Source organism: Lotus japonicus, chromosome 1 (assembly GCF_012489685.1).
Source record: "Lotus japonicus ecotype B-129 chromosome 1, LjGifu_v1.2".
NCBI lineage: Eukaryota > Viridiplantae > Streptophyta > Magnoliopsida > Fabales > Fabaceae > Lotus > Lotus japonicus.
In genome coordinates this window covers 108,078,431-108,150,519 of record NC_080041.1, presented here as the reverse complement: position 1 = coordinate 108,150,519, position 72,089 = coordinate 108,078,431, and the positions used below count along the sequence as shown (strand labels likewise).

Here is a 72,089-nt window from a genome sequence, read left to right as displayed (position 1 = left end):
CCTTAAGGTTTTGGGTAGAGCTGTCCAAACATATTTGGCCCGCCCCGAAACCGACCAAACCACTTTTTTTTTTTGCACTTTCGGGAGGCAGAACCGGTTTGGTCGGTTTTGTCGCCTAAAGCCACCACTATCTGAAACAAACCTAGCTCACTCTTTATTCTCTCCAGTAGCCGCCTCTGCCTCTTCTCTCCTTCTCTTCTCACTCAAACCCTAAAGCCACATCTTTTCTCCCTCTCCTCTCACTCAAACCCTAGAGTCGTCGCCACACCATTCGACATTTTTTCTCTTTTTCCCAACCATTGCAATGCAACCGCTCCATCCACCTGACCTCTCTTCCACCATCGCCAAACATCACGGCCTCATGCTCAAAATCTGTGCTCCACCGCCCATTGTCTCTTGATTGGAAGAACCCATGGTCCACCGACACTGCTGGTTCCATCGAGAAGCATCATGAGGCTGGTGATCATGCTCCGCCGCCACCGATTCGAAGAGCCCCTACTCCATCACCACTGTTGCTCTCTCCGTCACGAGCAACAACCATAGAAGAGGGTGATGAAGATGGGATTTGAGGCATGCAAGAAGATGAAGATGAAGATGGGGATCTGGGTTTTTTATCTATAATTTTTAAACAATTTTCTTTGTTTTTTCTCTGTTGCTGTGAATGGATCTGTAATGTTGATCTTCTTTTTCTAGTATCTAGATTTTTTTATCTGTTCTTATGGATTTGTTTGTTCCCTAATCTTCTTCTTTCTTTTTTATTGGCGATGATTTTCTCGATTCACCACCCGACGAACCCACCCGGAAGAATCGCCACCCGACCAAACCGTATCCGCACCACCCGAAGCCATTGAACGGACGGTGGCGGGCCTGGTGGTTTGGTGTTCTTCACCCATTTAAAATCGGAGTTTGAGCCCGAACCGCCCGATAGACACCCCTAGTTTTGGGTTAAGATGTGACGTCGATATCTCTTGTTGTCTTGCTCCTTAGCCCATGGGTGCTCCGCTGTCTCTGTCATGAAGTGGTTTTAGAGCTCATGGTTCGTGAGACCATGATAACGACTCATTCTGTTGAAAGTCTTCCTAGTAGTGTGGTTAGGCAGCGGGTTCCATTGACGCAACAAACAACAGTACAAGGGTGGATAGCTTTCGCTGAGGGAGCCATGATAATGTGGTGAATCGCACTTGAGGGGAGATTGTTGAGAATTCAAGTGAGTTGGAGTCCCATATTGATTGAGTATGGGTGAAGAGAAGACTTTGTAAGAGATATGACTAATAAACCTAATGTCTTAAGGTTTTGGATTAAGATATGACATTGATTTAGTATCTTACTTCTCGACTCATAGACTCCCCTCTCCCAACATATTCCTATATTTTATCAGGTTGAAAGTATGTATGAATTATTTTCCAAATTTAATATACACATACTCCAATCATGAATTAGCATGTTGCTCCCGATTTAACCTTAAAAGGAGTCGAATAGTAGGTATATATGTCCCTAAGAAAAGACGTCAATTAGAACAAAAGGGACTCTTAATTTCTTTGGCTTTGAATAAAAGGGTCCCTTCAATAACCTTTCTGGTTCAATTTAAGGCACTTTTTCTTTTTTCGTGAAATAGAGTGAAAAAAAGTTACACACTTCCTGTCTTTCCGTTTTAGTGATGGAGAAGAATAGAAGGCAAATTACTAAGATGCACCAAGAAATTGTCCATGCTTTCTCTGATATATCTCCATCTTAATCAGAGGTACAACTGTACAAGCATCTATACTATAATCGTGGTGTATATGTGGTCATGCTTTCAGTTTATTTGTTCTCCATTTATATGGGTTTTTTATCAACATTTATGACACCCACCGTTCCTACAAAGGATTTCCCAATAACTACCCCATGAGAATATATCTCATACCCTTTTCCGTACGCATGAAAATAAAATTTCCTACTAGACACTGACTCAATTTTGATGAAGACTAAATAAAAAACACTGCAATTAGGTCTTAGAAATATACTACAAAGGCTTAATTAAGCAAGTTTTATAAGAGCATCTCCAATGTTAGTTCTTAATTCTTAATTCTTAGCACTAGTGAGAAAGTGACTTGTTTGCTTTGAATTAATTACGAGGTGGCTGTTTGTTTAATTTTCTGCTTTGAATTGGAGGCTATTTGGAGGTGTTGGTGATTTTATCTTCTCGGTGGTAGCATGATTGGAATGTGAAGGTATGAAAAACGGTAGAAAGGGGGGGTTTGAATAACGTTTTCAGTACAAAACTACCACCTTAAAGATTTTAACAAATCTTTTCGAGAACTAAGTGCAAAAGATAGAGATAGAAAAGCACACAAGGATTTTATCCTGGTTCACTTGATAAATCACTCAAGCTACTCCAGTCCACCCGTTAAGGTGATTTCTTCCTTCTTAGAATGAAGGCAATCCACTAATCAGGTAAGAGTTACAACTGCACTTGAAACCTACAAGTGACTAACAATTACACTGACTTAGCTCACACTAAGATTCACTCTCTTAGTCTTCTCTAGGATCCGATCAACCTTGATCTCCTAAAGGAAAATCAAACAACTGTTTGAGGTTGGTGTTTACAAGGGTTTGCTTCTGAATAAGCTGAGTGTAAACTAAAATAAATTACAAGATGAAAGAAAGCTTAGAATATATCTTGCGCGTGTGTATTGCTTCTTGTATATTTTTTTTTCTTCTTCTTGCCGCTTCTTTCAATCTTCAGCCTCTATATATACTCCAAGGATTAGGGTTGAGCGTTGCATGGGAAATGCTACCGTTGGAGGGCAGTTCTGGAAAATCCAGCTTCTGCTGTGGCTGAGAACGTTAGGTAGGTCGTCAGGAAGGTACACTTGCTTTTGTACTTGGATAGCGACTTGACCTTTTAACCTAGGAGACTTCTGATCAGAGGAATACTTCATATTGGAACTTGTGAAGCCGGTTGATCAGAGTCAGAGGGAAAGCACAGATCCTCTGACCATTGTATCTTCTGATTCTGAACTCAGAGGGAAGAACATGGCCTTCAGAGTTTCTTGCTTCTGGACTTCAGAGTTTCCACTATTCAGCTTCTGGATCTTCAGAGTCTTCTACACCATCGGAACATCTGAACCTTCAGTGTTTCTTGGTTGTCAGAACTTCTGGATCATCAGAGCTTCTAGCGACTGAGTCCTCATCAGAGTTTGTATAGCTTCAGATCTTCTGAAGCTTTTCCACTGTTCATACTGAACATGGTGAATGCGAAAGCGTTGCTTGGGTTACCCTTTATACACAGTGCTTCTGATTTGTGTGAAATTGAGTCAGGGTCAGAGCCTGTAAATAGCACACTCAGAAAAACACGTTAGAGTACCACAATTGTTCATATCAAAAGGTTAACTTGTAATCATCAAAACATAGAGTTGTACTACTAGATCAAAACTTGATCTTACAATCTCCCCCTTTTTGATGATGACAAAACTAAGATTTTTGATGAACAATTCTTAAACATTAAACTGAATTCACTCAGAGTTTAGAGATATAGAATAAGACTTATCCTGATGTGAATAGTTTATCTTGCTCATTCTGAATTCAAGTCACTGCTTGATTCTGAGCTTAGCTCCCCCTGAATCTAATACTTGATGAAAACGTTAGTAAAGTCTAGATTCTGAGCTAAATCATATAAGAGTTCAGAGTGAAAAGCTTATGACATAGATGAAAAACGAATAATCAGAGCGCATAAGTGATCAGAGTCATGGACAAGGTATCAGAGTCTTGGGTATCAGAGTCAACTTAGAATCACTTCAGAAGAAGTGAAATGTATTCCTTGTATTTGCCCAGTGACACATCTATGGTCATGAAGGTGGAACTCTTAAAATCTCCAAAAGAAAAATAAGTCACACTAACACATCTTACACATCAAAAACTGGGTTTACTCCCCCTTTTTGTCATAAGCAAAAAGCTTGGGGTGTGAAAAACTTAGCTTGAAGTACAAGGTACTTCCCCCTTAGAGAAGGTCTAAGTTGAAAGAAAATGAAGACGATGTAAGAATCTGAGTGAGGCGATAATAAATAGAAGAGTTAATGCAAGGGATGAACGTTTACCACCGGTCAAGTGAGGAAATAGAAGGGTCAGTTACCAAGTACTTAACCTCGAGAAACTGTAAGAGCATTAACTTTCAGAGAGAAAGTGAAGCCTATAAAAACGTTGGAGAGAAAGGTAAGCTTCACACCTCGAATAATATTCAGAGAAAAGAAAAAAAAATAGCATCATACAGAATGGCATTAGAAGAGCTCAGAAGGAAGGCGTTTGAGGAAGATATGTTCCTCAATATTAGGCATCCCGATGGTACAAAGACCATACAAGAGCTGACGAAGACACTGCTTGAAGAAGATCTTGGTCCAGAGATGGAGAAAGATCTGAAGGAGTTCCTCTGCTTCGTGGAAGAGATTCAGGAGCTTTGCCAGCGGGAGCTGAATCTGCTGGAAGAGAAGGAGACTGTGGAAAAGAGACTCAAGACGACAGAAGATAGTCTAGAAAAAGATAAGCTGAGCATCAAACTCGGCAACATAGAGTGTGCATTGGATCGTCTGGAGAAGGAAAGAGTGGAGCAGCGCCAAGAATGCAGAAGAATGAGGAAGGATCCTCCATTCTAGATATAGGGAATAATGTATGATGGAAAGAATTATGATGTAAACATAGAACAATTATGAATAAAACAGGTTTTGCAAACATATGTGACACAAATATATATAGATATATGCATATAGAATCACAAATGAACAAATTAAAGTAAGTAAATAAGCAGAGTTTAAATAAAACAACGTTAAAAAAAGGAAAAGGAAGAAAAAGAAGAGATCCTAAAAGACTAAGATTTGTCAGTACGGCGCAGAAGTTCCATCATCATGTGCTTCATCTCAATCAGCATGGATTCATGAGTGTCAAGACGTTGTTCCATGATGTCGAGTCTGGATGAGCTTGTCGGAGTAAGGGGTCTGCCTCTTGGATAGGATTGGCCAAGATAGGTTCATCTGGGTCAACTAGACGTTCAGGTCTAGGGCCAGGATATTGCCTAGGGCTTGGACAGGTAAGGTAATATTCTTCCAAGGCAGATACCTTCTCTTTCCTAACCTCCATGAATTTTCTAAGTGATTCAGAGGTATTGGAGGGAGGAGAGTCAATGACATTGATGGGGAAGGATACAGGTGTGAAGGCTGATGAAGAGTCTGTATCCGTGGTTCTGACAGCAGGACGTGCTGATGCTCTGGGAGCAGAGTGATCAGACGTTCTGGGTTGTGGATCTGTTGGTTTGGGTTCTGGTTGGTTGGGGATGATGGGTTCAGAAGGTAATGGGTCGTATGGAATGGTAAGGAGAGAGGTTGGATCTTCTGACCTAGAGGGTTGGTTCTGAAGCAAATTCCAGAGTGGTGCTTCAGTAGGAGAAGGTTGAAAGAATGAAGATCTTGGGGAATGTGGTGGAGAGGTGGTTTGTGCGGCTGGCTGGGATTCATGAATAGGAGTGAGGGGATTTGAAGAGTGTTGGAGTAAGGCAGAAATTGGGAGTGCATCAAATAAATTCAAATCATCATCAGAGGTAAGTGCAGGCTTACTTGTATGTGCTGATGATCGAGTCACTCTGGCAGGAGGTTCAGTCCTTCTGACCTCTGCAGCAGCTGGTTCCACCCGAGTAGGCTTCACCACAATTCTGACTTTCTTCTGCTTCTTCTTTGGAGGACCATCCTCACTATCATCACCATCATCATCATCAGGCTTGCTCTTCGCCTTCTTGACCAGAGGGACATCAGATTCCTCTGAGGATTCGTCCAGAACCATCTTCCTCTTGGTTTTCTTCTTGGGAGGAGAAGGAAACTCTGGAGCTGGTGGAAGTCTGCTGACGAAATCATCAAGGTCAATCTCGAATCCTTGAGCCCTGAGGTCTTCAACATAGCATCTGATGGCTTCAGGATGGTCTGCTTGAGTCCACAGAGGGTAGTCATTCAGAGGCATTCTTCTTCCTCTGATCTCAGAAGATGTGTCCTCATGAGCAGGAGCAATCTTCTTCTGGACCAAACCCATCTTCTTCAGAGAGTTGGCAGTGAAGACATCGCTAACAATTGTGCTCAAGTCCTCTGTGCAACCAGCATTGATCAAATCTTGCACCAAGTTGCTTTCAATGAGAAAGTCTGAGATCAGCCTCCCAAAAGGGATATATTTGATGGCTGACTTGATGGAGGAGGTGGTGCGAGACTTCCGGATGCATTCCTTCAAATAGGAGAACAGGAAGTAGGGAAGGCAGATCTTCTCCTTGTCTTGAATGAAGAACAGCATCGCCTTCTGATTGAAGTTGATGTAGTCTGGAGAACTGCCCTTTGGTCGTTGATTGATGCAGTTGAGCAGGATCTTGTGCCAGACCCTGAGTTTGGGTTGAAGGTCCATCACTTTGTAGCTCGTCTTGCCCGGTTTGAAGGTGGTGTACAGGGCCTTGTTGACGATGTCCTTGGTTCTAGGTTTCAGCTTCGATTCCGTCAGTGAGAACCGATACCCATGAGCAGTTTCTGCACCTAGCAGATTCACGAATGACTTCTCCGTGATGATGATCTTCCTACCCAGTATGTAAGAGACCACCTGAGTGTCATCACAGTCGGCGTGCTTCCAGAATTCCTTTACCAGCTTCTCATACACCGGTCCTCGAAGTCGATTGAAGTAGTTTCCCCAACCTTGAGCTTGGACTTCAGGACGGAGATCAAACCCATTTGCAGCCAAGTTGTCGAGGTTGAATCTCCATTCTGCCAGGACTTGGAGTTCCTCAGGAGGAAATACACAGTGAACGGCACAACCCCGTTCTGCAATAGGAACAATCTCCTCTTGAGCTTGAGCTTGTTCTTGTGCTGGGTTCTCAGAGCCCCGTTGACCCGTTGCCAAACCGACTACCATGTGAGGGAACTGAGGTGCATCTGCAGTAGATCTTCTGGTTTGTCTCACCATTTTGAAGAGGTTGAAGGTTTGAGGTAGAAGATGAAGTTTGAAGGATGAAGAGAGATCGAGAGAGAAATCACGAAGGAGGCAGTTTTGAAAAGCAGGGAGTGCGAGAGTGAAAACCGGAAGTGAGAGAGAACGTGTGTGTATAGTGGGTTTTATCAAATAACCGTTGTTGATTCAAAAAGCACTTTAAGATCAACGGTTGAAAATTAAAGATAGACAGTAACAGTAAAATACACAATCACACACAGGAGATAAGCATATCTACACGCAATCACAACAGACTGTCACACGGGCACAAGGAACTATGCATCAGAAATTCTGACGCACGTGTTGTTGTCTCAGCTTCAGAGTCAGTACCAGTGGGCACACACACTCTGATTGAGTTACCTTCTGGACTAGACATCTTCTGATCAAGAAGTATCATAGTCAGAGGTTCTGATCTATCTTCACTCTGGACAAAAGTCCATGTTTAGATTTTTCAGAATAAAATTAAATCTATCTTCAGCTAAGGGCTTTGTAAAGATATCTGCCCATTGATGGTCAGTATCAACAAACTTCAGAAGAAGTACGCCCTTCTGCACATAATCTCTAATGAAGTGATACTTTACCTCAATGTGCTTTGCCCTTGAATGCAAGATAGGATTCTTGCTCAACGAAATTGCAGCAGTGTTATCACAATAGATTGGGATATTGCTCTCAAGGATCTGATAATCCTCCAGCTGATGTTTCATCCAGAGCATCTGAGTGCTGCATATTGCTGCTGAGATATATTCTGCCTCTGCAGTTGATAGAGCAATGGTTGATTGCCTCTTGCTTGCCCATGAGACTAGATTGCTTCCCAGAAATTGACAATTTCCAGAAGTACTTTTTCTCTCTGTTCTATCTCCAGCATAATCAGCATCACAATAACCTGAAAGCTTATACTCTGATGTTTTCTTATACATCAAGCCAAGGTTAGTGGTGCCTTTCAGATACCTTAGGATCCTCTTAACAGCAGTTAAGTGGGTTTCCCTTGGATCTGATTGGAAACGAGCACATAAATGAACACTAAATAATATGTCTGGCCTAGATGCAGTTAAGTACAGAAGTGAACCTATCATGCCACGGTAGAGCTTCTGACATACTTTACCACTTATATCTTCTTTTTCCAGAATGCATGTTGGATGCATTGGAGTCTTGGCCACTGTAGATTCCAGCATATTGAACTTCTTCAGAAGTTCTTTAGTGTACTTGCTCTGATGGATATATGTTCCTTCTGGTGTTTGATCAACTTGTATTCCCAGAAAGTACTTTAATTCTCCCATCATACTCATCTCAAATTCAGCCTGCATCATCTCAGAAAATTCTTTGCATAGAGATTGATTAGCAGAACCAAATATAATATCATCAACATAAATTTGCACAATTAAGATATCATCTTTATAAGTCTTGCAAAAGAGAGTTGTATCTACTTTACCCCTTACAAACTCATTCTCCAGAAGGAATGAGCTAAGTCTCTCATACCATGCTCTGGGAGCTTGCTTCAGACCGTAGAGTGATTTCTTCAATTTGAACACATGGTCTGGTTTCTTTTCATCTTCAAAACCTGGGGGTTGATGAACATAGACTTCCTCTGAGATATAACCATTTAGGAAGGCACTCTTTACGTCCATCTGATGTAGAACTATGTTGTGATTTACTGAGAAAGAAATCAATAGTCTGATTGCCTCCAGTCTTGCTACTGGAGCAAATGTTTCAGTGTAGTCTATTCCTTCCTGCTGGCTGTAGCCTTGAGCAACTAGCCTTGCCTTGTTTCTGACTACATCTCCTTTCTCATTTAGCTTGTTTCTGAATACCCATTTCGTTCCAATAACATGGACATTCTCAGGCTTCTTCACTAAGCTCCAAACATCGTTCTTGGAGAATTGATTCAATTCTTCTTCCATGGCCAGAATCCAATCCTTGTCCTGAAGAGCTTCATCTATGGACTTGGGTTCAATTAAGGACACCAATCCTTTCAGACTCAGCAAGGTCTCTTCAGAAGGTCTGAAGGCAGATCTGGTTCTGACTGGTTCATCTTTGTTGCCCAGAATCAATTCCTTAGGATGAGCTGCAGTGATTCTGCTCTTCTTCAGAGTTTGTGAGTTAGAGGGACCAGCTTCTTCCTCTGGTTCATCTTCCTCTGGCTCAACTTCCTCTGGAGCTTTGCCTTTGTCAGAAACATTAATGCTTAAATCTGCAAACTTTTCAACTAGCTTTGACTGGTCAGAGTCAAGCTTATCATCAAATCTAACATGAATAGATTCTTCAATAGTCTTAGCATCAGTATTATAAAATCTAAAACCTTTAGATCTATCAGAATAACCAAGTAATAGACACTTAGAAGATTTAGCATCAAATTTATGCAATCTATCCTTAGTATTGAGAACATAACAAACACAGCCAAAAGGATGAAAATAGGAAATGTTGGGTTTTATGTTCTTCCACAATTCATAAGGAGTCTTATTCAGAATTGGTCTCACAGAGATTCTGTTCTGAATGTAACATGCTGTATTTACTGCCTCTGCCCAAAAGTGCTTAGCCATGCCAGTTTCTTGGAGCATGGTTCTAGCCATCTCCTGAAGAGTTCTGTTCTTCCTCTCAACAACACCATTTTGTTGAGGAGTTCTGGGACAAGAGAAATCATGTGTAATTCCATAGGAATCAAACAGACTCTCAAACTTGTCATTCTCAAACTCTCCACCATGGTCACTTCTGACACGCACAATTCTACAAGCCTTCTCGTTTTGCACTTGAGCAATGAGGGTAGAGAACACAGCATGAGACTCATCCTTGCGGGTTAGAAACTTTACCCATGTCCAGCGGCTATAGTCATCAACGATAACCATCCCATATCTCTTGCCACCTATAGACTCAGTTTTCACTGGTCCAAACAGGTCGATATGCAGAAGTTCTAACGGCCTTGAGGTTGAGACAACATTCTTTGCCTTGAAAGGGACTTTTGTGAATTTGCCTTTCTGACATGCTTCACAAAGAGCGTCTGAAGCGAACTTCAGATTGGGTAAGCCCCTGACAAGGTTTAGCTTGCTCAGCTGAGAAATCTTTCTCATACTGGCATGCCCTAACCGTCTATGCCATACCCACTGCTCTTCATTAACAGACAGAAGGCACTTCACATTCTGAGCCTCCAACTCAGATAATCTGATCTTATAAATGTTGTTCTTCCTCTTGCTGTTAAACAGAACAGAGCCATCGATCTGACTTACAGCCCGGCAGGACTTTTGATTGAATATAACATCATAACCCTTGTCAGCTAATTGACTTATAGACAATAAGTTATGTGTTAAGCCGTCTACCAATAAAACATTATCAATGCATGGACTACTATCTACACAAATAGTACCAGTACCAATAATTTTACCCTTTTCATTTCCTCCAAAGCCAACTTCGCCTCCAGGCTTAAGTTTCAGCTCTCGGAACATACGCTTTTCTCCCGTCATGTGACGCGAGCATCCACTGTCCAGATACCATGATTGGTGTTTCAGTGGAGCTATCAAGGATATCTGCAACATAGATAATCTTGTCCTTAGGTACCCACTTTCTGGGTCCTCTTTTGTTAGTTACCCCAAAGGTTCTGATCACCTTGGGTGTCTCAACATGATATTTTAAAGGAATATTTGCATGATATTTAGTCATAGAGAAAGATCCCTTTTTAAGAGGGTTTTTAGCAACTTCAGCAGGTACAGGATCAGGCAATATGGTACCAGAGGGAACAAAGCATTCATACAAGGATTTAGCTTTAGACACCGAAGGCTCATTTCTAATTGGTTTAGAATAGCCAATGCCATGCATTCCATTTCTGCTTACACCATAGATCATTGAAGCCATTAAGCTTCTATCTACGCTTTTAGCCAGGAATCTTTGAAAAGATTTTTCATACTTAGATTCATGCTTACTATCAGAGGCATCGCAGGCAATAACTTCTTCTAACTTTGCAATTTGATTCTTAAGCACAGAGTTAGAATTAACTAAAGCATGGTTATCATTTTTCAAATCAGATATAATTTTCTCATGTTCAGAAGGAGTTTTAGAACCAGCAGATAAGTTCTTTTTCAGCTTCTTATGCTTAGACAACAAGGAGTTATACTTATCCATGATATCAGACAAAGCATGTTTCAGTTCAGAGGTAGAGAAGGAAGCAAATACCTCATTTTCATCGTCAGAGTCTGGATCTCCTTCTGATTCTGAGTCAGAGTCAACAGCTTCCTTTGACTCTGTTCCTTTGTCTTTGACAATAGCCATGAGTCCTTGGACTTCACCATCAGAGTCAACATCCTCTGACTCTGATTCATCGAATGTCACCATCAGACTCTTCTTGGTCTTGAAGTGCTTCTTTGGCTTCTTGTCCTTCTTCAATTTTGGACAGTCACTTTTGTAGTGCCCTGATTCTTTGCACTCAAAGCAAGTGACTTCCTTGATTGATGACTTCTTCTGACCTGAGGATTCAGACTTTCCTCTTGCCTTTCCAGAGCCTTTGAACTTGCTCTGCCTGTGCTTCCAGATGCGGTTGAGTCTCTTGGAGATCAGAGTCAGCTCATCTTCATCAGAATCTTCTGATGCTTCTTCAGATTCTTCTTCTTCAGCTTGAAGAGCCTTTGACTTCTCAACCTTAGCCTTTTCAGATTTGGATTTCAAGGCTATGGACTTTTTCCTCAGATCTTGCATCTCTGAGCGCTTCAGCTCATGGCATTTCAAAATGCTGATGAGTTCTTCTAAACTCATATTCTCAACATCTCTCGTGAGCTCTATTGAAGTCACCAAAGGCATCCAACTTTCAGGAAGACACCTGATGACCCTTATGACGTGATCTTTTGTTGTGTAGCTCTTGTTGAGAGGACGTATGCCAGCTACAAGCAGTTGAAATCTGGAGAACATTTCTTCAATGGACTCATTTGGCTCCATGATGAAGGATTCATACTTTTGGATCAAAGACAATGCCTTTGATTCTTTGACTTTCTTGTTTCCTTCATGAGACATCTTCAGAGAATCAAAAATGCCTTTAGCAAACTCACGATCTGTAATCTTCTGGTACTCCTCATAGGAGATAGCACTTAGAAGAATTGCTCTTGCTTTATGATGTTGTGAGTACAGCTTCTTTTGATCTGCAGACATCTCTGACCTTGGGATCTTTTTGCCATCTGCATCAACTGGACGCTCATAGCCATCCACAATAATATCCCAGAGATCTGCATCGAAACCCAGAAAGAAACTTTCCAGTCTATCTTTCCAATATTCGAACCTTTGACCATCGAACATAGGAGGCTTTGCGTTGTAACCATCTCTTTGAGTTTCACTGGTGGTGGCAGCCATTGTTTTTCACACCGGCCCGGATCACTGAACACTGTTAGGTGTGGTAATCAGAACTTGCGCTCTGATACCAATTGAAGGTATGAAAAACGGTAGAAAGGGGGGGTTTGAATAACGTTTTCAGTACAAAACTACCACCTTAAAGATTTTAACAAATCTTTTCGAGAACTAAGTGCAAAAGATAGAGATAGAAAAGCACACAAGGATTTTATCCTGGTTCACTTGATAAATCACTCAAGCTACTCCAGTCCACCCGTTAAGGTGATTTCTTCCTTCTTAGAATGAAGGCAATCCACTAATCAGGTAAGAGTTACAACTGCACTTGAAACCTACAAGTGACTAACAATTACACTGACTTAGCTCACACTAAGATTCACTCTCTTAGTCTTCTCTAGGATCCGATCAACCTTGATCTCCTAAAGGAAAATCAAACAACTGTTTGAGGTTGGTGTTTACAAGGGTTTGCTTCTGAATAAGCTGAGTGTAAACTAAAATAAATTACAAGATGAAAGAAAGCTTAGAATATATCTTGCGCGTGTGTATTGCTTCATGTATATTTTTTTTTCTTCTTCTTGCCGCTTCTTTCAATCTTCAGCCTCTATATATACTCCAAGGATTAGGGTTGAGCGTTGCATGGGAAATGCTACCGTTGGAGGGCAGTTCTGGAAAATCCAGCTTCTGCTGTGGCTGAGAACGTTAGGTAGGTCGTCAGGAAGGTACACTTGCTTTTGTACTTGGATAGCGACTTGACCTTTTAACCTAGGAGACTTCTGATCAGAGGAATACTTCATATTGGAACTTGTGAAGCCGGTTGATCAGAGTCAGAGGGAAAGCACAGATCCTCTGACCATTGTATCTTCTGATTCTGAACTCAGAGGGAAGAACATGGCCTTCAGAGTTTCTTGCTTCTGGACTTCAGAGTTTCCACTATTCAGCTTCTGGATCTTCAGAGTCTTCTACACCATCGGAACATCTGAACCTTCAGTGTTTCTTGGTTGTCAGAACTTCTGGATCATCAGAGCTTCTAGCGACTGAGTCCTCATCAGAGTTTGTATAGCTTCAGATCTTCTGAAGCTTTTCCACTGTTCATACTGAACATGGTGAATGCGAAAGCGTTGCTTGGGTTACCCTTTATACACAGTGCTTCTGATTTGTGTGAAATTGAGTCAGGGTCAGAGCCTGTAAATAGCACACTCAGAAAAACACGTTAGAGTACCACAATTGTTCATATCAAAAGGTTAACTTGTAATCATCAAAACATAGAGTTGTACTACTAGATCAAAACTTGATCTTACAGAATGGACTTCTAGTTTCTTATTCGTTGGAGGCTATGCAATTGGAAGGGCTGGTATTTGGTTCTGGGGTGGTTTTTAGGATGGGGTTTATAACTTATTGTAAACTTCCTTGGAATTTCCTCTTGACTTTATAAAATGAGTATTCTTTTTCCTTTCTAGGTTTTTCCAAGGGGATTTTATCCTAGTAAGGTTTTAATGAGGCTCATTTTATATTGTCCTTTCTCAAGGAAGTGGGGGTGGGTAGTTTTGGTCTTTGTAGGGTTGTTGTCTTGTATTTTTTCTTTTATCTAGCTTGTTGTTTTCTTTATCTACCATCTTGTATTGGGTTGAAGTACCCCTTGTACTTCTATTCAATATAATTTCATTGCTTATAAAAAAAAACTATTCATGTGGGTTCGTACTGCCATATGTGCTTAAGCAACTCTCAAACAATTTTGCTCTAAGAGCATCTCCAATGGGAGTCTCTCACACCAAAGAGACTATCTCATTAGTGTCTCATACCATTGGAGAGAAATAGTTCTTCCAACATGTCTAATTTGGGTGTGGTAGTAGAAACTTTTCTCTCATGTGTCTCTCATAAATATGCTCTTATAAAATATTATTATATTTGTTTATCATTTTATCATATAAAGTGTGTAGTTGAATGTAGGGTCTACTAGAGAAACTTTTAAGAGTTTTTGGGTTGGAGTAACAAGTTAGTAAAATGATTTAGATTATGTGGCATTACAGAGAATTGTAAAGAATGAAGTGTAGACACTCTAGTGAATGTGATGGATAAAGAAGCTCTAACCATGAGTTCTTAGTTCTTAGCACTATTCATTTTCTCCCACCAACCACATTATTTATACTTTTTATTTTCATAAAGTAATAAAACAAAACTCATAAAGTAATAAAGTAATTTGGATGAGAGAGAAAAAATAATTTTTTATACTAAGAACTCAAAAAGTAAAACACCTTATATAAGAACCTAGTTCTTATTTTTAAGAACTAAGAACTCCACGTCATCCCCTCCAATGGTTAAGGACTCGGTTCTTAGTTCTTAGCTCAAAAATAAGAATTAAGAACCTTGCATTGGAGATGCTCTAATATACCTTATAGTTGTCGATAACCTATAAAAGATTTGAGTTATCAAAGGTTTCTCCTATCGGTAAATTGGACGGTGTCATAGACATTTATGCCGTGAGGTAGTGGCCAGTGTGAGCAGTGGCAGAGGCTGCATTCTCATCTCGAGATGGCCAAGACTAAAGTGCATATGATTTCTAAAAAAAAAATTAAATTCTAAATAGAGTAATTTAATCCTATTATACTAGGCAAGTAGATGTAGTGAAAAAAAAATTAAAAAGATAGAAAGATATGGGTTAATTTTTTGTGTTGAAGATATAACTTTCCATCAACAAAAACATTATCTCAGTGACCACGAAACTGTAATAATTAACACGAAGGATCATCAAATCTAACAAATCAAAAGAATCTAAAATATGGGGGAGATTAGTTACCAAGAAGGATAAAAAAGTTACTAAAACGTGAGTGGAATTGAGTAGCACCAATATGCATATTCAGTCAAAATTAGAGCATCCAATTTGCAGATTGAGTCAAAAACTCAAAATTATAAGTTTGCACACATAATAGTGATAGGCACAAAATAGCACACGAAATAGAAGTGGAGAAGTGAAATTATTGGCAGTGAGTATGTGAAAAACTGAATGAAAAAGTTTAGAATTGGAAACATACATTAAAATAAAAGAAAAATAGCAACACACAACTGAAGCCTCAGTACTAGAGCACATCAGCACATCAAAAGTCAAAAGAGTCCCAAATGTTCTAAGTTACCTTTCTTCAGCAAAATTAAAAGGTGAAGAGATAAAAACTAACTTGTAAAGTATAATATAAAAGATTTTAAGTGATTTGGCTTTGTCATTTTGTGGGACGAAACTAAGTCAAAGAGGTAATATATATATTTGGTGAGGGTGGTGTTGTATATATTTTTTTTGGGGTATTGGCAAAGAAAATTAAAATAATGGGGGGGACTATGGCATGGCCATGCCTCCCCCCGAGTCTGCCACTGGGTGTGAGCGGACGAAATGACTGGTGACTTTACCCACGACTAGGTCCGTTAGTAAAAATATTCTCCAATTTTTGCTGCCATTTACTGAAGGCACAGGCCGACATCGATAATGTTAAAACCTTCTTGCCTCAAGGCGCCGCTTACCATGATTGCGATTCTCTGTCTCCAATTAATGTCTTATTTTTTGTCTCAACTAATGAAATTATGCTACATCATATTGATATGAAATTTATCTCCTTAGATGTGTGACTTTAATTGACATGACACAATCTCATTGATGGGGGTAAAGAATAAGATATTATTTAAGTACAAATATTGATCTTGATTCCCACTTACCAACGACTTAAAATGTACGATAAGATTTGTTTGGCAAAAGAAGGGGGTTTCCAACGGTCAAAACATTGGTAAATCGGTTAATTACATATGTATGATAATCTATAATAGACCGACGGTAATTGATCTAATTCTTGCAGTGTGAGTGAAAGGACTTATTCATCAACACACTGCAAGAATTATGTCAATTATCATCGGTCTATTATAGATTTTTTGACATTAAAAACCTGATCATATTTCATTAGGAGAATCAACCAACAACAAAGGTTTAAGTCCCTTGGAACATCTCAACCCAAACACGGTCAAAAAAGGCAGATGAAACATAAAATCTGCGGCCATAAAATCCTAACAAAAGTCAGATGAAAGGAGATTTTTTTAATATTCTCTAGTATATCAAATGTCAACATTTTAATAAAAGGAGCATATATTCGTGGAAAACTGATTTTTCCTATATAAAAGCTGGATTTGTGGATCTTTATGCTTTTTATTTTATGGAATGGAGTGCAAGCACATGTTGACTTAGTTAATTAGTAAGAATGAGTCATTCTATTCAAAAAGTTGTATTTGATTCTTGATGTCGATTGATATATATAAGGGCTATCTTAGTTCTTCTTCAGTAAAAACCTTTGTAAACGACTTATGATTCCAGAAAAAATACTCAAAACCATGATAGTAACTAGAACCGAACTCACCTAAACTTTTATTTATCAATTTTATTTTATATGAAATGAAGACCATTGGCTTCTCATCTAGCTAGTCCTTAAAATATGGCAATGGCGAGCTCTCTAAGACATCTGTCTGGTGGAAAGATTTGAATAATTCATGTATGGGGGAAGCTGCTGGCCATTGGTTTGAGAAAGGCATTTGTAGGAGAATTGGTGAAGGTGCTGATACCCGATTCTGGCAGGAAGATTGGCATGGTGGGGGATTATTTAGTGAACTCTTTCCTAATTTATTTTTTATTTCTGCTCAACAAATGTGCAGGGTTGCTGAGATGGGCATGTGGACTGAAAATAATTGGCACTGGGATTTAAAGTGGTCTGAAGAAATCATGGGTAATATTTTATCTCAGAGAAATGAGTTACTGAGGATGATCATCACTGTTCAATTGGTGAGAGGGAAATCAGACTCATGGCGCTGGAAATATGAAGGCAATGAGATCTATTCAGTAAGCTCTGCTTATGAAAAACTTATGGACTTTGATTTATCAGACATGGATACAAATTTCACGACTCTGTGGTCGACCTTGGCCCCTTCAAATGCATTAGTGATGTGCTGGCGGGTTTTCATTGATCGTATTCAGTCTAAGGTAAATCTTATTGCTCGCAATATTCCATTGGCTAGCTCACTGTGCTCTTTGTGTTTGATACAGGAGGAAAATACAAATCATCTTTTCATATTTTGTCCATTTGCTTGGCGTGTTTGGGCACTCACCTTAAGGTGGTTGGGCTGGCTCTTTGTTCCCCCTGCACTTGCTAGAGATCATTTCCAGCAGTTTATTGGTGTTGGTTCAGGCTCAATGAAGAAAGGCCTCGCAATAATTTGGGTGGCAGTTATTTGGCAGATTTGGATTTCTAGGAATGGGTTAATTTTTCGTCAGGAGCATTCGACGCTAGAACAGGTTTTTGATCAAGCTAGAAACAAAGCTTGGCTTTGGTTAAAAGCTAAGCATAGAAGGTTCCATCATACAATTTCTGATTGGTTGGGTGAGTCAATTGCATGTTGTGCAGTCCTATAATTTCATGATTTTTTACTGTCATTGGAATGTTGCTGTGAGTTGCTTACGGTTGGGTCATGTGCAATTTGTGTGAAAAACATTGCTGGTCTTATTGTTTATGATTTTTCCATGTTGGTGGGACCTGCATAATTCTCATTGTTGCTACGAGGAAGGATGTTGGATTGCTACTCATTTATTTGTGAAGGAATTTCATGGAATGTTGGCTGTGTTGTGCATACTTAAAAGGGATCATGGCATGTTGCTGGGCCTTGACTATTGCAAATCTGATGGGATTGGTGCGTGCAGTGGAATTGCACTAATTTTAGATTTTGTGCTTCTTGTGTATTGTACTTCTTGGAGATTTCCTCTTGGTTATAGATTTCTAGTACTCTTTTTCCTTCACTAGGTTTTCCCAAGGGGTTTTTCCTGTTAAGGTTTTAATGAGGCCTGATCTCTATAACCTTTCTTCTAGGAGGGGGTGGGTGGTGGGTTCATCTATTAGTGGGGATCATTATTTTACATTGTTGATGTAATTTGCTACATTGTACTATTCTTTCCCTTCTTTCTTCTTGTATTGGGTTGAAGTACCCCTTGTACTTTTCTTCAATATATTTCACTTGCTTATCAAAAAAAAATCTAGCTAGTCCTTTTTGTTCCACACACATCCGGTCAACAACAACCCTCACATTTATACCACGGAAAACTTGTATATTAATCATTAGCACATAGTGATTCTCCTTCTCTTTAAGCCCTTTCCGACATGGATGACATTTTACAAGAAATTAACCAGTTTTCAAACTGCAGCCTGCAAATCTAATAATTGTACCTTGTTTCCCTTTTCTATCTTTCTTATCTTTCTTATATATTGTCCAAATAAAATTTACTACAATTATGGATGTCTCACGCACCATCATACCAATCAACATCTTTATGCATCTTGATAAAGAACATATCCAAAGGCCAAAGCCAAAATGGTACTTTTGATTCTTGGAATGGGTTGTGATAATTATTTACCGTTATTTAAAAGCATAATTTCAATTAAGTTGCTAATCTTTAATATTAAGGACTTGATTTGTTAGGCTTTCGGTTGGGATTCTTAATCCACTTTAGTGTGTATAAGACTACAAGACTCGATGCATTTAGAAAGTTGGTTGATATGAAAATGTTCTTCACTTTGACTCATCTTCATGTGCAATAAAGTGAGATTGTTTTTATTAATCATGATCTACTTCAAACTAAGGCAGGCTTTGGCTAATTTTATATAGTTTATATAGCAACAATAATTCTCGTGCTAGCTATTAAAAAAAGTATAAAGAAGGAAAAACAATAATCTCTCCTCTTATTTGCAGGTGGGGTGGGTAGCTCACTTGGTGAGGTAAGGGAAATGAAGGGTATTGAAGGGTGAAGGGTCAGGTTCAAATCCTGGTGAAGGAACTAATTTACTAACAATTAACAACTAACATTTGTCTATAAAAAAACAAAACTCTTATGTTATTTGCTTCACCATGAACGTGGAATCACTACTAAAAAAAAGCTATTTAGCGACGGGCAAAATCCGTCGCTAAATAAGCAAAAATCCGTCGCTAAACATTTAGCGACGGACCTGAATCCGCCGTGCAAAAGGGCGTAGCTAAAAAATTAACGACGGAATATGATATCCGTCGCTATTAGCGACGGAAATATACCGTCGCAAACGTATTACTTTCCGTCGCTAATGTGTTTACATGACTAACGCATGTTTCCGTCGCTATTAGCGACGGATGGTTCCGTCGCTATTAGCGACGGATGGTTCCGTCGCTATTTACGACGGAACGTATATTTCCGTCGCTAACTTCCTGTAAAGTTCCCTCTCTAATTTATAAATGTTAGAGAGAGACAAAATCCGTCGCTAATTAAAGAATCAACAGGGCTGTGCAAAACTAACAGTAGCTAGACCAAAAACAGGCAGGGAACACAAAAATTGCAGCAACTTATAACATATAATTGCAGCCCACAAAATGTTAGATAAAGATGGCTAATTAAAGAACAAAGATATAGTAACTTACCGCAATCTTCTCTGCTACTGGGGAAACCCATTTTGTGGGATCATTTTTTAGTTTGTGAGTGATTTCAAATAATTCCCAATTATCAGGTTTCTTTTCACTCGATTTTTCCTGCATAAAAAATGTAAACTTGTAACTTATCGCACATATCCAAGAGACACTATTTGTCTCAAAAAAAAAAATTAAGGTAAGAGTTACTTACTAATCTCCTAAAGTGCTCAGATGAAGGAATGGATCCTCCTGTATGAAGGAATTGAACAGAACCGCTGCCTTACTTTTTTTTAACAGCACCCAAATGAATCAAAATATGAGCAAATTAACACTTGATAAAGAGAGAATCTAAAACATAACAATATGATAAAAAAACTAAATAAAGAACAACTCGAAATTCTTATAACAGTGCTGAAACAAAAATTAAAAACTGTGCACTAAAACAACAAAATCAATCTGATGTCCAAATACACATGTTTTTGTTCTAAAAAAGAACAAACTCAGCACTAGTTTAGCACAGTTTGAAACACGGGCACAATAATAATAGAAAAACAACAAATCCAATCTGATTCGGTCTCCTAAGTCTGAAACAAACCAAAGAAAATCTCAAAAAACACCATAAATCCCTAACAAGTTAACATCTGAGAAGTGTGTAAATTGACAACAAATACCTAACGCTTGTGGCACCAATGTCATCTGATGGTTCCAATGTCTCTAAATACATGTTTTCCTCTGCAACATAAACGTAACTCAATCAGTAGAAGGATGCAGGCCATTGTAGCAAGAATAGAAGGGAAAAAGAGTACCTCTATTCCAACTACGTTCATTTTGAATCAAAAAACTCCCCATTTGATCTAAAGAGCATCCACATGTTCTTTCACATCTCCAGCATGCTACTAAAGAACTTAAACCCTGCATAAAATCAGTCCACCTTGTGGTCAATCAGATAAGGTTTTGTGAATGAAAAGTGATAAGTGTTAAAAAAAATGCATATAATGCCTGATTAATCTTAGAATCTTGGAGCATTTATTTTAAGGTCTGCACACTAAGACAGTGATGCCAGCATTTTAATACATAAACTTTTGCTCATACCAGAAAAAGAAGAGCAAATATTCAGTCTGTTTTTGCATCTAAATTTATCTGATCACCAGAAAAATGGTCCAAGCTAAGGGCTAGCTGAAGAGCAAATATTCTGTCTGTTTTTGCTCTAGTGTCATGAATGTCATTTGCAGTTTCAGTATGCAACCTTTTGCAAAGCTCATCATATCAGCACCTTTTTGTACTATTTTTCTTGACAAAAAAAATGCACCATGTAACCCAACCTCTTATTTGTTTGGTTAAATACCAAACTTTTGGGTTTCACAATCACCTTTACCCCTTTAGGTTCCATGACCTCCACTGAGTAGATGAAGTTAGGATTCTCCATATTTGTGAGTCTCCTGCTGAACATCTTTCTCCTAATCCCATCCTTAGAACGTAATTGAGAATGAGAGATAGCTAAGGCTGAAAATTAAAGACCATGTCCTCCTAATTAAGCACATAATCAAGACCAAAAATGAGTTTTGATAAGATCCAGCACACGAAATAGATCAAAATGACAACTATAAAATATTTTGAACCTTAATCTGCAATGTTATAAAGTTATTCATCTGATGCAAACTATCAAAATTACAGTTGAAGCCTGTGCAAGACAATGGCAATGGAATCATCAAAGATGCATAAACTTGGAATCAATCAACAGCAAGGCTATGGCTTTTCAAATATACAAATCAAAAGACAGAGCAATAAAATTAAAAGAACACTGACCAATTGGTAAGGTGAGATCTTGAAAATCATAATTATTGCTCCCTTAGTCTATGAGAAGAATTGACCCCCACCCATCAACCTAACAAATGCACAAGTTAGTTTTCGTTTCTAAACACACGCCATCAACCTAACAAATTGAACTGTTTCTGCATTTAACAAGGACCACGATTCTTCCCAACCGCCAAACAGTACAACATGAGCAAAACCCAATCTAGAGGTCGAAACCCTAGTTTTCTAAAAATGCCCAGAAACACAGCCAACACTTCAGAGAATTTGAAACAAACAAACAAAAAACCATCAAGGGGAAAAATTTTCATACCTTCTTCTTCATCCTCGTCGTCATCGTCCATGTCACGACCCTCCAATTCTTCCCCATCAACGAGTTCCCTCTCATTCTCGTCGAGTTCAACCTCGTATGCACGCATTGCAGAAGCCAAAAAAGAAAAAAACCGAATTAGGGTTTCAATAAGCTTCAAGATGCAATATGAAGTGAAATTAGGGTAATAGCAAAGAGGAATTGGGGGGATTTCTAGGGTTTACCTTCTTCTTCAGATATCACGCCTTTGGCCATGATTGGAGACCGAGAGGAGAGCTACGATGCAGAACGAACACGCGAAAACGATGAACGGAGAGAGAGATCGAGAAATCAAACTCAGAATCAGAGGGAGAGCGATGTGAATTGTGAAGGAAGAAGAAGAAGAAGTACCTGCTAAAGAGAGATAGAGTGTTAGGGTTTTTCTGAGAGAGTATGAGTGAATGGATTATTTGTGTTTGGACTTGAAAATTTTTAACCAACTAGTATTTGTATAGTTAAAAATGTATATATATTTAATCATATAACATAAAATGTATACTAGTTCAAATGGCTAAGGCTTCTGTTCTGAAGACAAGTCCCGGGTTCGAATCAAGGAACACAATTGTTTATTTTTAAAAACAATATATTTAGCGACGGAATTTCCGTGAGCTTCCGTCGCTAACATATTACAAAATTCACCGAGGGAATTTGCGACGGGAGGACATCAGCGACGGTTAAAATCCGTCGCTAGATTGCAAGATAAAGTATTTAAATAATATTAGCGAGGGAATTACCGACGGATTAACAGCGACGTTAATCATCCGTCGCTAAATCCGTCGCTATATTATAAAATAACGTTTTTAGTTCCAAGACCATGCTTCCGTCGCGGTCCGTCGCTAATAGCGAGGGATTTGTTTCCCTCGCTAAAATCCGTCGCTAAATCTCTTTTTTTTAGTAGTGAATAGTGATCTTTAAATCAATACATGATTTTTAAACCAATACCAAAAGAGAGGTATGTTAATTAGAGCTAAACCATGGCCAGGGTTCTAATCCTGGTGAAGAAACTAATTTACTAACAACTAACAACTAACATTTGTCTATAAAAAAAACTTTCCTATTATTTGCTTCACCATGCATGCTTTGTGTTCTACGCGGAATAATGATCTTTAAATCAATACATGATTTTTAAACCAATACCAAAAGAGAGGTATGTTAATTTGACCTAAACCATGCATGCACATATGTCACATATATAATTATAGATATTCTTTCACTAACATATAATTGTTCTCGAAAGAACCCTAAGATTAAGTAATATATTGAATGGGAAACAAAATCTTGGAGTAGTATTCAAGTAAAAGTTAAGTTACAATGAGTGTGGAAGGCCTCCTTTATATAATAGGTAGGTTGACTATGCTAAGTGTCTAAATACATTGAATGGATGCAGTTAAATATAACATAAAGGTAACAACGTGATAACAAAGCTGGCAAGCCTAACCCGAAAGTCATTAAAGACTTGGTCATAACACCATCTCTCACAGTTTTACGTCCCAAGTTAGACGCGGCCCCACCTTCTCTAGAGCTCTTTGATGGGTTGTTCGTGCTGGGCCGTCTTTGGTATGCTCACGCAGCCCATCATTGATATCATGGTTGGTCGTCTTGAAACCCTAGGGGTGCACCTTAGTCCTTTTTATAAGAACCAACTTGGAATTTGTGGTGTATTAATTATTTTTGTACAAAAATGCCCTTATTAATTAAATTTTCTCTCTATTTTCACTTCTCATAACATTAATGATGCATAGAAATTAAGAATAATGGGTAGAGGGTAACTTTGGAAAATTGATGTAAATTGAGAACAAATTTAATATAATTATCTGAATTAATTAGTTTTTTTAAAGGGTGTGATGTGGTTGCTTGGGAATTTATTAGCTCCGATCCCCGTCAAGATTTTGTGACGGAATGTCCGGCCACCGCTGATTCTTTAGTGAGGGAATTTTGAATATTTACCATTTGGTGAGGGATTCCCCCCTTCTCTCATTCTCTGATTTGTTTTGTTTAAGTAGTGTTTGTTTAAATTTATTAGAATCTGAGAAAGTGATTCGTTATTCTTATTAGGTAACTTCAATATTTAAAAAAGTTGTCACTTTATATATCTTGACAATTTGGCCTTTCCTGTTATTGTCGATCGGATTAATCAAATGTCAGTTCACACAAAATGTCAAAGGCATCTTCTCCGGCTTTAGAACAAATAGATTCCTAATTAAGGGACTTCTTTGAATATGAAAGGTAACCTTTTTGGTGATAGCTTAGCTATGGAAAGAAAAACAACATTAATTTCATTTTACAAAGCATATATAGTCTGTTATCACGACTATATTCTAAAGTTACATATCACTATTCCAGTACTAAACTAACTTTAATTAGAATCATATCTGTCCTGTCAAAGAAATCGATTTTTTTTCTCGTTGGGTATCAGCTTTTTAAGGGTGATATATAACAGATTATATGCCTTGTGTTTGATGCTGTGACTGTGAGAAACATCTAATAGGAAGGAGGCCAATTCTCACATGACATTTATACTGCTTACATCCAACATACCCTTCAATTTTCTATCTCCTTCATTTCACTCTCAAAGTGTCTGCTGCATATTAGTAGAGTGACCTAATTAAAGAGTTAAAAACACAAATAATTATAATAAAACTAATTAATGGAATTTATCACCCATCTTGAAGATGTAAAATAAGTTCAGCTTGTGTTAAAAATAATAATATAAAATTGTATATGTGACCCTTACTCCAACAACTTATGTTTTTAGGATAATTTTGTTATTTGATATGATATTAGAGTCTCAATGACCAAATGATCTAGAGTTTGATTATTATCGCCATCAATTCTTCTAATTAAAAGTTGAATTAAAACACATAGTAGGTAAGTCATGTGTTCTACTTTCAAAAAAAAAAGTCATGTGTTCTAAAGAAATAACCAATTACGATGAAAAACTTGTATATGTAATTTCTGCATTTTAATTTCATTATAAAAAAGAAAAGCTGATTCAACCATGCTAATAGTGTTTAGTGTCACATGCTGTGGAACATGTGATGATAGGATTTCTAAAGGCACAAATAATTTATAGATAACAACATATTTTCTTTGGAAAAGATTGGAGTACCATTTGTATTCTGGTATTCCCTATAAATTTATTTTGTCAACAATTGATGGAGATCCACATACAACAGTTCAAGTAATTCACCAATTAACAGATCATTGAAACATATTTGTCACCTTCTCTTTATCAACCTTATTAATTAGCCATGGACTCATGGTTTGCATCAACTATCAAGCATGCTATAGCATGCACGAAGGAAAAGCAAAATTTGAAGCAATATATCATGAAATTAACTATGAATATTATTATTAAGTCCAAATAGACGCAAGGCCTTTAATTTTCACTTTATTTTATGGTGAAGAACGCACAGAATATATGGCTGCTAGACAGTCATATATATATAACACAAGAATCGTTGTGACCATAAATGATAGGACGGCAGAAAATCCTCACTCAAATAAGACAAAGGTGCTTAAATTTTATTAATAATTTTATATTTGGATCTTCCTCACATAAACAACTATACACTTGCATAAGATAGAATAAATAAAACAAAATGTGCAGGGTAATAGTTGATCATGAGTTGTTAAGTCATAGGAAAGGATCATGAAAGCTCGTTGCAGAATGGTGGAAATTAAATTAATTAAGATAGCATATGGAAATTGAAGTGAATAAAACATAACAGAATGTAACAGAACAGAAACTAACATTTCTAGACAGAGTTTTTTTTTTCCATAAACAAAACTAGAACCAAAATTTTAATTTAAGGAGGATTGAGTATAACCAATTAAACCAACCACTTGTTGGCGCATGGTGGTTAGGGTTCAATGTAGTCTTTGGATAGGGAGTATATATATATATATACCTAAGTTTGACAGGTAGAGTAGTGTATGTGCATTACTAAATTCACTCTTGATTGGTGAAGTAGCAGACCAGGATCGGAACACCTGCCATATATGCTGGCAGGCTGAATCTGTCAAACTCTAGCTATCTCTCAGGGTGCAATACATTAAACACTTTCCTAAATGAATAGCAATGGCTGTCTTTCACTTTTTAAATATGTTCAAAATTTTGCTTTCCCAATCATGCCGTATGTGGCATATAGAAGTAGCACATATAATATTTAGTGTTTGACGATCTGAACATATTTTCTTCACATGATTGGTTGCCATGAATGTCAATACAATATGGGTACTTTTTTTACGTATTTATTAGTTTTGAGTATAAACTAGCTAATACTCCTTCTTCTTTTGGCTTATAAAAAAAAGTCTTAATTGCACTTTTGGTCCCCCAACTTTGTCCTTTCTGTAAAAATCGTCCCCTAATAAAAAAATTAGCAAAAAGCATCCCTGAAGTTACACTCCATTAGCATATTTGGTCCCTTTAGTACGTTTCATCCAAAATCTAACGGTTTGAGGGACAAAAAGTGCAATTAAGTCAACTTCCTCACCACCGAGACCTGCACTTTTGGTCCCCCAATTTTCCATTTGATCCACTTAATTGCACTTTTGATCCCTCAGACCTAAGGCTGGGCACCGGTCGGATTCGGGCCGAATCCTCGGGTGTGGGCGGGTTTGAAACCTCACTTTTGTCAATCCATTTCAGACCGAATTTAAGCAACAGGTAATTCAGATTTAGGTGGAACGGGTCTCTGGTTAGCAGGGTGGGTTACAACGGGTTTCAGAACCAAAAAAAAATTGGAAAAAATATTAAGAGGAAGTAGAGAAGAGGAGGAAGAGTGAGGACGGAGGACGGAAATGACCTTCCTCATACAAAAACGATGACAGTGACGAATTTATCATATGATGATGACAATATCATCGATTCCTCGTGAAGGTTATTCATCGACTTCCCCCTCTAACATATCTTCGACATTGAGCAGCGGTGAGAGTTCTCGTTCATGGTCTTGATCGACAACGCTGAGGCCTGAGGGGAGTAGAGAGGTGAGGAAGTGAGAGTGGATGTGAGAAACTGAGAGATGAGAGAGTAGAGATTCTAGAGAACCCTTGTGTGGCCGCCGTCGTTGATTCTGATAGAGAGAGGGAGAGCATTAGGGTTTCCTAATTTCCTCAGAATGAGCATCAGGTTTTATTATCTTTTTTTTTTGTCAAACAGGTTTTATGATCTATGTGGGTTCACTCATCACTTGGTTGGGCTTATGGCCTTTTAAAATATATATATGGGCTCGGACGGGTTCGGTCACCGCTGGACCAGGGTTTCTTGGACCGAAAATTGAACCTGATTTCCTCTCCCGACGGCCCATTAACCCGCTTTGGTCCGCCCGTTAGCTGCGGTTTGGGCTCGATTAAGCCGGTTACGGGCCGGGCCGGTTTTTTTGGCCAGCCCTACTCAGACCGTTAGATTTTGGATGGAAAATACTAAAGGGACCAAATGTGTTAACGGAGGGTAACTTCGGGGATGGGTTTTTGCTAATTTCTTAGTTGGAGGATGATTTTCAAAGAAAAGATAAAGTTAGAGGACCAAAAGTGAAATTAAGCCTAAAAAAAAGCTAATACTCCTTCTATTCATATTTGTAAGTCACAATTAATGCTGAGTTTTTTTCGCATGTCTCAATATATTTTATGTCTTAAACAAGGTATACCTATAGTCAGTAGATGCGAGACTAACTCATCGTCTCACAGTAAGTGCACTAACCGACACGGGGCTATTGGGCAATGAGTTTTTCATTCACAAGAGTTGAGAATCGAACCTCCAACCACTTATTTAAGAGACGAGTGTTGGACCACATGGATTAATTCAAAAATTGATTACTATTTGCTAATTAGATTGATGAATGTCAAATAAGGGTTTTAGGTTAAATGGCTTAAGGTCCATTTTCTAGATGTTTTTGCACTATGAACAGTTTCTAGCAGTTAGAAACATCCACATTAGTTTTTTACAATTAGGCTTAATTGCACTTTTGGTCCCCCAACTATGGCCTTCCTGCGAAAATCGTCCCTAAACTTCAAAATTAGCAAAACTCGTCCCCCAACTATACACACAGTTGCACTTTTGGTCTTCCGTTAGCATTCCGTCAGAAATCTAACGTGAGAAGCTTACGTGGCTTACTCACGCGTTTCTCACGTGATCATTCAGGAGAGAGAGTGATGAATGGACACACATGTGCTTCTCACGTTATCTAACCAAGCTATAACGGTCATCTCCTCCCATCATCTTCTTCTTCACCCGACCCACGATCTGAATGATGGGTTTTTTATTTCTTCTCTCTCCCTCTGAATCACGGCCTGAAGAACGAAGAAGAAGGCTATGCGATCTCCTCCAAGCGAAGGGTGGAAGGAAATGGGAGGTGGGTCTCAAAGTTCTGGCTCGTATTCTTGTTCACAGAGGAGGAAGGGAGGTCCGATTTGCGATTGTGGTTTTCAGGCTCCACTCGTTACATCCTGGACTGGTGATAACCCTGGGCGAAAATTTTACGAATGTGGACTGTTCAAGGTTCGTGTTTTTACCCATTGTCTTCTCCTTGCTCTCATATATCTGTTATCTGCTCTCTCATAGCTCTGTTTTTTTGTATTTGCAGATACATGGCAAGAGAGTCTGCAGATTCTTTGTTTGGTATGATGAATGTCATGGACTAGTAAAATGTGATAGGTTTGATGAAGACCAATTAGTGGTCTACATGTGTTTGCAAATGCTTGTTTTGTTGCAGCCAAACAAACATATATTCTCATGAACACTGGCCCTTTAGGTCCCTCCTCACTCTTGATGATTACAGTGCTGCCAGGATTGCTTCTCAGCAGTTCATGAGCATAATTTCTCAAGTGACTGTACTGGTCAGTGCATGCACCCTGAATCATCTCTATAGCCTTGACTTTTGCCCTGTAAGCTTTCCACCACCCCAAATGTATACCCCACCTACTTCTTGCTTCTTCAATTAATCCAGGTATGCTCAAGTTAGGATTGTGCCTGAGAAGAAGCATGTACTTCCTAGCCATAAAAATAGTCTTAGCCTGCCTGTTTGATGCAGACCTGGAACAAAATAAAAACCACAATACAAATGTCAAAACAAAATTTAAATAAGTACAAAACATAAATTGGAAGATTAGGTTTTACCTGCAGCAATTGTAAGTAGCCTCATATGTGACAAGCAGGAAGTAGTGCCTGCTATTTGTCTTACTGATTCTCAGATTAAATGGGCAGCCTTTGACACAATTAACAACCACCCTCTTCTTGTCATTCTTCACTATTTTAAGATCTTTCTTATGTTGCAGAGCAAATTCCTTAACAGCATGAATATAAATATCCTTACTGTCAAATATCTGACCAAGGATAAAGTTCACACTATCACCATCTTCTACAGGTCTAAACCTGGGGTATCTCCTTGCCCTTCCCTCTCCTTCTCCTTCAGATGGACTCTCTAAATCATCATAATCCACATCTTCATCTTCAAAATCTGAGTATGTTGCTTCTGGATCATTAGTGTCTACAGGTAATGAAAGTTCATACAGATCAGGTGGTGGAGCATCATGAGGTATATCAACAAAGGACTCATGAGGCAAGACTGTGGTCCAGTCCCAGTTTTCCTCATAGTCACTATCATCTAGTGACACCACTGAGGAATCATCACTGTCATCACTGTTAGGGTGATATGACTCATCATCTCCCTCTTCTCCCACCACTTGGTTATCCTTCTCAACCTGTTCTGCCACTACCTTCTCCTTCTCAACCTGTTCTGCCACTACATTCTCAGCCTCTTCTTCCACTAACTTTTCCTTCTCAGCCTCTTCTACCACTAACTTGTCCTTACCAACCTCTTCTTCCACCACCCTCTCCTTATCAGGTTCTTCTTCAACCACTTTATCCTTCTCACACTCAAGTGCCACAGAAACAACCTCCTCTTGAATCACCTTATCCTTTTCCACATCCTTTTCTCCCTGAATCAACTTCCCACAAATCACATCCAACCTATCAACTATTGCAACATCATCATCTGAGTCAACAACATCTAATGATATCTCATTGTCATGTTCAACAAATAAATGGACTAGATTATACCCCTTAACATCAGAGCAGAACTGGTGCACATCCTTATCAGTGATTATACACCTATTCCCACTTGGACCTATTGCCCCAGGGTGCCTGTACCATAAAGCTTTAAAAGCCTTATACCCTAATTTAAATACCTCCTTACCCATCTCAATAGAAGATATTACATCTGTGTCTCAGTCAACCAATTGTTCTACAAAACCACCATGATATTCAAATCTGGGTTCAAAGGTCAATTTCCCACCATGATGCAGCAGTATTCTTATACTATTAGACACTAAGGAGCTGGACAAAACAAAGGACAATATTAAATTCAAGCCTAAATTCAACAAACAACAAAAGGACAACAAACAACATTGATTTAATTCAAATACCCATTCAACATGACATAAAGATAAAGGGAAGAATAAAAAATCTTACCTTCGCACATGGGTAGAGGGCAAAGGAACAGCATCCCGAGAAACTTCACGTTCTGGGACCACACCACTTGCTTCTTCCTTGTCACAACCCACGTTCTTCTCAATGACTTTCCTCGGGGTCCCCTTCTTGGGTCCATTGTTGTTGGTCGCAGATGGTTTCTTCCTCGGGGTCCCCTTCTTGGGTCCATTGTTGTTTGTCGTCGCTGCTATCTTCGTCGGGGTGCTCTTCTTCATTGTTGCATTCTTTGTCGGCGTCGTCTTCTTCACCTTCTTCGTCGGCGTCGTCTTCTTCACCTTCTTCGTCGGCATCGCCTTCTTGGCCGTCATCGTCTTCACCCTCTTTCGTTCTCTTCTCCTAGGATTTTCTGTGAGCTGCAATTTTGGTCCCTTAGGTTTTGAAATTAAAAACCATAATTTTGACCTGTTGTAGCTTGGTTAGATCACGTGAGAAGCACATGTGTGTCCATTCATCACTCTCTCTCCTGAATGATCACGTGAGAAACGCGTGAGTAAGCCACGTAAGCTTCTCACGTTAGATTTCTGACGGAATGCTAACGGAAGACCAAAAGTGCAACTGTGTGTATAATTGGGGGACGAGTTTTGCTAATTTTGAAGTTTAGGGACGATTTTCGCTGGAAGGCCATAGTTGGGGGACCAAAAGTGCAATTAAGCCTTACAATTATAACAATACTATATCTAGATGTTTTAAAGTAATCAAGCGACGGACTAAATCCACTTCACATTCACGTTAGCGCAAAAAATCAACGCTAACTTCTGATCGACGTGAATGTGAAGTTTTAAAATATCAAGAAAGGTGTTTTAGATTTTCTTTTCAAAATTTAAAAATGTTTAAAAATTGAAAAGAAATTAGGAGTGAGGGTTTGATGGTGTGACAAATTGATGGGGCAGACCTGAGGCGGCAAGGCATTGAGGGCAAGGATGATGAGGCAGTGGAGCGAGCAACGACATGTTTAGAGACAAAATATGGGGTGAGGGTTTGAGATTGTGACAGTCGTTTGAAGGTGTCTCTGAGATTGAATTTGTTGGTAGTAATAGGACTTTTAGGAGGCCTATCTTCAAGAGTAGATCTGAGGTGTTCCAAATAGATTTTCTTTTCCTCAGGATCAGGGATAGAATTAATGGCCCAGAAGAGAAGATCTTGCTCATTGGTCAAGGTATTGATGGACAAAGTATTGACAGAAGATGATGATTGAGAATCATCATTCTGGATTTGATTTAGGTCTTCAGAGACCTCTGAGTCCGAAGGATTAGAATCTTCTTCCTCAGAAGTTTGAATGAGAAGATTATTGATCTTGTCTTCAATCTCAGGTTCAAGATGAAGCTCAGAGATTCTTCTTTTGAGTCTGCAATATCTGCTAATATGGCCAGGCTTGCCACAGTTATAGCAGGTGACATCTTTTCCTTGAGAGGGTCTATTCTCAGGAGGGTTTTTTGGAGTTTGAGCAGAATGAGGTTTAGATCTAGGTTTGGGCTTCCTATGATCATTTCTGCTAGATCTTTTTCTCCATTGCTGTTTAGGAGGAGGATCATGCTTTCTGGGTTTAGGTTTCTTGGGACAACCCTGAATACCAAATTGTTCGCAGAAGGTACCCAAATCTCTGCGATTCTGAGATTTCTCCTTAGTGAGTTGCTGTTGGATTCTGTCATCTTGACAGATTTTGAGAGCAACTCTTTGAATGATAGCTATGAGCTGTCCATAACTAAGGGTATGATATGGGATTTCTCCCCCCGGATTTTGGCTTCTAAGTTTTTCACGAACTTTGTCGCCAAAAGATTTAGGAAGACCAGCCAGGAATTTCTCTTTCCAGAAGGCTTGTTGACTATCTTCACGGGTGTAAACCCTGGTCAGGAAGGTATCCTTATACCATCTGAAATCACCTAAAGATTTACACTTAAGATTGGATAAAAGATCACCAAATCTATCCTTGATGAGGGAAGGATCTCCAACAAAATGTTGGGCTATGGTAAAGATTAAGGAGTTGACAGCATCAAGAATGAATTTGCCATCTTCGATGATAGGATTACCTTCTTCATCAGTCTTGATAGCAGTCAAGATCTGATTCTTTTCGTCTTCAGTGAGATAATTATCCCACCAACCTTTGAGCTGGCCACAGAAACCAGCAACTAAGACTTCGACAATAAGAGATTCAGGACAACTGTTGGCGGTAACATAGGTTGTGGCCACCATGGTCATATTTTGGAGGATTTTGGTGATGCCATACTCGTTTTCACCATCAATATTCCATTCATAGACATTGTTGGCGCTGAAGCTTTTGAAATTTGAGGATTCTTCTAAAAGAAGATCAGGAGCAGTGGCTCTAGGATAATAGAGTTTGGTTTCTTTTCTCCACTGATTCCTTGAATTGTGGATGACAGTATTGACAGGAATACTTTTGACAGATTGATCCTCAGAATCAGACTCAACCTTACCATCTTCAATATTGTTTAAAGAAGTAGAGGTATTACGAGTAGAAGTACGTGTTTTTGGAGGAGCAGGAGCAGAGACTGCAGGATTAGAAACTGCTTCCGGAGTAGGTTCCGGAGTTTCAGGAATAACTTGGTTGAGAAGCTGAAGTTGCTCAACAACCTTTTGGAGAAGCTCTTTATCAGATTCATTTTTGGCACGAAGGGTTTGAGCTGAGTGCCTAGATCGGTTGCTGATTTGGAAAGGTTTGAATAAAGGTTTCTCCAGTTGACATCCTTTAGGGATATCAAGATCAGAGGAAGATGAAGGTTCAGTCTTGACCTTTCCTTTTCCTTTTCTAGAAGAATCATCATGCGATTGAGATTCTCCAAGGGTCTGAAGATACTTGTTAGTATAATTGGCTTGTTCCATGAGGTCTTTGATGTCCTTACTGGTGACCTCACCTTCTTCTTCCCTAGTCTTGAAGGGAGAAGCCAAGACAGGTGTAGATTGAGCTCCTTTGAGAAGGAAAGGAGTTTTAGGAGGTAGATTAGAAAGGGTTTCTTTTCCATCCTTATGCTGCCACTTAATCATGTCAACTTGGTAAGGATAAGAGATTTTCTTCTTAATGGCATAAGACTGAAACCAGTCGAAGAAGAAGAGGTTTTGCTGGGTTTGTTCCAGAAACCCATAGAATTTTTCTTGGATTTTCTTTCTCTTTTTACCCTGATACTTTGCAAAGAACCATTCTCTTTGCTTCGTCCGAACATCAGAGTAAAAGTCTGCTCGGATACCTTCTTTGTCAATGACAAATTCGGTAGTGATTGCTCCAATGAAATCAGAAGTCTCTCCAGGGGTTTCTAGAGAAGAATACGTTGGAGATAAGGTGGATTGATGATCTTCATCACTCTTGTCATAGGTAGTCTTGACAGGAGTAGTATTGACATATCCAGCCAGATGGATAGTAGATCCGTCATGAGAGAGGGAAGGTCGAGCGCTTGACTCAGGCTGATTCCTTCTAGACATAGAAAACGATCTTCTAGACATGGCTGATTGGAAGTCAGAGGAAGTCCTAATAGACCTTGGGATAGAGAAGGAATTTCTCCTATCAAAGATAAGATCTACTTGACCAGATTGGTGTTGGATGATTTCACGAAACTCAGGAGTTTCAACAGGTTGAGCTGGAGCAGCCTTCTCTAAAGACCATTTATCAGGAAGGGTGATATCGCTCCATTGGATAGTCTTGGGCACAATAACATTGGCCTTATCATAATCAGTGAGAAAAAGGGTGGTTTCTCCGGATTTCTCACAATTAGTACGCAAGAAATAGGATTTGATAGAGTTCATTACCTTGTATTGAACCCTGTAGATTAAGGAGATAGGAATGGAATCATCCTTCATATCAAGGCCGTGAAGCTTGATATTTAGGAAAAGAACGTCAAGGATGTTTTTATCTTCCAGACTGACAGTTAGATCTGGGAAACAATTGAAAAAGATTGGTCCATTACTCAGGCTAGTTTCAACGGTGCCTAGGAGGGAGTCATGGAAACGATTATGTCTAACATCCCTAAGACAAAGAAGTACAGCGATGTCAAGAGACTTCCTAGTTAGGGGTTTGAGACCAACTTGAACACTACCTATATGAAGATAGTTGAAGTTCTTGCTGATATGTTCTTTGATGCTTTTCTCGGAAAGCAGATGGATTTCTTCATCATCAGATCTGAGCTTGTAGGTTTGCTCAATGGTTTTGATGATGAAATCTGATCGTTTGAAAAAGGATCCGTTTGGTTTATAGATCTCTGTATGAGAAATCTTTGGGATTTCCCAGTTATCGAGATCTTGATTGATGTCTTCGAAGTGAATTTCTTCTTTGAAGACGTTTTTGGATAATTGATTGGATTGATGATGATGATGATCGATAGAAGAAGAAGAGGGTTGGGAAGATTTGAAAGAAAGCTTGGAGGAAAAAGAGCGAAGCATCATAAAAGATAAATCTTCCTCACCCGTAAGTATCATCGCCATCACCTGGTTCTATAGAAATAGATAAATAAATTAGAAATATAAGTTATGTTCTGTATTGTTCTTAATAGTTGAGCAGTATAGATCTGGATCAGACTAAAGCCACCACAAAAGAAAAGCTAAACAAGGACATTAAAAATATTCTGAACTTAACATATCATATCTGTAGTATGGCCCAATATAGACTTACTGCCTTCAACGCCTCCGCTGCAGATATGATCATAAGTCTGAATAGAAATAATCCTGAGAGATCTTCAAAAAGGTTTTCATTTTAGTTTAACTGGGTTGTGTACTTACCAGTCTAGATCCGTTACCATAGTGCTTAATTATGTAAGAGCAAAGCAGAGAAACAACTTATATCTAACTTAATTAACATGTTCCTACTTCCCCATCAGGCTCTGATACCAAGAGGGGTTCGGAAGCAGAAGGAGGGGGATGAGAAGAGGATTAACAAGAGAAGTAGGACGCCACCACGGAGGGGCTTCTTGCAGAAAATTAAATAGCAGAAATTAAAAGACAGGAATTAAAACAGGAGGCTCAGCCTTCCATAAACAGAAAAATAAAACTTGAAACAAGATATATATTACATAAACATAGATTGAAAATTACAAAACCGAAAAACTGAAACCGATTGAAAGATTGAAGAAAGAAAAACTGAAGGAGAACTTACAGAAGGAATTCTCTCAGTGTTTATCTCTCTAGACTCTCTATCTAAGCTCTACCAAACTCTCCTTAACAAGGTTCAGAGCAAGCCTATATAAAGAAAAAGATTGGACACTGTTTGAATAGTTCCAGTTGAATAGTTCCGGTAGACGGTACTATTTGACGGGTACTATTTGCTACAGTAAAAAGTTCTACTGTTGCTACAGTGGATTACAATAATTGGGATAGAATTATTACAAAATTAAATGATTACAAGACGACAAAACAACTTTAGCAGAAGTCTTCATCATCTGATTCTGAGGTTTGAACATAATCTGACGACCCAAAAGAGGATTGCTCAGAGATTTTGAGTTGGGGGGCCTTTGAGGATGAGCCCTGTTCCTTTGGCTCTTTTAATAATTGAAGAGCAGATTGGAGATTTCTTAGCAAGTCTTCTTCAGAGGAAGCTCCTGCAAGGGCCGCTGTGATGTGGGCCTTTTGATTGAGCAAGAGACTGGACTGCGGATTAGCATGCTTAAGACACTTCTGGTTACTTTTGAACCATTGAATTACCTTATCCTTGTGAGCTTTGGAAGCATCAAAAATCTTCCACCACTTGATAAGGGCTTGTTTGTTGAGAATTGGTTGAGGTTTGGCCTTAAGACCATACCGCCAAGAAAATACCCAAGAAAGGGAAAAGATTGTATAAAAGTTTAAACAATCAGGGTAATTGTTTAACTCTTTATTCCAATGTTTTAGGAAAAGATTGTATCCCTCCAAGACTTCAGGGGGGAAGATTTCAGTAGTTGGTCCAAAGAAGTCCCACCAGGAATGAAACCAAATTGGAAAAGAATACTTGTTGGTCCATTTGAAGTAAATGAGCCAAGAATGTTTAAAATTTTGGTTTTGCAGGCCAAGGATTGTAAAATCCCAAGCTTTGATGTAATCCCAATAATTAAAACCTATTGGGTCAAAATTCTGGGAAAATTTTCTGTAGTTGTTTGGATTGGGTCCAAAGTCAGTGGGACGAAGGACACGGAGAATTTGGAGTGTAGAATGGGTGATTAGGGAGTTGTCATTTTTATCCCTAAAATGCTTGATTTCCACACTGTTTGTATCTACCAGGATAAACTCATAGAATCTCTGGATTTTGTTTGGGTGGATGGGATCAAGATGACCAGGGAAGAGTTTAGTACCAATTTTATTGGCGAGGTTACCTCCTGAATGGTCCCACCATTCTGGTTCAATCAAGGTTTGGAATTTGGAGATTGTTTTGTTCAAGTATCCAGAATTTGGGTTAGGTTGACCGGATTGAGCAACAACAGGATTTTTCCCAGCATGAGTTGCAAGGTTACTGGTTTTCTCAATAATGGAGTGGAGAGATGGGAGATCTTGGTCAGCATCTTCTTCAGTGATACTAGCCCAAGTCTTTTTTGGAAGTTTGGTAAGGCCTTGGGGAACTTCGTTCAGGCCTGATTGTTGAAAAGCAAGAAGGGTTTCAATTGGCAAAGCATAATCTGCTTTGGTTTGTTTGGGTTGAGGAGATTGGGCTTGAGCAGTGGGCTCAGTTTTTTGGACAGTGGGTCCAGATTGATGGGCAGTGGGCCCAGATAAGATTAAAGAGTCAGAGATTATAATACCTTGGCTCTTTTCTCTGCCTTTGCCTTTTCCTCTTCCTCGGGAGGAGGAAGATCCTCCTCTGGAGGACATCTTATGATCTTCCCTGCAAATACTCACGAGTAAGAAAATCAGGGAGAGAATAGGTAGATCCTTTTATATATTCAATATCAAAGTCAAAAACACTTAAAATAGCTTGCCATCTGGCGAAGATATGTTTTGAAGCTAAGTTTTTGACATCTTTTTGTAAAATTTCTTTTGCAGATTTGCAGTCCACACGGACCAAGAATTTTTGATTAATCAAGTCAGATTGAAATTTTGAAATAGATAAAACGATTGCTAAAACTTCTTTTTTGACAGTAGAATAATTCTGCTGAGCAGGGTTCCAATGTTTTGAAGTAAAAGCAATAATTTGTTCTTTATCCAAAACCTTTTGTTTCAAAATACCACCAAAGCCAATATCAGAGGCATCAGTTTCAATAATCTTGAAAGCTTGAGGATTAGGGAGATAAAGACAAGGGAGATTTTTGACACGCAGTTTGATTTGTTTGACCACGTTGGTATGAATATCAGACCAAGGTGGAGGATCCTTCTTGAGTCTATCATGAAGGGGTTTGATTATGGTGCTGAGTTGAGGGCAGAAGTCCGCAACATAATTGAGACATCCCAAGAACCTTTGCAATTGGGTTTTGTCTATGATTTGATCAGGAAACTTATCAGTAAACTCAATGGCCCTATTGATTGGGATAATAGTTCCTTGATGAATATTGTGGCCAAGGAACCTAATTCTGGTTTGGAATAAACTGACTTTTGTTTTGGATACAGCCAGGCCATTCCTTTTGATAACAGAGATGAAAGTATTGAGATGTTTGAAATGTTGATCTATGTTTTGAGAAAAGACCAAAACATCATCAATATAGACAGTAGTGAATTTGGAATAGGGATTGAAGATTTCGTTCATAATCCTTTGAAATTCAGAAGGGGTGTTCTTTAGCCCAAAAGGCATAACATTCCACTCATACTGTCCGAAAGGGACAGTGAAAGCAGTTTTATACCTATCCTTCTCCTGTAATTGGATTTGCCAGAATCCAGATTTCATGTCAAATTTAGAAAAGATCTTAGCATCATGCAGTCTGGCTAGGAGATCTTTCTTGTTGGGAATAGGATATCTAATCCAACAAAGAGCTTGATTGAGGGGTTTATAGTTGATGACCAGCCTAGGGGTTCCTCGTTCTATCTCAGCTTGTTTGTTGACATAGAAGGCTGCACAGGACCAAGGGCTCTTACTCCTGCGAATAAGTTTCTTCTCAAGAAGATCATTGATTTCCTTTTGGCAAAAATGAAGAAGTTCTTCATTCATTTGGATAGGTCTAGCCTTGGTTGGGATCTGTTTGTCTGAAAAATCCTTTTCATAAGGAAGTTCCACCATATGGCTCTTCCTTTCCCAAAAGGCGTTGGGTAGATCAGAACAGATGTTAGATTGAATATTTTCTAAAATATTCTCAATCTTTGATTTGACAAAGGTTTGCTGTAATTGAACTTCAATGTTCTTGTAAGAGATTTCTTCTTTGAGGAAGTTGATTTGCTTCTCCTTGTAGGATATGACATTCAAGGTCTTATCAAAGGGAGGTTCAGAGAATTTGAACAGAATTGGCTGCCCAAGGTGCTGGACAGTGATGCCTTCTTCGTCAGTATTATAAGGAAAGAGCTTCTTAATGAAAGGAGTCCCTATAATGACTTTCTGGCTAAGATTTCTGACTAACAGGAAAGGAGTTTCGATTTCAAGACTACCATTTTTGATGATAGCGGAAGGGATCTTATACTTGATGATTAATCTAGATCCTTCCGCAGCACTGAGTTTTTCAGTTGTTTTTTCAAAATATCTGGTGGGAATAAGTCCCTCAGAAATGCAACTGGAATCAGCCCCAGTATCAAAGAGAGCTGGAATTTCTAGAACAAAATCTCTTATAAGGATTTTGATGTGGACATAGAATTTCTGGATGATAACCTGGTTAATAACTTCCAGAAAGTCATTGCAATTGTCGTTAGGGGCAGGATTGGAATCAGGTATAGAAGAACTATCGTCCTCATAATCTCTAGTCAGTTTATCTAAGATAAGCTGCTGACCTTTTTGGATTTGTTTGAGGCCTTTGACCTCAACTTTCAGAGATTGATTTCAATATATATATAGGATGTATCATATGAGAAAGATGTTCTTATATGAGAAAATAAGAATAAATCGTGACCGTTAGATTTAATCATGAATGCTCAAGATTAAAATATGAAGTCATGTGACATTTTAAAAAAGTCACATGATCTTTTTAAGTGGTCATGTGAGCATTAATTTGTTTTAATCTTGAACATTCATGATTAGATCTAATGGTCACGATTTATTCTTATTTTCTCACATAAAAATACCTTTCTCATAAGATATACCCCCTATATATATATATGAAGGAGGAGAGTTGGGCGTGAGAGAGATGTGGGTAGGGGGTATTAAGGGTAGGGGTAGCAAGGCAGTAGAGCATAAAGATGAGATGGGGATGTGACTGCATGAAAGTGATGCTTAAAAGGACGATCGAGTAGAGCTACTAGAAGTTAGCGGCGACCAGACGAACACTAACCTTTAGGCCCAAGCGATTCACGTTGACTAGGACCAACACTAATTTGGCCAATGATACTAGTGTTGGCTCTGAACCGTCCCTTATGAATGATGAGTAGAGGCTAAATTGGCTTGTGATATTAGCCTCAAATTTAAAAGACAATAATTGACAATAAGTTGACGCTAAAATCAACGTCGGCTAAGTCAATACAATAGATCAATAAGTGGACCGACATTTTAAAACGACACTTTGCATCGATTTTGAATCGTCTAGCGTCAAGAAAGCCGACGCTAAAAAGTAAAAATTAGTGTTGATGCCGACACAAATTTTATACACTAAAACAACATATTAGGAGGATGCAGGGAAATTTAAGACAAGTGTACTGTTTATTTGTGTTCTAATTAAGGAAAAATGATTTAAAATAACTTAAAAATATATTTACTTTTTCTATAACAACTATATAAGTTTTAAAATATCAAGAAAGGTGTTTTAGTATTTCTTTTCAAAAGTTAAAAAATGTTTAAAAACTGAATAAAATATACCAATTAACATCATATAAAGCTCTTTTTCAAAGCTGAATAGTCGCATCTTTATTGAAAGGGAACATCATTAAAAATATAAATATCCCACAAAAAGTAGAGTATATGTTATATTGAAAATTTGAAAAAAAAAATCTTTCAAAATTAAGGCCTATTTAATAAAATATATATGATTTTATTTTAACAAGTGTTCTTATAACACTCTTTAGAGCCAGAGTTATTATGTTCAAGCTTTTAGCTTCTCAAATCAGCAACTCCTTGTGGCTAAAACAGTGGGTTTTAAAAACACAAAGTAGGGAACATGAAGAGGTGGTGATCCCCTCTTTGACCACTACATGTCCACATAGTTTTCAGATCATATAAAAAATTTGGTTGGTGCTGATAGTGGCAGTGTATCACCAGCTATATATTTATATTTTAATGGAGTATAATTTTAGGGTCTTGAATTTATTTTCAAATTTTCTTCATCCAATCACCTAAGCTATATGCAGGTATGTGAAGCTATATAGAAGAACCTGAAGAAGTTTTATAGCTGCCCAATTTACAATGGCTCTGTTCTGTGTATTTAAATCTATTTTAATATATAATAGAACATATTTTGAGTTTTATCTTATAGTATAAGTGCATTTGAGAGAGCTTATATATTAAATAGTGAAAGATACCAATATAATTATCAATGGCCCGAGTCGTCAATAAATTAGTAATGCATGATAATCTCAAAGATTGTGAAATGCTTTCATGATGAATGTTAGTAATACACCTTTTTATTATTTGCTAATTTATTAAAAATTAATTAAGATTCTGAAATGTTTTCATGGGGAATGCTAGTAGTACATACTTTTTATTATTCATTAAAAATGAATGCTCTTTGACAAATAGTTTGTTTATGAGAACTGAATTGGTTTTAGATATTGAATATGTTAGAGAGAAGGTTAAAATAATTCATTACTTCGTTTTAGAAAGAAAAAAATATTAACATTACTTCAGTCTCATATATTGCTGTCAATAATTCACCAAAAAAATAAATATTGCTGTCAATAATGATACGGGTGATTAACCAATCCACATAGCACTTAGCAGTGACTTTTAAGTTTTAACTGTCACTAAAAAACTAACATTAAATGATATGCTTATTGGATGACCATGAAATTCATATGTACCCGAATATTTTTATAATGATAATTCATTCTCACCTCAATTCTACTTACTTAAAGAGACTTAAAGAGAGATGAGAAGAGAATAAAGTGAAATGAGAGATATGATAGATTATGTGATTGAGATAGAAAGAAAAATAAATAAAAATGAAATGAAAAAGAAAATGAATTTCAGTGATTCAAAACTTGTTTACTATGGATCTTGTATCAAATTTTATACCAAACCAGAGAAAGATATTCCTCTCTCTTTTTTCCCATAATCCTCGTCTTTTCATTCTAAACAAACGGAGGCATAAAGTCATGTACAGAGTATGTTACTCATGAAATATATGTGAGCCTAAAATTACTTATGGGAATCAAATTACTTGTTATTTTGCTGTAGTTACGTATTCTACAGTATTGCAGATGAAATTCAAGATTTTGCTCTGAAATTAATTCATAAGCATATATTCAATTTGTTTTCATTTGTCACACTACATGTTTATATTGACTAGATACAAATTATCTTTGGTCCTGTGGAATTTCCTGGTTTGTCTAATCACCACCTCTTCCTCTGTTTCTATGCAAATGTACAACCCTTTTTGGTTATACAGTTAGGAAAAGAACTTTATTCAAACCCAAATTCTAGCTCCATCTTTGAAGAGATAGAAATGGGAGAAGTAAGTAAAAGGTTCAAATGCATTTTTAGTCCCTGTACATTTATCTTTGAGTAATTTTAGTCCCTTTACTTTCAATTGCTTAATTTTAGTCCTTTACTTTTAACTTTTGATGATTTTATTCTCCTTACTTTTAATTGTGGACTGGGCGAGGGGGTCTCGCCCAGGAGACCTAACCTTGGGCGGGGAACGCGCCATGACCTTGGGTCTCCCTTCCGGAGGCCCAACTGACCCATTTGGATAGGATAGAGGCGCCAAAGCCTAACTCCACCTCTATAAATAGGAGGGGAATACCAATTGTAAGGGACTCTTAGCTCATTTGAGAAATAATAGCATTGAAATTCAGTTATATTTTCTCTCTCTAAACGGTTAGAGTTTCTCTCTCTAAGCATTCACATCACTTTCCTCACACTTTGGGTACTACCTTCTCTCTCTATGTTCTAGCACGGAACATTTGGCGTCGTCTGTGGGGAACGGTAGATTTCTATTCCCAGACTATGTGGATTGCGATTCAGTGGAGTGAAGCTTGCTTTTCTGTACGATTTTCCTCATCCGGACTTGGTTCTCGGGTTATTGCGATTTGATTTCGAAAAGTTTGATCCTCTAAGAGATTCTCCGTAATTCGAAGGTTTTTGGTGGAATTTTCGTTTTCATTAGCGAAGTTTGATGAAGACGCCTCGCCAACGACGTGGCAACGACGTCTCTTCCCCGCGCACCGCAAGGAGCGATAGAAATCGCTGTGCAGAAGCACGTCGAGCGCTAAGTGGCGACTTGAAGATGCAAAATGAGTGTTTACAGGAGCAGGTTAGGTACTATCACCTCCGGCAGTGGAATCAAGAGGAGGAGGAAGCTGCGGCTACGGCCGGAACCAAGCCTTTCTCGGCGGCAGTACGAGAGGTGACTGTACCGGACGGCATGACGAACCTCGTGTTGGAGGCATACGACGGACAAACCGGTCCAAAGGATCATCTGTCTCGTTTTGATGCGAAGATGGCGAAGTACGCGGTTTCCGACGCTGTGAAATGCAGGATGCTTCCATCAACGTTTCGAGGCGCGGCAAAGGAATGGTTCACGAATCTGCCTCCAGGATCCACAGCTAAGTTCCGCGATTTCTAATCAAAATTCCTTGGCCATTTCTCTGCGAGGACGATCGAGGATCTGTTTGATATTCGGCAGGAGGAACGTGAAACCTTGAAACAATATGTGAAACGATACAGTGCCATATCCGCGAGGTTTGATGAATTGCAGTCACGCGTGTGCGTGTGCGCTTTCAAAGGCGATCTGTCCCGGGGAGAATTTTATTGCGAGCTGAGTAGGGAGCTGGCATGCTCAATGGTGGAAGTCCGCGCCCGAGCGCAGGACTACATCTTAAAAGAGGAAATTGAAGCGCACATGAGGGAGGGCGAGCGAGCGGCAAAGGTGTCGCTGGCAAGGAAAAGGATACAAGACAAGGAAGGAAGTCGCGAGCTGAGATTTGGGAAAGCTGGCCGGTTCATAAAGAAGAATAAAGGACAGCTACTCCGCCCGAAAACGAGGGATAGAAAGCACTGGTGCCCTCGCCGAGAAGCGAAGGTAAGCCAGCGAATGAGGTCGCAGGGATGCTCAAACAAGGAGTTAGCAAAGTTACTTCTCGAGGCGGAAATTGAGAACATGAACAGAGAGGGCGAGTGCAGAAAGGACCCTAGAAGGGAGGCAAGGAATCCGCTGAGGTGGTGTGAGTACCACAACTTAGAGGGCCATAACACCACTGACTGTTTCATGCTGAAGGGTCGAATCATGCAGCTGATCAGGGCAAAACGGCCGCAAAAGGCGAAGGGGAAGGAATTTGAAGAAGCTGATAGCGGCGAGGGCGGAGGAACGGTTGAAGCAACGAACACAATCGCTGGAGGTTTCGAAGTTTGCAACGACGTATCGGCGGCGGGCTGGGAAACAGTGGGGGCGACAGCATCGGTACAAGTGTATCCAGGACCATTTGGGTGCCCACATCCAGACATAGTGATATCGACCGTGGATTTCAAGGGAATCAAGGCCCATACTGACGATCCGTTAGTAGTAATGGTAAGAATAAAAGGTTTCAATGTACAGAGGGTACTTTTAGACCAGGGCAGCTCGGCGGATATAATCTATGAGGACGCATTCAGACAGATGGGGCTGACGGACAAGGATTTGAAACCATACACGGGAAGTTTGGTAAGTTTCTCTGGGAAGCAAGTTCAGGTACGTGGCTACATAGAGTTGAATATAGTTTTTGGAATGGGCGAGAACGCCGAGCTCTTGAGGATAAAATATCTGGTCCTACAAGTCGCGGCAGCTTATAACGTCATCATAGGGTGAGGTACCTTAAATCGCCTCCATGCAGTGATATCTACGGCCCACCTTGTGGTAAAGTATCCCCTACTTTGCGGAAGGATAGGGAAACTGGCAGTAGACCAAAAGGGGGCGAGGAAGTGCCATAGCCATTGCCTCAACCTGTATGGCAGAAAAGGAGCTGGCAACGGGCACAGGTGCCACGAGATTGGGACGTCTGAAAGGCGGTGAAGGCGAACAAGAGCGTTTGGGAGCATAGAGCCAGAGCGATGGCGACGAAAGGAAGGGGAGGAATCAGGGCGAAGAATCCCGTAAGAAGGCGAGGAAGACAAGCTCTACGCTCAAGAGGATAATGAGTGGTATGACGAGAACTGGGACATGAACGCTACCAGTAGAGGAATACTGGCAATCGAGCTCAGACTCACCAAGGAACAAGAACAACGCTTGAGTGAACTAGTAGAAGATAACGTTGACCTCTTCAATTGGGGGAAAAGAGGAACTGTTTGTGGGGTGCCGCCTGCATTTGCTTGGCCCCCTCGGAAGGCATGAAAGGGAGAAACTCATCGTCAGATCGGGAATGAAGGAAAGAAAATAGCAGAAGGAAGGGGTAACAAGAGAGAGGGTGAGCAACAAAGGGATGGGGACAGAAGGCCAATGAAGTCAGCTCGGCTCGCCAATCAAGAGGAAGGGCAGGGACAGATCCCTCGCCACAGCAGAGAAGGCAAAGAAGGCGAGGAAGACAGGATGCTGGGAGTAATACTCTGATTTAAAAGGAGACCAAAAAGCAAGGACCAAAATAAATATGCACTCTTTTTCTCCGACACGGGAGTTTTTTAACGAGGCATCTCTCGATGTAAAAATTTAAACAAATCAAATACAAAAGGATATTCTTAGCAATACTCCTAACTATCGAACTGAGATGGCAGCCTGGTGGGAAAAATTCCCTGAAGGTGGCGATCCCAACACGACCTTGATGTCTGGGGATCGCTCCGGAAAGTCCGGCGCTAACCGTAGCCCATGCAGGCGACGTGTGCGGATGAGCTTCCCGTCGCCACTCATTGGCGGCGTGCGCGAATAAAGCTCCTTATCCAAAGAACCTCCCTGAAATTTGGGCGAGTCGAGTCTTCCTGAAACGCGGGAAGCACTTTTAACTAGGCCAAAAGTCTCGGGTAAACTCATATGGCCATTGGGCCCTGAGCAACTATAAGTCCCCACCTAATAAGGCTGGAGGGGCCGCACCTGCTCTTACGGGAAATATTGGTGCGAACAAAAGCCTCGGTAAAATACCGAGCGAAAGTGCTAGTTATACGTAGCACACTCTCGAAAATTACTCACGCAAAACTGGGAGAGTAGCACCGAAAACACGTGCTAAGCGGCGATCAACGAAAGGCGAAGATAAGTAGCGGGCCGCCCGCCTTGCCCGCTTAACTATTCTTCGCTCATTTAATTATTCATTTATTCCTTCATTTATCTGTTTGTGTTGTGACGATTTACTAACTCGGTTATTTGTTTGCTCGTATGATTCATAATGATGCACGTCAAAACAATTCAGGAAACGAAACTTTTATTCAAATATTTGACTTTAGACATTCAAAAGGGAGGATTTCTTCTCATTTTCCTACATTCTTTGCGTTGCTCTTTCCTCTCATGCTCCAAACGGTATTGCCTGTACTCTAGGTTGCACAGTCTTCGGCTCAGCTCCAGCTTCTCAGGACCTTCTTCCGCCGTCTTCAGAGCTGTTTTCACTACTCATATCTCCTCCAGCAGATCCAGCTCCCGCCAACAGAGCTCTTGAATCTCTTCCACGAAGCAGAGGAAAATTCTGAGGATAGCGTCCATCTTTGGACTCAAATCCATTCCCAGCAGCTTGTTGATCAGGTCGTAAACGTTGGAATCCTCCGGATGCCAAACGTTGATGAAGAGATCTTCATCAAAAGCTTTCTTTCTGAGCTCTTCCAAACAGGCAATGTAGGATGCCATTTTCTTGAAGTTTTAGAAAGCAGATGAGATGTGAAGTTTGTTGCGTTTTGGTTCTTATTTATAAGCCCGGTTCAGTCTCAGGAAGTTATTGCTGGAGCAGTTTCTCGAGGAGTTTTTCTTGGAAAAGGAGCGACTTGCAATAAAGGCTTGAGCATTCGTGGCCGGTGGTCAACAGTAAACCGTTGGAACGTGGAAAAGAAGCACTTGGGCAGACGTTTGAAATTCCCTAAGAGGAACGTCTCGCATAGTTTATCTCCCGGCGGGAGGCGTACAATTAAGACTCGTAGCAAAAGGAGTAAAAACTTGGGGTTCTCATTAAAAAGAGAAAAAAAAAGGGAGACCCTTGGTACAAAGATAACAAAGATAATCTAAGGACTCCTAACATTTTGAGTTGGCTCTGCGTGTTCTTCCGTCAGGAAATGCTCGGCTACGAAGCCTGGAGGATCATCGAGCCTGACCAATCTTGTGGGTGTAACCCTCTTAAATGCCCCCATCTGGCTTAGATCAATCAGAGGATGGAGATGTTTGACTTGAGCTTTGGCGAGGAAGAAGCCTTGGCCGCGTTCAGAAACGGCAGCATTAGCAGCCTCTGACCTCAATCTTTCTTCTAAGGCCTTCGCGTCAAGATGGGCTTGAGTCTTCACTGAGGATAGAAGATCATCTTTCTTCACCAGGTCAGATCGAAGGTTTTCAAGAACGGCCTCCGTCAAAGCTATTTGGTCTGCTTTCGCGCTCGATTCTAGCTACGCCTCCTGCCGCAGCTCTGCAAGAGTTTTCTCCAATTCAGAAATCCTCTTATCTCGAAACTCTAAGCTAACTTCAGCACGAGCGGACTGCTCGGCTAGCTCTTTGGAAAAGGAGTTTTCCTTGGCGATTAGTTGAGCAGCGAGCACTTCGCGATCCTCAGCAAGTTGAGAATTGAGAGTGCGGAGGCGCGCCACTTCGGATCGTAATTCGTCAGCATCATGGGCGGAACGCCTATAGTAGTGAAACGCGTGGAGCACTCCCGCCACAGCCCCTTCAGAGACATTATCCAAACCACGCTGCTTAACAACTTCATCCATTCGCGCCATTTGGGATGATGTCAAAGTTAAAGAATACGGGAATCCCCGACTCACGGACCCTGAGGAGGGGGTGGAAGTATGAACAGGTGGAGGAGGGGCGTTGGCAGAAGACGTCAGGATTGGACCAAGCGGCGACGAGATAACTGTTGGACGGGAAAGTGAGTCGTCGACAAGACCGTGTTGGGCTGGAATCGTCCCTGAAGGCTCGGTGGAATTCAACCTTTTCCGGGAAGGGCGAGGATCCTCCTCGTCAAGGGGCCGTTTTCCGCTCGCTTGGATTCTCAACAGATACGCATTGTCGCCTTTCAAATTTATTCGAGGGGGAAAGGAGACGTTATTTTTCTTCTCAAAGGCCGCCAGAAGCTCCTCATCGGCACGGTGAGTTTGTCCTAAAAAAAAGGAAAAGGTAAGCTGATAGAAAAAAGAAAGAACGAGAGGGGTAGAAGAGGAAGATTTACCAATCACGCGAGAGCAGTCTGAAACGGCGAGACGGGCTAGAAAGTCGATGACAACCTTGTGTTCAGGAGTGAGGGAGTCCTCAGACGGGTCGATAATTTGGCGCGCGCCCTGAGTCCAGTAGAAAGGAAATCGAGCGGTGACATCTCTGTGTGTGAAAACCTCAGGATATTCGTGGGACACCACAACCCTGAAGAATTTCCGGGATAAATCGACGGTGATGCTAGGCCAGATAGGGTTGAAGCGCTGACGACCAGGCCTAGTTTCCAGGGAAACCCAGCTGCGCGGCGGGGAGGGCTGGACAGATACACGATAGAAATAAAAGAAGGTCGAAGGTTCAGGTTCCTGGTGAATCGCGTCGCAGAAAATTTCGAAACACCGGAGGAAGGCCCAACTGTTGGGATGAAGTTGGCTAGGAGCCACATTGATATTGTGAAGAACGGAGCAGATAAAAGGGGAAAAGGAAATTTAATCTTCAAATTTGTGAACATATACCCATACACGTAAAAGAAGTGAGGAGCACCCACGAAGTCGTCTTTGGGACGAAGCCAAGGGCGTTCAAGGGGTGAGCAGGCACTGACATACAGAAGCTTGTCAAGAGGTTTCTCATGACAAAATCCGCCGGATTCTGTGGAAATCTCCCAAATGGACGATTCTTTTTCCAAACTTGACCGTTGGTTAGGCATTGTCCCGGCGGACAAAGCCCTTGCGGCGGGAGCACTTAAAGATTTCCAAGTCTTCGTTCGGAAGGCAATGGCGTCTTTTCCTTCAAGAGGAACGCCTCCTGGAGGGGGCGGGAGAACAGGAGGAACGCATCGGATAGGGGTGGCAGCGACGACATTACGTTTGAAACTTTTGGTCTGGCGCTTTGGAGTCATTGCGGAGGGATTGCAAGGAATAAAGGTAATTTTGACACTGGACAAGTTCGCGTAAGGGTGAAGAAGCAAAGGTTCGTAATCATAAAGGAACGAAAGGGGTTAGTGAGATAATGCTGTTATAAGCGGGGAGTGACGTGCAGAAGGGAACGTGTAGGTAAAGCTGCAACGATTGCTGTCGATTGGTTAAAATTCAAATTGTCAAAGTTGTGACATGATTGAAAAAGACATGTCAAAGGTAGCGGTTGAGATTTTGTGGATTCACTGACCCTGGCGTCACTTCAAGGCTCGACGCGTGGGATGGACACAACACGCGACAGAGTGTCACGATTTAGGGCGCGTGCATAACTATGCCGAGTCGGACGGACTAAAGGCCGTCGCCACCAGCCTGCTTGTGGACTTGGGTCGCCCGGAAGAAGAGGACGTGGCTGGAGGTCCAAAAGTGTTGATTGCAAAAGGCTCTATTCATCAGGCCATGTTGGCCATTGTTTTCTTACTTAAAGACACACTTAGCTCTCATGCTTCGAGCTCGGTGTCTTGTGGACTTGTGGACTGGGCGAGACCCCAGGGTCCCTTGCTCAGGAGACCTGACCTTGGGCGGGGAACGCGCCATGACCTTGTGTCTCCCTTCCAGAGGCCCAACTGGCCCATTTGGATAGGATAGAGGCGCCAAAGCCCAACTCCACCTCAATAAATAGGAGGGGAATACCAATTGTAAGGGACTCTTAGCTCATTTGAGAAATAATAGCATTGAAATTCAGTTATATTTTCTCTCTTTAAACGGTTAGAGTTTCTCTCTCTAAGCATTCACATCACTTTCCTCACACTTTGGGTACTAACTTCCCTCTCTATGTTCTAGCACGGAATAAATTGTTCAATTTTACCATGTATTTTTTATGTTGCAATCAAACCCCTCCATAAAAAATGTCATCATATTTTAAGCTAACTTTGATGATATCATCAATGTCAATCCATGTTGTAGCCGATGTGTTAAATGATTGAAAATAATTTAAAACATATTTTTTCTATTGAAATATTCATAGAGCTCATACCTTGACTACAACTTGGATTGAAGAGTCACATTTCTTCATTATAACATCAGAAAACTAGCAGCTAACACCTATAATACAAGGTTTGTGGAAGTGGTGGTGGTGGCGGTAGGGTGGCGGGGGTAGTAATGGCGATGGTGGTGGAGTTGGTGGTGTGATGATAGTGATGCTAGTGGTGACAATATTGTATGGCAGTGGTGGCGACAATAATGATTACAATGGATAAGGGTGGTGGTTGTGGCGATGGTGGTGGTTGCTGTAACACCCTGACTTTCGAGGGTCACCTTAGTAACCTGCTAAAATAAAGATGCAATGTCTTCCAAAATGATTTATAAAAGCGAGTATTTTTTTTTCTTCTCAAAGGATTTCCAAAATATGTCATGCATACTCCCAACTGTAAATAAATTTACATCGAGCCTTGAATAAGGCAAGTACCCGAGGATGAAAATGAAAGCACACAACCTACGAAACCTAACAAGAATCAGATTCAACAAAGAATCTATTATGCAAGGACACCACGAATCCGACATACTCCCTACGATTTTCACATCAGGGAAACGCAGGAAAGCAACGTATCGAAACCTACCCGAAACCTCAAACATAAATTCATAAAACCTCTATGCGAGCTTTAACCGATAATGGTAAGCTCTCTAACCCAAGGCTCTAGCCTTACACCAGACTCTACTCCTCGAGTCTTCCATTATTCTTCAAGTTGTCATCTCTAACTCGCACCAAGGTCAAGCTTCATCAAAATGTTGGGTCCAGGTGGGCCAGCATCCTGCCTGCAGGTAGCATTCGAAACGGGGCGCTGTCTGCTACGCTATAAGAAATAACGTTGCGCCCTCACTAACACCAATTGGTTTTGGCGTAGTGGTAAGCGCGTGATCCTACAAGTGGTATCAGAGCGCAAGTTCTGATTACCACACTTAACAGTGTTCAGTAGATCCGGGCCAGTGTGAAAAACTCATGGATGCCACCACTACTACAAGCACATATCAATACAGTGCAAGACCACCTATCTTTGATGGTCAGAGATTTGATTTCTGGAAAGACAGAATCAAAAGCTTCTTTCTTGGCTTTGATCCTGATCTTTGGGATTTTGTTGTTGATGGCTACACCCCTCCTGTCGATGAACATGGTGTAAAGATCCCAAGGAAGAAGATGAGTGAAGATCAAAAGAAGGAATTCAGAGATCATCACAGATCAAGATCTATTCTGCAAAGTGCCATTTCATATGAAGAATATGAGAAAATTACTGATCGTGATTCCGCCAAGGGCATCTTTGAATCCTTGCAGATGTCTCATGAAGGAAACAAGAAAGTGAAAGAGACAAAAGCGTTGTCTCTAATCAAGCAGTATGAATCCTTCCAAATGGAACCTGACGAATCCATTGAGGATATGTTTTCCAGATTTCAGTTGCTCGTAGCTGGAATAAGACCCCTCAGCAACAGCTACACCACTGCGGATCATGTCATGAGGATCCTTAGAGGTCTTCCTGAAAGCTGGATGCCTTTGATAACTTCCTTGGAGCTAACTAGAGATGTTGAGCAGATGAGTTTGGAAGAACTCATAAGCATACTGAAGTGTCATGAATTAAAGCGTGCTGAACATCAAGATCACAAGAAGAAGTCTATTGCCTTGAAATCCAAATCTGAAAAGGCTAAGACTCTCCAAGCTGGAACAGAAGAATCCGAAGAAGCATCAGAAGATTCTGATGAAGATGAGCTGACTCTGATATCCAGAAAGTTCAACTGCATCTGGAAGCACAGGCAGAGCAAATACAAAGGTTCATCAAAGGACGAAAAGTCAAAGAAGCATTTCAAACCAAAGAAAAGTCTGATGGTGACTTTTGATGAATCAGAATCAGAGGATGTTGACTCTGATGGTAAAGTCCAAGGACTCGTGGCTATTGTCAAAGACAAAGGAGCAGAGTCAAAGGAAGCTGTTGACTCTGACTCAGAATCAGAAGGAGATCCAGACTCTGACGATGAAAATGAGGTATTTGATTCTTTCTCAACTTCTGAACTTAAAGATGCTTTGTCTGAAATTATGGATAAATATAACTCTCTCTTGACTAAGCATAAAAGGTTGAAAAAGAATTTCTCTGCTGCCTCTGAAACTTCTTCTGAACATGAGAAAATCATATCTGATTTGAAAAATGATAACCATGCTTTAGTTAATTCTAACTCTGTGCTTAAGAATCAAATTGCTAAGTTAGAAGAAGTTATTGCATGCGATGCCTCTGATAGTAAGCATGAATCTAAGTATGAAAAATCTTTTCAAAGATTCCTAGCTAAAAGCGTAGATAGAAGCTTAATGGCTTCTATGATCTATGGCGTAAGCAGAAATGGAATGCATGGCATTGGCTATTCTAAACCAATTAGAAATGAGCCCTCTGTGCCTAAAGCTAAATCTTTGTATGAATGCTTTGTTCCCTCTAGTACCATATTGCCTGACCCTGTACCTGCTGAAGCTGCTAAACCTCCTCTTATAAAAGGAACTTTCTCTATGTCAAAATATCATGCTAAAATTCCTTTATATTATCCTGTTGAAAGACCCAAAGTTGTCAGAACTTCTGGGCTAACTAACAAGAAAGGACCCAGAAAGTGGGTACCTAGGGATAAGATTATATATGTTGCAGATATCTTCAATAGGTCCATCGAAACTCCAACCGTGGAACCTGGACAGTGGATGCAAGCAACACATGACGGGAGAAAGGCATATGTCCCAAGATCCAAAACTTGAACCTGAAGGTGAAGTTGATCTTGGAGGCATCAGTAGAGCAAGATTTGGTCAAGGAATCATTGGTTTTTGATATGAACCCCTCTGTTGATATTCTGAACGCTATTCATGTTAGAATTAATGATAAGCTTGACTCTGACAAGTCAAAGCTAGCTGAAAAAGCTTGCAGAGATGAGCATGACCGTTTCAGAAAGAAACAAAGACTCAGAACTTGACGAACCAGAAGCAACAACATCAGAAGATGCTACTACAACTTCTGACTTGCGTCATCAGAAGAAGAGTAGGTTCCTAGCTTCTCATTCTGAAGTATCTGAAGATGAAATTTTGTCCAGAACGGAGATGTCACCAGAACCACACTTCTGCTCTCATCAGAAGATATGCTAATCAGAAGCCAAGTATCCCTTGGTATTACTTCTGAGGGGGAGTATTTCGTCTTTTACTCTTACTATTTTTTTTCCACCTTCATTCTTTTTGCTTATGACAAAAAGGGGGAGAACTTATAGTATCTTGACAACTCAACTCCTACATCATTTAGCTCAGAATCTAGACTTTACTAACGTTGATATTAAGTATTAGATTCAGGGGGAGCTTAGCTCAGAATCAAGCACGAGACTTGGATTCAGAAGGAGCAAGATAAACTATACACATCAGGATAAGTTTTAACTCTGATACCTTATACTCTTAGTGTATTCAGTTTATTTGTTTAGAGTTGTTCATCAAAATACATGGTTTTGTCATCATCAAAAAGGGGGAGATTGTTAGATCAAGATTTGGTCATGTGGTACAACTCTATGTTTTGATGATAACAAGTATTTATTTGTGGATGAACAACTATGATACTCTAATGTTTGTCTTGAGTGTTTTGACAAACAGGTTCTGATTCTGACACCAGAAGATATATTCGTCAGAAGTTCAGAAGATCAGAGGATCTGAGGATCAGAGGATCTGAAGATCAGAGGATCAGAAGATCAGAGGATCAGAAGATCTGAGGATCAGAAGATCTGAAGACCAGAAGCTCTGAGGGACCAGAGGCTCTGAAGGTTCAGAAGCTCTGAAGGTCCAGAAGCAGAAGTTACGAAGGTCAGAGGATCCAAGCATCCCTCTGACTCTGATCACCAAGCTTCACAAGTTCCAACACGAAGCATAACTCTGATCAGAGGTCAATGGTTAAAGGCAAAGGTCTCTATCGAGAAGTACAAGAGCAGTGTACTATTCTGAAATGCCTACCTACCAAGGTTCAGCCACAGCAGGTTCTGGAAGTTCCAGAAATGCCCTCCAACGGTCATATTCTCTCAACAGAAATATCCTTTGCACCTTGGACTATAAAAGGCTGAAGAAAAGAAGAAAGACTAAGAGAGCGAGAAGAGCGAGAGAAAACAAAGAGCTGCAATACAAGAGAAGATTCAAGCCTCTACTTTCTTCATCTATTCTTATTTGGTTTACACTCAGCTTATTTAGAAGCAAACCTTTGTAAACACCAACCTCAAACAGTTGTTTGATTTTCCTTAAGGGACCGGGTAGGTCAGTATCCTTAAGAAGACTAAGAGAGTGAATCTTAGTGGTGATTCCTTTAGGAGATCAAGGTTGATCGGATCCTAGAGAAGACTAAGAGAGTGAATCTTAGTGATAGCTAAGTCAGTGTATTGTTAGTCACTTGTAGGTTTCAAGTGCAGTTGTAACAATTATCTGATTAGTGGATTGCCTTCATTCTAAGAAGGAAGAAATCACCTTAACGGGTGGACTGGATTAGCTTGAGTGATTTATCAAGTGAACCAGGATAAAATCCTTGTGTGCTTTTCTATCTCTATCTTTTGCACTTAGTTCTCGAAAAGATTTGTTAAAATCTTTAAGGTGGTAGTTTTGTACTGAAAACGTTATTCAAACCCCCCCTTTCTACCGTTTGAAAGGGGGAGATTGTTAGATCAAGATTTGGTCATGTGGTACAACTCTATGTTTTGATGATAACAAGTATTTATTTGTGGATGAACAACTCTAAACAAATAGCGTTAAGCGCCCGCACAACAAGTAGCAAACAAAAAGGGTTAACTCCATACAACTACCACATATAAAAGAGAAAAACATGTTATTCAAATCTAATACATGCCGTGGTAAGTAAACTGCCAATTTAATTCAGGATAGAAGACAACATATATCCAACGACATAAAATCAAATTAGATGTCAACAATCTCAACAATATAACATCAAATCAAATATCAACAACCCCAATAATATCACATCAAATCATATATCAACGACCTCAACAATATAACATCAAATCAAATATCAACAACCCCAACAATATCACATCAAACCATATATCAACGACCTCAACAATATTACATCAAATCAGATATCAGTAACCTCATCAATATAACGTCAAATCAGATATCGACAACCTCAACAATATCGCATCAAATCAGATACCAACAACCTCAGCAATATAGATTAACTCAGCTATCAACCACTTAACATATCAGATAACAATAAAACCAACAATATGAGTCAATCAATAACGTCTCAAAAGACGGGACAATGATAGGACCACACCTCCTCATCGCCACTTTCACATCATCACACAGACAAGACAATCATAGGACCACACCTCCTGATCGCCACTTAGCGTCTCACAAGACGGGACAATCATAGGACCACACCTCCTGATCGCCACTTAGCGTCTCACAAGACGGGACAATCATAGGACCACACCTCTTGATCGCCACTTAGCGTCTCACAAGACGGGACAACCATAGGACCACACCTCCTGATCGCCACTTATAACACCACACAGGGCGGGACAATGATAGGACCACACCTCCTCATCGCCACTTTCACCTTAAGCCTTATATGCCAAGTCAGACAACCACCCCCAATCCAATAGTCAATTCAGAGTAACCACATGTTATTCATAATCACAACATTCACACAAACACATCAAGCTCTACTGAGTGATGAAATAATAATTCGGTGCTGTATAACATAACCATGTCCAATCCACTAGAAAACAGTAATGACAGAAACCAGTAAACGGCCGAAGCCTCTCAGAAAACGGAGACACATCTCTCAATAAGTTCACTCGGCCGAAGCCTCGAGAAAACATTTTCCCAGTTCAGCACAATAATCATAATCCAAGGCCAATCAATATAAACATCTTCATCTCAAACGCATGCAGTGCGATAAAAGCATGCAAGACTCAAAGACACTCTAAAACCGAGCTACCCTTACCTTAGTGGAGGTTGTGGTGCATTTGGTTGTAGTGGTGGCAGTGTTTTAGGGCAGTGGCGGTGATGAAGGGTGGTGGTGGTTCACGAATGGATGGGGCTGTGGTTTGGATCGACTCTTCGCGCGTTTGGTGCTCTACAGTTTCAGCGAGCTCCTCCGGCGGGGGTGCTTTCCTCGTAGAGCTTCGGGCTTTGGAGTTGGGTTTGGGTTTAACACATGCTTGGGAAGTCGGGGTACGCGATGTCGTTTGTGCATGTGGTGTGTGTTGTGCACACTCAGGCTAACACTAGAACCTTTTGGGACAGGGAGACAATTACCAAGGTGAGGGACATGCTTCGTTGGGAGTGGAACATGTCTTTTGTTCATGGCAAGGGAGGACAATAACACTGCTGATTGTTTTGCGAAGCAAGTGGCTCGTGATGGGGTGTCTGGAAGCAGTTTCTTTCTTTTGTTTTTGCGTCTATGTATCTTGATACTTTGAATAACTAGTTTTCCTTTTTATTTTTTTTCCTATTGTAAAAAAGACTACAGTTTGTTGTAATTTTGTAACAGAGCAACCCCATGGAAACACTAGCATGTATTTAATCAAATAAATTCTCATTGAAGTTGTAGCTATGATTGGAAAATGAGTAGTGAAGATCATTGATTGAGGGAACACATTGGCGAAACCACTTAACCAATTTGTGGGCTTCACTAAGTTAACACAGCAAGTATATACATATAATTAAAAATGAAGGATCCCATCAAATTCACACTATATATATAGGTTGATTCACGCATCAAACTCTCACTCCATATCACTCTTTTCCTAAAATCTTACTCACAATATATTACCACCAACCCATGGCTATGGTGGTCCTCACAACCCTCTTGTCCATGCTCACAGCCCTGCTACTTAAACTCATCTATGACAGCCTCTCATGTTACTGGCTCACTCCCCTACGCATCAAGAAGATCATGGAGATGCAAGGTGTGCGCGGCCCGAAACCGCGCCTCTTCACCGGCAACATCTTGGACATGGCTTCCCTTGTCTCAAAAACAACCTCTCAAGACATGAAAACCATCAGCCATGACATAGTTGGTCGCCTTCTACCACATTTTCTGGTCTGGTCCAGCCAGTTTGGTATGTTAAATTGCTCAAATATATAATATGCATATAATATAGCATATTTGTATCAGCTTCTGTTTTCTCAGAATCAACTCTGACACTTCGTGATCAGTTTCTCTGAATCAATTCTAGCAGCACCAGAAGCTACTCACATAAGATAATTTTATAATTAGGTTTGTTTAATTTGATTCTTGCAGGAAAGAGGTTTCTATATTGGAATGGAACAGAGCCAAGGTTGTGTCTCACTGAGACTGATTTGATCAAAGAGTTCCTTTCAAAATGCAGCACAGTATCTGGGAAATCCTGGCAGCAAAGGCAGGGTTCCAAACATTTCATTGGGGAAGGGCTTTTGATGGCAAATGGTAAAGATTGGTACCACCAACGTCACATCGTTGCCCCTGCATTCATGGGAGACAGGCTTAAGGTACTGACACAAACGTGTTTTCCATTTTCTTTTTAGTAATGGTTTGAATTTTTTGGTAATGGTTTTACAAATGGTTGCGGTTGGATACAGAGCTATTCAGGGCACATGGTGCAATGCACTAAGGAGATGCTCCAATCACTAGAAAATGCAGTGGAGAGTGGAGAAACTGAGGTGGAGATTGGCCAGTACATGACCAAACTTGCTGCAGATATCATCTCTAGAACTGAGTTTGGTACAAGCTACAAGAAAGGAAAGAAAATATTCCATCTCCTCAAAGTGCTGCAGAGTCGTTGTGCACAAGCAAGTCGCCATCTTTGCTTTCCAGGGAGCAGGTACATATCTATCTATTTGTGTTCACAACTACTTTTCTGAATCACCATTTTCTTTTCTTTTGGTAATTTTGGAATTTTAGCATGTGGATAAATTATTTTTTATCATAATCAATTCTGGCACATCCCAAAAGTTACCTATAGAAGTTTCTCCCAAACTTGGTTTTGTCTTTAAAATTAATTGTAGAATGATTTCCAACTAAGTTAGGTACATAAATTTCTCCCCGTAATTAATTTTGTGTTTAAATTCAATTTTAGAATGATTTCCAAATAGGTTATGCTTCTTTGAATGATAAAAATGCAAGTGTTTGGAATGGATTCTTTCATTTATTATCAGCACACATTTGATGCAGTTTCTAATCATCACGTACATGTTTGGAAATTCTTCTACAAATTATTCTAAAGCCATAATTAATTATGTGGTGAATATTTCTGAGTTTCAAAATTGATTCTCATGAAGAGAAATTGATTCAAACATTCTTACTTCTTATTCCATCATTCTAGTTCTGTCTGTCTTAATCCCATCTTTCTTTTCTTTTATCCGCAAAACAAGCATTTTCCCCTGTCCCTTTTTTGTTCCCTTTTTTCCATTGATGTCAATGTCACCTCACCTATGATTCAATTTTGTTTTTGTAGGTTTTTTCCAAGTAAGTATAACAGAGAGATAAAGGCTTTAAAGATGGAGGTGGAGACTCTTTTGATGGAGATAATACAAAGCAGGAAAGACTGTGTGGAAATTGGGAGAAGCAATTCTTATGGGAATGATTTGTTGGGTATTCTCCTGAATGAGATGCAGAAGAAGAGAGGGGATGGAAATAGCTTGAACCTGCAGCTGGTGATGGATGAATGCAAAACATTTTTCTTTGCTGGACATGAAACCACTGCACTTTTACTCACTTGGACTGTTATGTTACTTGCCAGCAACCCTTCTTGGCAAGACAAAGTCAGAGCTGAAGTTAAAAGGGTCTGCAATGGGGAAACTCCCTCTGTGGATCTACTCTCCAAACTCACTCTAGTAAGTAACAAAGTCAAATATTTAAAGATGAATGAATAAGTAAAAACTCTCTCTTAATTTTTACTTCATATTTTCTTTTGGGGTTTGTAAAAGATTATTCAAAGTTATCTTATAATATAAGCACTTAATCAAGTATCCAGTTGAATTTATAAGAATTAATGACTAATAATCTAATTAATAACTGATTTAATGAATAAACTTATATACCTATAAATATATTTTTGAGTTTATTTCAATAATTTATTGAAATAAATAAACTTATAAGAACAATAATGTTATTATACTTACTGACTTAAAAGCTTAATTAAACTGTTATCTAAGATCAAAGTGAAAAACTTGTTAATGGCACCTATAAATTGCAAGAGGGTAGAAAGTCATTTTAGGCTATTTAGAGGATGTTTTCCTCTTGTAAAAAAAAAGAGAGGCTATTTAGGTTTAGGTGATGAGTGGGAAGTAGCAGGTTGGTCAAATTTGTATCTCAGGGCCGGCTCAAGGGTAAAGTCACTCAAGCAAGAGTTTTAGACTTTCAAAGAAAAAAAATTACTAAAAAAAAGGCCTCAAAAAATATTATTTTACTAAATAAAAAATGCCTAAAAAATCAAGCATTAATACTAAGTAAAAAAAGTCAAAAAAAAAATGACTTTAAAATTGGCTTTGGACCTCATTTAGTGTTAGGCTGGCCCTGCTTGCACACAGTTAATTTTCTTGAATTTGTTTTTGTCCTTTTTATTTTGAACTTTATATTTTTATTTTTTTGTGGTGTCGAGTATAATACTCTTCATAGAACCTACACAAATGTTGCATTTCAAACCCTGCACCGATCATTCTTATGAAACCTGTAATGGGGTGTGGTCCAAACAATTTAGTAAAAAACAAAAAAAAATACAATTAATTCATAAAAAAAATTGACGGTAAGACAATTAATTCATAATTAGTGCTATTTAAGTGCAGGCTATGCCAAAAGCCTAATTAATCTAAAGATCCTAGGCTTTTAAGTTATTATTAGCCCAAGGTTTGAAAGGCCAGCTTGGAAATATTTTATTCTAACTTAGATATGTATGTGTGAATAAACAAACAAAAAAATGATTTATTTAACAATCATCTTTGCACTCGTGCGTTGGTAGTTGGAGTCATCTTAAAGAATATTAATAATGGTTATCTTTCTTTTTAGTGTGTCCCAATTAAGTGCACAAAAAGTTAAAACCTATTATAAATTCAAGTTCTGAATAACGATAGAGTCCTACTTTTTGAAAAAAGAAATATATACTCCTCCGTTTCTGATCTTTTGTTGTTTAAGGTTATGCACATTGTTTAAGAGTGCAATCATTGATATATTTGTTGACATAAACACTCTTATTTAATGTTTAGTTAAAGTGAATAAAGAGATATGATAGTTATTGGTTAAGAAACTTGTTATGATTTTGATCGATGAAAATAAGAGGCGGTAGGTGAGAGATATAATATTAAATGAGGGTATACATGGAATAAATTGAGAAAAAATGCATTGCGTTTGTAAAACAACAAAAAATTTAGAATTTAGATCAAAAGTTAAAACAATAAATGATTAGGAACGGGAGAAGTATCTTGTTCATAGTTTGAGCCTCATGAGTGGCTTTTACACTTGTATTTTTCTATGAAAGAGACCAAAAAGAAAATTAGTTGACCCTACTCAATGGCGTGGTTAATGGCTACCCACTTCAAAAAATCCCTAGTCCTTTAGAACATTGATTCGTATCCACAAAACTATTGCAAGACATTCGCACCTTCTAAAGTTTATGAACTCTGCAGTTTCTTGCCAAAGCCACCATAAACTGCACGTGTCAGGTGTTCCAACAATTCACAAAAAACTTTAAAGCTTCCTTTAGTTGATAAATATATAGCTCCAAAAACCTAAGAAAACAACACTAACCATACTTCATAAATAACTAATTTTTACTTATTATTTTATTCACTACTTTTCTTTCTTCTCATTTTTTCACTCTCTCAGGGTACATGGTTTATTTAAATACTAGTGGATTTCTAAAATAATGGTCAAAAGTTAAGCATTTCCACAATTAGTGCTAAAAATATCAACTAACTAAAGCAGTAATCTGATATTTTGCAGTTGCATATGGTGATCAATGAATCAATGAGGCTCTACCCCCCAGCTTCAGTGCTTCCTAGAATGGCCTTTGAAGACATAGTTTTGGGTGACCTTTACATACCTAAAGGGTTATCAATTTGGATTCCTGTGCTGGCTATTCATCATAGTGAAAAACTATGGGGTAAAGATGCAAATGAGTTCAACCCAGAAAGGTTTACTTCAAAGTCATTCATTCCTGGCCGTTTTTTACCATTTGCTTCGGGCCCTAGAAATTGTGTTGGACAAGCATTTGCTTTAATGGAAGCTAAGATCATATTAGCCATGTTGATCTCTAGGTTTAGTTTCACCATTTCAGAGAATTACAAGCATGCCCCTGTGGTTGTCCTCACAATTAAGCCCAAGTATGGAGTTCAAGTTTGTTTGAAGCCCTTGGAGCCATAAGACACACATATGCATGGCCAATTGAGAAAGAGGTTTTAAATTGCAGTCCGCAACTACAATTGCAGCAACATAAAGAATTTTGGAGTCCCTACAATAAGATTGTGACTGCAATTGTGACCACATCAACTCAATTTTTTTCTGCAATTCTACACTGCAATTGCAAATTTAAAATCTTAATTGTGATGAAGAGTTGAGACATGAGAGTTAGAGAGAGAGAGTAGAGAAAGACATTTTAGTTTTTTGTTTTTTTTTTTAATGTGGAGAGATTTTTTATAGGCTTTTTATGCGGAGAGTGAGTTGTGTTCATTTTGATCTTGATGAGCTTTGTTGTAGTAATCTTTTATTTCATTTGCAACTTTTTCACAATGATGAAGAGATAGAGATGAAATAATGATTGCAAGCATTAGGATATGTAAATTAAAAACTTGAATAAAGGCACAGGGATTGAGTTAGTTGGTCAAAAACTTGCACTCGATGTAACATATGAGACAATTAAAGAAATAAATTGGAGGAGCTGTACAGATATGTTTTAAAAAACAAACGCCCATCAAGAACGGCCCAAATAGTATGTAATGGGTTTTAACTTTTAAGTTTTAATTACTGTTTTTCTTCATGTGTGTTCTACTCTAAGCAATCATTTCAAACTAATAACATCAACATTATGAGCAGGGTTAGCTCTCCTAACACGATTTTCTTTCATTTATAAAACTTGAACATGAAATATTAATTAAGTGAAATCAAACACGTATCACTTGAACTAACTATCAAATTAACAATTCTATATTTTGACACTATGGCACTTAGGAAAAAATTCTTTAATCTTTTTCCCCTCTCTCTAAATTGTCATGATTTAACAAAGTGCACTACTTTCCTCAATGAAAAATAAGCCCACTTGTTTGAGGCAAAACACTAAGGTAGGGCCAGAATCTCCATTTTGGAGTTAATTAAAAGGGTTGTTTTCTCAGCCACCTTATCATCTTCCATTCTGCTTCTCCCACTAGCTAGTTGGTTTTTATCATCTTTTATTGCAACTATCATTCCTTTCTGAGACTGTTTTAGATCTAATAAATCATCGATCGACAGCTTTTGTTTTGTATGCAGCCTAGCATGCAAAACGTTTTATATAGGTTAGAGATTCAATTTCTTGCCGTACGTGGCAAAAGGATTCATGAAGTTGACTTGATCAGTTTAATTAAACTTGTGATTAATTGTCAAAGTCCTAGCTAATTGAGCTGGGAATTCATACCAGAGAACCCACATTTTTTTTATAAGCCAAGATATATACTGAAGTGAAGTACAAGAGTTACTTCAACCCAGTACAGATGGAGTAGTAAGGAAAGCTAAAACAGTGAAATAAATTACAACTCAAAGTTACACTTAACATTCTCACTTGGAAGCAAGGCTACTTAAAAAAATGTCTCATTAAAACCTTACTTCGAAAACCCCCTTGAGAAAAACCAGAGAACACACATAATTACTAGCCCAACAAATGCTAACTAAGAGGTTGACACATCACATAATTAATAGTTCCAATATATAGTGGTGTAGTACATAAATTTGAGATTTTTTTTATATTTGAATTTCACAAAAAATTTAGTTCACTGTTTATTTGTTGGGAGTCGAATCCTACATATTTTTTTAACCACTTGTGAGGGCTCTAGGCAAAACTTCTAGCGCTCCCCTAGGAACCTCTCTCTCCTCGCCCCCACCTCTCTCCGTCACAATCCTTCACCTCTAACTCTCCTCTATAGTACATTCTCTGCCTCGCAGCCCCTTACACACCCTAACCCTCACCTCATCTCCTAATGTTGCTCCCTCTCCCTTTGTTGCACCTTTTCTTTCCACCCCTTCCACTACCAGAACCGCCACCAGTTCACTTTTTCTCTAACTTTTACCTCTGCCCCATCTCCCTCTGCCATCCTACCTTACCTCTAATCGAGTTTTCCTGCCCATTTCCCTCTAAAGTCCCCTCCCTCCGTCATTCCACCCTCTTCTTCTTACAACCCTAGTTCCTTTGCAACACCACTCTACCTCTGCCACTAGTGTTGACGCGTCGCCCTCTGCTGTGTCGACACGCCTCTGGCCACAATAGCATATGTCGCTCTTGTATCGTGCTCTATCACCACTACATTCACCTTCCAATATGACTTAGCACATGTATTGCACTTGTAACCAAATTTAAACCTTAGTTTTATCTAACATCATGTTTATTTCTATGATTTAACATATTTTGATTTTTTTTGGATAAGAAAATTATATATATGAAGTACAAGAGGTACTTCAGCTCATAGAGATACAAGGAAAAGCTAGGAAACTACACAAAGAGAATAGAAAAAAAAAAAAACTAGCACCAAACATGGCCTGGCCCAACAACAGCACACCCTGGCCCCAGAAAATAAAAAATGAGTCGATACAGATAAACCATGATAAGTTATGACTATCAACAAAAAGCACAGTATAGCTGGTATGATCAATATTTATTCATAATTTAACTTTTATCCCTATAAAGTATAAATTTTGGCATGATGGTTGTGATTGAAAGTCCTTAGGATTTCCTGTGGTTCCTTCTTAATGCCTTATTTGCGATTTATTACTAGTAGCTTAGATCTATGTTAAAGACACAAATATATAGTATCTTAGATTAATTTTAGAGTCATGGAAGATGTTAAAAAATGAACAATTGCTAGAAGAGTAAGGAGATACATCGAGGATCGAGAGAGACAAGCAAAAGAAATTGCGTCTGCTCTTGAAAAGCGGACTTTGAAGATTGAAAAAGTTATTCATATGCTGAAAGTTAAAGCTATAAAAATGGGATGTAAGTGTTATGGAACAATATAATATTTGTAAAAGACAATTAAAGTATCAGTAATAAATTATGATTGTTTATTTGTTTTTTAAGACGAAATCTTATTAATAAAACTAATCTTAAGAACAATCTTTCCAAGTAGATATGAGTGTTATTGATTTTTGTTATTGTTGTTGGTTATAAATGTTTTCTCATTGTGATAAATACTTTAAATTATTTTCATTATAACGTCATCAAATTCACATTCGAATCGATAATGTTTCAATTCGATCTCTTGTTTGATTTTTTTTCTCGAGCTGAATAGCTTTGACATTGAAATGTATTATGCGCCATCATTAATTGCTATGAATTCCTTCAAGTAGATTTTTCACTTCTATCCCTATAATTTCTCTATTTTATGTCATCATTTCCTTATCTGTTATACGAGAAATAAGAAAGGGGGAAGATAATAGAGAAATCACACTGATAAAGTGGCAAGCTATATAACCAAATTCAAAGCATTCAATGATAATTCATGGTACTAGATGATAAATATAGAACATATATATATATATATATATATATATATATATATATATCAATGAAAACTATTCGGCTTGAGAAACAATTAAAAAGCAAACAAAAGTTTGAATTCAATAATTATCAATCCAAACAGGAACTTGGTGTTGTTATGTCAATAATGTTATATTTACACCTCTCTTTGAGGTGGAGAGAGGTGGAATGAAGAGAGAGATAGGAAGAAAAGAAAAAGTAAGAGAGAGAAAGTATTAGATGTGATAGATGATAAGAGGAGAGAGATAGAAATAAAAAGAGGTGGAAATGAAGTGTTTCAAAGATGAGGTGTGTATATATCATTACTCGTTGTTATGTTGAAAATAAATTGAAGGTTAGTGTCAGTAATGAGCACGCTAAGAGTGTAATTATACTGTCGACCTATACGGTCGACACTAATAATTATGATTTAACGTCAGCCACCACAACAAGTGTGTAGTCTAGATTAAACCAATGCACGCTAACTTTCAGCATCGATTGTTTGACTAATGATACACATTAGCTACAAGCCATTTAACAGATCTATAACGTCCATGTTAAATTGATGATAAGTCGGTGATAAGTTTAACGCACTTTAGAGGTGCGTCCATAACGCACTTGAAAAGTGCGTAGGTAACGTACTTTCAAAGTGGGTGCGAATTTTTTTTATTATGGGTCTTTTTGAATTTTACGAATTTAATAAGGTACGAATAGATGTTGGGGGGCCGTGTCTGAATAAAAACTCCATTTTTCTTAAAACTTAGCGAACTTCATGAGGAACCTAAGTTCTTAACAACTAACATCATGGTTTTGCAACACTTAACCAGATTTTTAATTTCGTAGAAACAAAGTAAGATAATATGTCTCTACTTTTTGATATCATCATATTGCTTTATGAAATTCTGGCTCTCGCACAGGACAGATGTTCTACGCGATGCTGGGACAACCGGTTCAACAACTGACTAACAGATAACCAGAAACTTTAAAAGCATAAGTATACAAGACACAAGAATTGTTAACCCAGTTCGGTGAAACTTCACCTACGTCTGGAGGGTTTGCACACAAAGAAAGGAAATTCACTATCTCAAGATTCAAGAACTACAGACACTCATGAACACCACAGTTCATAGTTCTTTTCCTAATCTACCCAATGTTTTTCTACTTAGTATATCGATCTAAGTATGAGAGCCCCTCTCACTTTCTCTCAATCACTCCCACAGTGATTGGTAAAACAATAAGCAACACAGGTTTGAAGAGATTACAACTCAACTAAAACAAACCAACTCTAAGCCATAAGATCATCAATGGAGGCAGTAGAGTGGTGTACAAAATAACAGAACAAGGACTCACAAACACACAACCCTAAAAACTCAATCCTTAGGTGCCCAACGCACACTTAGCAACTAGGGTTAAGTCTCCTTAATTAGTCGTTCTTCAAGTCTTGATCTTCAATGGGCTTGCACGAAAATAGAGTCCACAAAACAGATCTGGAACAAATCTTTTTAAACCAGTACCAAATCTTATCAAATAAGATTTGAAAATAAAAAGATATAATCTTCTGCAATTTAAACCAAATCAAATCTTCTTCAACAGATTTGATTACACTATAATATATTCCAGATAACACATAGAAGCTTCTTCAACAACCCTAACTTGTTGATCACGTAAAACAATTCAAAACTTCCAGAACAAACATGCAACACACAGCAGCCCCACAGGGACAAATGTCACAGGCACAATGTCACAACATCTGCTTCGCCATCAGATTGTTTTCGACAAAATGCAAGACAACCACAAGTAACAACACTTTAATTTAATTTATTTATAATAACATTGCTGATGGCTATATATAAAATAATCATGCTCCACCAATAGTATCAGCCCACCACCACAATATAAGCCTCCACAAAAACCTAAGAAAATCTCTAAATAGTCTAACCTTCTGAGTTTACCAAGTGCCTCACAGTTCAAAAGGACAAACAAAACAAATTGATCCACATAACAAGCATTGTTTTTCTGATCAGAACATTATACATGATCAAATCCAAACTGTTTCCTTAGCAACATATATAGTTGCTTGATTAGGTGGATGACCATTATTATCTAATCGATGCGTGCCTCGTTCAACCGCTCTGTCTTTCAACATATATAGTCCCTACCTTGAATATGTTGGAATAATGACATTCAAGAAATTCAATTCAGCTTTAATCTCTTTTTCCGTTACTCTATAAAATATTGAATAGCTTGATTCAGTTTTCTATCAGTTACAGTTTGGTGTTTTATTGGTCTTAAAACCCCTTTAACGGTTTTAAACAACCTTAATGTGATCATCATGAGTGTTGGGAGCAATAATAGAAAGGAGAGAAGAGAGAAAGAAAAATCACACAGGAGTTTTTAACATGGTTTGGAACACAATGTGTGTACCTACGTCCACGGCTACACTATGTAGTAATATTTCTTTTGGTGTGTATAATGCTTACAATGAGGTGCTTATATATAGTAGGAGTAAGTCAACCTCCTCCTTATTCTAAGCGATGTGGGACTTACAAATAGACTACATAAGCGATGTGGGACTACAAATAGACTACATAACATAACAATTCTCCCACTTGGAGTCTAATTGTAGTAACTTCTTGTAAGCAATAAGCTAATCTGCTCTCCACCTAGTGTAGCGCCTTCGTCTTCAATTATCCTCGAAGGCCAGCTGAGGCAATGCAAAGCCTCAGCTTATCAACTGTAACAGTCTTGGTCAACATATCAGCTGGATTCTCTGATCCTAAGATCTTCAACAGAGATAATTCTTCATCATTGATAAGTTCTCTGATGAAGTGATACTTCATCTGTATGTGCTTGCATCTGGAGTGAAAGACAGGATTTTTTGCAAGGCAAATAGCACTTTGACTGTCACTAAACAATGGAGGAACACCTTGTTCTTTTCCCAATTCTTTGAGAAAATTCTTCAGCCATATCATCTCCTTGGCTGCTTCTGAAATGGCAACATATTCTGATTCAGTGGCTGAGAGAGCAACTCTATTTTGAAGTTTAGACTTCCAACTCACAGCCGTTCCTCCTAAGGTGAAAATATAACCTGTGGCGCTTTTTCCACCATCTGAGTCTCCTCCTAGATCTGCATCAGAAAACCCCTGTAAAGTGAGATCATTTCTTCTAAAGCATAGACACATTCTTGAAGAACCCTTCAGATATCTCAGTATCCACTTTACACCTTCCCAATGCTCCTTCCCAGGATTTGACATGAATCTGCTGACAACTCCCACTGCATGTGCTATATCAGGTCTTGTACAAACCATAGCATACATCAAGCTCCCTACTGCAGATGCATAAGGAACTGTTGACATGTAACTTTCTTCTTCACCTGTTTGTGGGGACTGCTTCTTTGAAAACTTTAAGTGATTTCCCAAAGGGGTGCTTCTGGTATTGGCATCTCCAACGTTGAATCTGTCCAGTAATTTTTCAACATATTTCTCTTGGGACAACTTCAGAACACCTTCTGATCTATTTCTGGAAATCCTCATACCAAGGATTTGTTTGGCTGGACCAAGATCCTTCATCTCAAAGTTTTCTGACATATGTTGCTTCAACCTGTTAATTTCAGTCATATTTGATCCTGCTATCAACATGTCATCAACATACAAAGCAAGAATAATATAACTGTCAGCAAATTTCTTAACATAGCAACAATGATCCATGTCACATCTATTAAAACCTGAGTTGCTCATAAACTCATTAAACTTCTTGTACCACTGTCTCGGTGCCTATTTCAGACCGTACAAGCTTTTGTGAAGTTTGCATACAAGATTCTCCGTGCCTGGAACTTCAAAACCTTCAGGTTGTGTCATATAAATCTCTTCTTCCAAATCACCATGTAGGAATGCAGTTTTAACATCTAACTGCTCCAAGTGAAGATTCTCTGCAGCTACAATACTCAGGATAACTCTTATAGTGGTCATTTTGACAACTGGAGAAAAAATCTCTGTGAAGTCAATTCCTTGCTTCTGCTGAAACCCTTTCACTACAAGTCTTGCCTTGTACCTTCTGCTGCCATCAGATTCTTCCTTCAGTCTATAGACCCATCTGTTCTGTAGAGCTTTCTTTCCTTCTGGTAACTTGGTCAGAGACCATGTTCCATTCTTCTGAAGGGACGTCATCTCGTCTTTCATTGCTAGCTCCCACTTGATAGAGTCATTCCCCTGCATGGCTTCACCAAAATATTCTGGCTCTCCAGCATCAGTTAACAACAAATAATTCAACGAAGGAGAATACCTTTGTGGTTGATGACCCGGGTTTATATGATGTTTTTATGGTTTTTCCTTGTAGGTTTTGAGTCTTTTTCTTGTGTCTCATGTAGTGTTTCATGCATTCTCATGCATTTTTATTCTTTTCTTTAGTCTTTATTTTGTTTTGGTAATTTAGTAGTTTTATAGGTAGTTTTCTTGCATTTTAAGTAAAGTTTAGGACTTGCATGGTTTTGTTGTGTTTTATGAAGGACCTCTTGTGCTAATGAGCTCTTGGAGCTTCTAGAATCTTCCTTGACTTGTTGGTTAGGTTTGGAGAGCAGAAACTGAAGGAGAAAGAAGGCCAAGAAGCATGGAATTGATGAAGAACTTAAAGAGGATTGAAAAGAGGAGTTTCAGAAGCCAAAAAGTCCTTTTCCGGCGAGCTTAAGCACCTAGGCGCTGGGAATGGGCGCCTAGGTGCCAATTAGCTCCAGAAAGCATGTTTTGGGCATGCAATTGGCGCTCAGGCGCTCTGAATTGGCGCCTGAGCGCCCAGAACAGACCAGCTTCGTTAATTTTGCCTATAAATAGGACTTTAGTCATTTTCTTTGGTAATCTTTGCAATCTTTTCATACTTTGTAAAATTCAGAGGTAGAGAATCATCTAGGAGAGTGAGAGAAGGCTTCCAAGCTTGTGTTCAAGGTTCTTAGCCAAGCATGGCTCTTGCCATGCTTGGCTAATCTCTCTTCTTTTACTTTGGTTTTCTTGTAAGACTTTTCCTTTTAAGTTATAATCTTAAGTTCTTTCCCACATGTTCTTCTTCTTTCCTTGAATCCCATATCCATGCTTTATGTTTCAAGTTAGAACATGTGCTAGCTTTATGCTTTTCTATAATAGAATGGAAGTTTGTTATAGATTAGGGACTTGTTGTGGGATTACCTCTTCTATACTTGCTACTAGGAATAGAGGAAGGGTTGGGGTTTGTTGGCCTGAACTTTATAATCTTTATGCTTCAAACAAATGTTTAAGTACACAAGGAATTGGGCTTATCTTTTGGTTTGAAAGAATTATCTATGCGAGGCATCGATAGGTAGTTGCTTAGGCTATAACATCAAGGAGAGATTCATGAGAACATGTACTTAGAATGATGTGCTTGAATTGATTAGTTGAGCAAGAACCCAAAGTAAATCACTCTTTCTTTTCATTCTCTGTTTCATTTCTGAATTTATATTTCCTTTTTCATTATTACTACTTCGTCATATGTTTGCCTCAATAAAACAAACCTTCAAACTCAAAGCTTGAACCGAATCTATTCACTCACAATCCCTGTGGTTCGATATTTAAAACCGGGTGGATTCCGTACACTTGCGGATTTACCAACAAGTTTTTGGCGCCGTTGCCGGGGATTGTTTGTGATTTTTGGTTTGAGTTATGAGTTTGAAGTATAGTCTACCTAAGACTATAACTTAGGGCTGAATGAGAGACAACCCATGTTTCTTTTTTCTGTTTTACGTTTTGTTTCTTCTGTTTTTTTTCCAGGAAATAAAAAGGATACAAACTTGGAAGCACTCAACCACTTGGAAGGAGGTTCTTTTCTTACTCTGATTTTAGTCCATGCATTTTTAGCATATTTTTCCTTTATAGATTTTGTTTATCTTTTTGATCATGCATTTTTTTTATAGAGTCTTTTATACCTTGGTCTTTATGCACTTTACTCAAATGATATGTTCCCAAGTTTTGCTCTCTCACATGATGCTGGTTTTGAAAATGTTTTTAAGTGGATACTTTGTGCTTTCTTTTGGGGAGTGATTGTATGTTTGGGAAAGAGAGGGAGAGACTTCGATCTTCTATGTGTTGTCTTGATGATAGAGTTGAAGTGAGTCCACAAGGGTCCATCTTTGACCCTTCACTATATAATTTCCCTCGAGGATCCTGACTCACTTGCACTTCTTGGTTCTGTGTTTCATTTTATGCCTCCTTGAGTGTAGCTTTAGGAGACTTGCATTCTTGAGACTGGTAGGTTTTCTTGTACTTCAGAAATTGTTTTATAACATCTTTGTCCCTAGTTGACCCTTTTGAGCCTTATGAAGATTTCTTTGTTACCTTTGTTATTTGGGCTGGTTGTTTGGTTGGAAAAATGGGGAGTTGTGATTCTTAACTCTTAATGAAGCTAGTTTATAGAAAATGCAATTGTCTCTTGCCCCAAAGAAAAAAAATTCAAAAGATGAACTCCATGGCCGGATGGAGTTCCAAAAAAAAGTCAAAAGAAAAAAATGAACTCCATGGAATGGGTGGAGTTCCAAAAAAAAAAGAAAAAATTCTGAAACAAAAGGGGGTTAAGAGACTTGAGTGCTAAGTATCAATAGCTTGAAAGCTCCGGAATTCCAAATTGGACCACACTCAAATTTTGTGCAGCCTTAGTCTTCCTTAGGGACCACCTACCTTGTGCTTTACCTAGCCAACGTTACAACCCTTTTGAAGTCTCATTGAATAATGAATTGTCAACTTTAGTTGCTCTTGAGTGAATGATTCTCAGAACCTATGAACTTGCTTGTGTGCTCAGTGCACTTAACAATTGTCTCATGCTAGGATGTTAGTTCTAAATGCTTCTCATAGTGGACTCTAATTCTTCTTTATCTAAGATTTGCATGAAGTTGATTGTTGAATCTTTCTCTTGGAACTAACTACATTCACTTGATCCACCGGTTTTCTGAAAATGTATCCCTCTTTTGGCATGTGTGTTGGGAGCAATTCTTTGTGCTTGAGGGCAAGCTAATCTTAGTGACGCTCGAGGGCGAGCTGTCGTTGAGTATAGTGGTGTGATGACCCGGGTTTATATGATGTTTTTATGGTTTTTCCTTGTAGGTTTTGAGTCTTTTTCTTGTGTCTCATGTAGTGTTTCATGCATTCTCATGCATTTTTATTCTTTTCTTTAGTCTTTATTTTGTTTTGGTAATTTAGTAGTTTTATAGGTAGTTTTCTTGCATTTTAAGTAAAGTTTAGGACTTGCATGGTTTTGTTGTGTTTTATGAAGGACCTCTTGTGCTAATGAGCTCTTGGAGCTTCTAGAATCTTCCTTGACTTGTTGGTTAGGTTTGGAGAGCAGAAACTGAAGGAGAAAGAAGGCCAAGAAGCATGGAATTGATGAAGAACTTAAAGAGGATTGAAATGAGGAGTTTCAGAAGCTAAAAAGTCCTTTTCAGGCGAGCTTAAGCGCCTAGGCGCTGAGAATGGGCGCCTAGGCGCCAATTAGCTCCAGAAAGCATGTTTTGGGCATGCAATTGGCGCTCAGGCGCTCTGAATTGGCGCCTGAGCGCCCAGAACAGACCAGCTTCGTTAATTTTGCCTATAAATAGGACTTTAGTCATTTTCTTTGGTAATCTTTGCAATCTTTTC

At 39.1% G+C, this 72,089-nt stretch overlaps 2 protein-coding genes across 2 annotated transcripts; both read left to right on the top strand.

Annotated features, from left to right (window-relative positions):
• The first annotated feature begins 16,819 nt into the window (after positions 1 to 16,819).
• LOC130718124 (uncharacterized) lies at positions 16,820 to 17,731 on the top strand. Its single transcript, XM_057568603.1, has one exon. The coding sequence runs from the start codon at positions 16,820 to 16,822 to the stop codon at positions 17,729 to 17,731; it is 912 nt and encodes a 303-aa protein (XP_057424586.1).
• Positions 17,732 to 56,500: 38,769 nt separating this feature from the next.
• On the top strand, positions 56,501 to 61,662 carry LOC130728989 (cytokinin hydroxylase-like). Its single transcript, XM_057580583.1, has 5 exons — positions 56,501 to 56,844; positions 57,027 to 57,253; positions 57,344 to 57,585; positions 58,219 to 58,597; positions 60,702 to 61,662. Exons 1-5 carry the CDS (start codon positions 56,565 to 56,567, stop codon positions 61,119 to 61,121), a joined length of 1,548 nt encoding a protein of 515 aa, XP_057436566.1. The 5' UTR covers positions 56,501 to 56,564; the 3' UTR covers positions 61,122 to 61,662.
• Positions 61,663 to 72,089: the final 10,427 nt, after the last annotated feature.

Bases quoted from the DNA above. Each gene is read 5' to 3' on its own strand.
- LOC130728989 (XM_057580583.1), top strand. From the start codon at position 56,565: ATGGCTATGGTGGTCCTCACAACCCTCTTGTCCATGCTCACAGCCCTG. The intron at 57,254-57,343 runs GTACTGACACAA...GGTTGGATACAG, and splicing joins TCATGGGAGACAGGCTTAAG to AGCTATTCAGGGCACATGGT. The intron at 58,598-60,701 runs GTAAGTAACAAA...GATATTTTGCAG, and splicing joins TACTCTCCAAACTCACTCTA to TTGCATATGGTGATCAATGA.
- LOC130718124 (XM_057568603.1), top strand. From the start codon at position 16,820: ATGGGGGAAGCTGCTGGCCATTGGTTTGAGAAAGGCATTTGTAGGAGA.